This window comes from Athene noctua, chromosome Z (genome assembly GCF_965140245.1).
Source record: "Athene noctua chromosome Z, bAthNoc1.hap1.1, whole genome shotgun sequence".
In the NCBI taxonomy this organism is placed as follows: domain Eukaryota; kingdom Metazoa; phylum Chordata; class Aves; order Strigiformes; family Strigidae; genus Athene; species Athene noctua.
Window position 1 is genome coordinate 59,396,455 of NC_134077.1, and position 60,948 is coordinate 59,457,402.

The 60,948-nt window shown below is 40.4% G+C and overlaps 1 protein-coding gene across 1 annotated transcript; it reads left to right on the plus strand.

Annotated features, from left to right (window-relative positions):
- Positions 1-28,234: 28,234 nt before the first annotated feature.
- Positions 28,235-59,316, plus strand: GDA (guanine deaminase). Its single transcript, XM_074932251.1, has 14 exons — positions 28,235-28,459; positions 35,873-35,961; positions 37,595-37,766; positions 40,258-40,345; positions 41,625-41,730; positions 44,488-44,515; positions 45,897-46,004; positions 47,018-47,125; positions 49,202-49,299; positions 50,102-50,169; positions 50,636-50,782; positions 52,710-52,828; positions 53,928-53,955; positions 54,993-59,316. Exons 1-14 carry the CDS (start codon positions 28,337-28,339, stop codon positions 55,061-55,063), a joined length of 1,353 nt encoding a protein of 450 aa, XP_074788352.1. The 5' UTR covers positions 28,235-28,336; the 3' UTR covers positions 55,064-59,316.
- The last annotated feature ends 1,632 nt before the right edge of the window (positions 59,317-60,948 follow it).

Here is a 60,948-nt window from a genome sequence, read left to right on the forward strand (position 1 = left end):
AAGAAATACTGCCTAAAGCCTGACAAACAAAAATTTTTAGATTTTGCTGTACCACAAGACAAAAAGAAGCTCAAAGATTCATTGGGCTATTCAGCTTCTGGAGGCAACATATTCCCCATCGGGGATAAATTTTACCCTTGGTACAAAGTGACAAGGAAAAAAATACGAATTTGAATGGGGAAATGAACAGCAAGCTGCTTTTGGATTAGCTAAAGAAGCCATTCAAGAGGCTTTAGATTTATGGCCTCTGCAGAAAGGATAAGTGGAGTTAAATGTGTCAGTAAATGGATGCCCAAAGATCACAACATTCTGTCCAAAGGCTCCAACAATCATGCCAGCCCCACATAGCCTTGGCCACCCCAGAAATACATCTCCTTTTCTAGAACAACCTGTCTTAGTTGAACTCCCCACGGTGGGAGCAGCACCATTGGTATTGGATACCCCAATAAACAAGTACACCTGGAAAGTCAGAGATGCTCAGGGAAAAGAGCACAAAATTAATACAAGGTAGATTATCCCATCTTTCTAATTATAACCCACCTCTGTTTCTCAAAATGAACTGAGAAGCTTTTCTTTCCTTTTTCTTGCAGGTAACCCCCCTGGAGACAGATATCCTGAGTCACGATGGGGGATCCTTATGTGAATTTAAATTTTTGCATAGTGTTGATGTTGTCTATCATTGCAAAATTGCTTTGGGTGACCGTTCTCATCTCCCTTGGCTCCAGGGAAAGCTCTGGCTTCGAAGTATTAACCAAGAATGGGAGGAAAGGGAATTTGTCAGTTTAGGTCATACTGTTGCCAGTATTATGAGGAAACAATAGACACCAAATCAGGAGAAGGTCCTTTTGCTAATGGGGCCTGGACTTTAGAAGGTCATTATTGAGCTCATGAAGGTGAGATTGAAATACAAAGGCATAAACTATAGATGCCTTCTGGGCTGGGGAGTGGAAATACATTTTTCTGCTGCGTAGGCAGACCCCAGCTCCAGTGAGCCAGACCACCATATTCAGCTCCACAATTGATGATAACAACCAGAATTTATCCCCTTTTGATACTTAATTTTGTGGAGGTTGCTCTGTTAGTTTTTGCTATATTTTCTCCTGTGGTATATATGTGCTCATCTTGTCAGTGTCCATGTAAACTGTCTTGCAATTGTACTTATTCATGGAGACAATCACATCCTTCTACCAGTTCCCAAGGATTGGGAGCACATCCTTAGGTGCAGCCACAGACTCATTTTCGTTAAATATGTTTAGTTAAAATATTATTAACTGACATGGTTATTGTTACTGTTACATTTAATATATGTTTGGTTAAAATGTTGTTAACCATTGTAAGTGTTAATATTGTTTTATTTGTTATTTGTAGTGTTTTTACTCATTTACCTTCGTTTAAATCTGGGATAGAAGTTTCTAGGCCCAGAAGACGCATGTGCTTTAGGATAAGGGGGTGTGGAAAGTGATTTTCTTGCTGTGTATGCTGACCCCAACTTCAGCAAACCAGGGCAGCAGACCGTGTGGACTGCCAGAGCTTCAGACACTCAGTGGTACACTGCCAGTACCATGGAAAAATAATGGATCACATGTTAGTGGTGATTCCAATTTACTATATAGCCTATAAAATGTTTTGGTTTTGTAGAGTCAGTTAATTCTGAGCATGACACATTTGTTAGGGATGTTGTTAGATACATGCTTGTTAACTGAAGATATTAATATTTGTTAAAGATATTATTTGTTACATGTTTATTGACGGAAAATTTATATATCCGTTAAAAATGTTATTAGTTATATGTTAGCCAAGAGTGTTATTAGTTATCATGTTCCGTGCTATTTCTATCCTTTCTCTCTTTATATATCTATGCTGCGTGCCACCACGAGGACAGCAATGTTGACCCACGGGTAAAAGACTGTGCTAAGACTGTGCTTGTCCCAACATTGCTGCTGTGTCACTACCACTACCTGGCCTCAGCATCCTGTCACCATGAAGAATTACGCTCTGAAGGAGATGAACTGTTCCTGAAGAAACTACCATATCTGCCTGAAGCCAGAACAATGACATCCTTGGCAGTGCCTGTCAAGCTGCACTTGTATGTGAGCCAAGTGAAGACCACCGTGAACACCTGGGCATGTGCACATGGAAGAACACAGGGTGGCACATATGACAATGAACTCTGTGGATGGGTGGACTCTGTGGAGGAATTGTGAGAACTGGGACAATAGAAGGACTGCATGCTCTTTTCTTGGGGCTCGGAGCTGGGATTTGGACATCATATATTTCTCGGAGGAGCTTGGACCTGTAGCAACCTTATCACCTGCACCAAGACTGAGACAAAGGGATGTCGCTGGATTCGTGGTGGTAGTAACTGATCTTGCTGCATCTCTTCGATTTCCTTGCTTAGGTATTCAGACTTTTTCTTCTTCTCTCTGTCCTATCGCTATTATTGCTTGTTACAGGAAATAGAGCTTACAAGGCTGTAGGGCATTTAACCTCATTTGTGTCTTAAGTTCACTCCTAGAATCATTTAAGAACCCTCCCTGATATTGGATTGGGACATGCCTGTCGAGACATCATCAACTGATGAACAAAAACTAACCATATAAATGGTTTGAGAGCCATGATTCACCTATAGGTCAAAGGACTGAATGAAGTGCTAAGGCTTGGACAACAGGCCCAAACCAGAGTTAACCTATAGATGAATCCTGCATATTTTATAACTGAAACCATTGTGCTAGTAGGTATTGTACTAAGTTATAACAACACACTTATGCTGATGTAAAAAGTGCTAAAGCTTTGAAGTACTGCAACAGGCCCAAAGCCGAAGCTGCTAACTTAGTCTGCAATCATTAACAAAATATGTAAACTCGTGAAAGATGCAGCTTAGACAAAATATAATCAGTAGTGAGGAAAGAATGTACCCAGCTTCCCTTGTTTAGCCTTTTTGAAGGCTGAGAACCCAAGTATCTGGCCTTGTTAGAAACTCCCTTGGTTTCCCCCCCTGAGCCCTGGCCAGGCTTTGGGTGGAATCCAACAGGAGAATGAAACCAGAAATTTTTCTCGCAAAACAAAGGTGCCAGCTCTTCTGGCTTGCTGATTTTTGGGTATATAAGGCTGGACCCGCTCACAGCGACTTTGGCAGCCTCACCTACGGGTGGAGGCACCGCGTAGGATTTCCCCCTTGCCGGGACAGGCTCTGCAAACCCTCGCTGTGACCGGGGCTGCCCAGCCACTGCGGGTCTGGGTGATGGGAACGTGTGCAAGTGGTGATGTATTTTTCTTAATCTCCGTTCTCTCTCTCGTGTAGTAATGATTTAATGTATTACTCTGTTTTTTGGGGTTTTTTGTTTTTTTTTTGTTTTTTTTTTTTTTCCTGTTTGCTGCTTTAAGTGCACTATTCTTTTTCTTACGGCATGTTTTCTGTATTACACTGTTACATTGGTTATCACTAGTAAAATACACCTACTCTTTTCACTCTGGTGCCTGGGTTTAATTGGTATCCTTAATGAGCAGAACATGCAGCCACAGTTGGGGCAGATTTTGACATTGGTCTTACACTGCAGGTGTGCTGTGCACAGCTGTTCCTCATGAAGTATGAACTTCAGACCACTCTGGAGATCCTGGTAGTTGGAGCAGGATGGAAGTCTATCCAACAGAAGCACCATGGAAGGAAGCTGTCTCTACTGACTAACATGGACACAGCCATTACATTTATAAAGGGGATTTCAACTCCATTCTGTGCATTATCTCCTTTCTCAGTCCCTGTCCTGGTTCAGCTAGGATAGGGTTAAGTTTTCCCAGCAGAGAGGGGGAAGGGATCTCCAGCCGGTTTATTCATACCATGCTGAGGTCAGGTCTGGCGCAGGAGTGCGGGAACTTTTTCCTTTGTGGTTTTGGTGGAGGGGAGCACACGGCGGGCTGTCCGTAACCATTGCAGTATTTCTCTGTATATCTGTTGTCTTGTTCACTGTTATTACTGTTTATTGTTGTTATCATTGCTACTGTTGTTGTTCAGATTGTTTATTACACTGTTGTATTAAATTTCTTCTTATTTTAACCTGGGGTTTGTGCCCTACTTGTGTCTGAGGGTGGGGGAGGGACAATGGCAACGTGGTCTCCGGTCCCGGCAGGGCTTAAACCAACACAGCGTTTTTGGCACCCAATGTGGGGCACAAGAGGGTTGAAATAAGAATCAAAAAGGGACAGACCCTGACCAGAGTGTGTTAGAGCAATCTGTTGGGTGTCATTTTTCTGTTTGTATTTGTACTGTTTGATAAGAAAACGTTTGCAATGCTGGCCCATTTGCTTGCGTAGTGGGGCTGGATTAACCCTTATATCCAGTATATGATCCCAGTGCTGGTGTTTGTTATCGGTGGAAAAGGTATAAAGGCTCTTATTTTGATGTACTGGCTACTGACGGCTTATAATGTGTTTGTATCGCTGGGGGGGGGGGGGGGGGGGGGGCGGTACCTGTTTGCTGCCTGGGCTTTTGTTAGGGGTCTCACCCCCTCTATGGGTGAGCCAGGGGAAGAGATCCTCTCGTTTTGTGAGAGTTTCAATTATCCTTGGAGCCTGCAGGCCATTGTGATTGTGGCACAATGCCTTCTGAATGTCTGCCTGATTTTGGTTTTGGCCATGCGGCACTTCTCTAACAATAGCAGTGCCCGGAAACCTGCCCCGAGGTCAGATAATAGTGAGTGGCAAGGGGTGTGGGAAAAGATGGGCAAAGGCCTGAGTCAGTGGGCACCCCCAATGCTTTGGAATTTCACTCCTGAACAAATGCAGAGCCCTGAAAAGCTGATGGAGTGCTTAGAAAGGGTGTGTTACTAATCTGGCAAAACCCAGGAGACACAAATCACTGCAGTGTGTTGGGGACTTGCCCATGCCTACCGTGTCCTCTTTCATACCACCCACTGCCCTCAAGGGGGAGAAAGGGCTGCAGGATCTGAGAGTGAACTTACTGGTACAGCAGCTGGGCCGGGGGCACAGGCAGAGCCAGTCTCAGTCGCCTCCACCAGCACAGCAGCTGAGCCAGAGAGACAGCCAGTGCCGGTATCAGTCACCCTGATACAGAAAACAAAATATACCAGAAAGTCAGCTCGCAAAGTGGGGGATGGGGATGAGCCAGGCCCAGCACGGGAACAGGAGGAAGGGCCCAAGATGATCATCCGATCTCTATCTCCGACTGAGTTGTGCGATATGAGGAGAGATTTCGGCCACCTGGGAGGCGAGTGGATTTGGCTGCTCCGATGCTGGGACAATGGAGCCAGTGCTTTTGAAATGGAGGGGAGAGAGGCCAAGCAGCTGGGATCTTTGGCCAAGGAGGCTGGCATTGATAGGGGAATAGGGAAACAGACTCAAACCCTCAGCCTTTGGAGGTGACTCCTGCTCAGTGTAAGGGAGAGGCACCCCTACAAGGATGATATCCTATGTCAGCTAGGCAAATGGACCAACATTGAGAAAGGCATCCAGAATCTCAGGGAACTGGCTGTGTTTGAGATGATCTATGGTGATCTGAATGATAAGCAGTCACCCATGGACCCAGATCAGGCCCCTTGCACACACCTGATGTGGCGAAAGTTCCTGAAGAGCGCACCAGAAGCACACTCGAAAGCATTGGCAATAGTGTCCTGGTGGACAGACACCCACACTCTAACAGTGGATGGAGTGGTTGGCAAGCTCCGGCAATATGAGGGAAATCTCCCTTCATCTCAACATTCCTGGGTCTCAGCTGTGGAGGAACTGTCTCAGAGGGTCCAGAAGATGGAAGAAATGTCCTACATTCCACCTGCACGGGCTGATGTCTCAGCCATTAGAAGTAAATGTTTCCCCACCCAAGAGAAAGGCAGCAGAAGGCACACAGCACGAGGCACCCTGTGGTTTTTCCTCCACGACCATGGAGAAAACATGAGGAGGTGGGATGCACAGCCCACTGCTGCCCTAGCTGCATGAGTAGAGCAGCTGAAAGGGAAGACCATCACGAAAGGGGAGTCCTCCAAGAAAAGCGCAGCTCCAGTGTCCAGTCAGAAATCCCCCAGACAGAATAGAATGGTCAACGTTATGTCTGACCCTCTTGAGGGGACCAGTGAATCATTCTTGCAAGAAGTGAGTGATGGTGAGCAGGGTTAGAGGGGCCCTGCCTCCAGCCAGGTGGAGGAAAGGGATAATCGGATTTACTGGACAGTGTGGATCCGATGGCCTGGCACATCAGACCCACAAGAATATTAAGGCTTTGGTGGACACTGGCACACAGTGCACCCTGATGCCATCGAGCTACAGTGGGGTTGAATCCATTTGCATCTCCGGAGTGACAGGGGGATCCCAACAGCTGACCCTACTGGAAGCTGAAGTGAGCCTGACTGGGAAGGACTGGCATAAGCACCCCATTGTGACTGGCCCAGACGCCCTGTGCATCCTGGGCACAGACTATCTCAGGAGAGGGTACTTCAAAGACCCAAAAGGGTACCGGTGGGCTTTTGGTGTAGCTGCCCTGGAGGATGTTGAACAGTTGTCCACCTTACCCGGCCTCTCAGAGGATCCCTCAGTGGTGGGGCGGCTTAAGGTTGAGGAGCAGCGAGTGCCGATTGCTACCAGGACGGTGCACCGGCGGCAGTACCGCACCAACCGAGATTCCCTGGTCCCCATCCATCAGCTGATCCGTCAGCTAGAAATCCAGAAGGTGATCAGCAAAACTCACTCACCCTTCAACAGCCCTGTATGGCCAGTGAGAAAGCCTAATGGCGAATGGAGGCTAACTGTGGACTACCGTGGCCTGAATGAAGTTACGCCAGTGATGAGTGCTGCAGTGCCGGACATGCTAGAGCTCCAGTATGAACTGGAGTCGAAGGCAGCCAAGTGGTACGCCACGACTGACATTGCTAACGTGTTCTTGTCCATTCCGATAGCGCCAGAGTGCAGGCCACAGTTTGTGTTCACTTGGAGAGGCATCCAGTACACCTGGAATCGATTGCCCCAGGGGTGGAACCACAGCTCCACCATCTGCCATGGACTGGTCCATACTGCACTGGAGAAAGGTGGGGCTCCAGAACACCTGCAGTACATTGATGACATCATGGTATGGGGGGACACAGCCGAGGAGATCTTTGAGAAAGGAAAGAAGATAACTGAAATCCTCCTGAAGGCCGGCTTTGCCATTAAGCAAAAGAAAGTTAGGGGGCCTGCAAGGAAAATTCAATTCCTAGGAATAAAGTGGCAAGATGGGCGTCGCCACATCCCAGTGGAGGTGATAAACAAGATAACAGCCATGGCCCCACCAACCTCTAAAAAGGAGACTCAGTCTTGCTTGGGCGCTGTGGGGTTCTGGAGGATGCACATCCCGAACTACAGCCTGATTGTGAGCCCTCTCTACCACGTAACCCGTAAGAAGAACGATTTTGAATGGGGCCCTGAGCAACAACAATCCTTTGAACAAATTAAGGGGGAGATTGCCCAAGCAGTAGCCCTCGGGCCAGTCTGGGAAGGGCAGGAGGTTAAGAACATGCTCTACACCGCAGCCGGGGAGAATGGCCCTACCTGGAGCCTCTGGCAGAGAGCACCTGGGGAAACCCGAGGCTGACCTCTAGGCTTTTGGAGCCGGGGATACAAAGGCTCTGAAGCTAATTACACACCAACTGAGAAGGAGATACTGGCAGCGTACGAAGGAGTTCGGGCTGCCTCAGAAGTGGTTGGCACTGAAACACAGCTCCTCCTGGCACCCCGACTGCCGGTGCTGCGGTGGATGTTCAAAGGAAAGGCCTCCTCCACGCATCATGCAACAGATGCCACGTGGAGTAAATGGGTTATGCTGATAACACAACAGGCTCAATAGGGAACCCCAGCCACCCAGGGATACTAGAGGTGATCAGGAACTGGCCAGAGAGCAAAGATGTCACCAGAACAGGAGGTGACACGTGCTCAGGAGGCCCCACCATATAACGAGCTGCCGGATGAGGAGAAGCGATATGCCCTGTTCACTGATGGGTCTTGTCACATTGTTGGAAAACATCGACGATGGAAGGCTGCTGTGTGGAGTCCCACACGATGGGTCACTGGAGCTGCTGAGGGACAGGGTGAATCGAGCCAGTTCCCAGAGGTGAAAGCCATCCAGCTTGCTTTGGATATTGCTGAGTGGGAAAAGTGGCCAAGGCTCTACCTCTACACCGACTCGTGGGCAGTGGCGAATACCCTGTGGAAATGATTAGGGCAATGGAACAGAGCAACTGGCAACATAAGGGTAAAAACATCTGGGCTGCTGAAGTGTGGCAGGATATTGCAGCCCGTGTGGAAAACTTCGTTGTGAAGGTGCGTCATGTGGATGCCCATGTACCCAAGTTGGGCCACTGATGAACATCGACACAACCAGCAGGCAGACCAAGCTGCTAAGATTGGAGTGGCTCAGGTGGACTTGGACTGGCAGCGCAAAGGTGAACTGTTCATAGCCCGGTGGGCCCATGAGACTTCGGGTCACCAAGGTAGAGATGCAACATACAGGTGGGCTCGAGATCGAGGGGTGGACCTCACCATTGACACCATTGCAGAGATCACCCACGGATGTGAGACGTGTGCTGGAATCAAACATGCCAAGCGGGTGAAGCCCCAGAGAAATGGAGAGCGATGGCTGAAATAGAGATATGGAGAGGCCTGGCAGATCGACTACATCACACTGCCACAGGCCCACCACAGGAAGCGCCACGTGCTCACAATGGTGGAAGTAACCACTGGATGGCTGGAAGCTTACCCAGCGCCCCACACCACTGCCCGGAACACCATCCTGGGCCTTGAAACCCAAGTCCTGTGGCGACACGGCACCCCAGAGAGAATTGAGTCAGACAACGGGACCCACTTCCGAAACAACCTCATAAATGCCTGGGCAGAAGAGCACGGCATCGAGTGGGTCTACCATATCCCCTACCACGCACCAGCCTCTGGGAAGATCGAGCGCTACAATGGACTGTTAAAAACCACATTGAAAGCACTGGGAGGTGGGACCTTCAAAGACTGGGACATGCATCTAGCAAAGGCCACCTGGCTAGTCAACACAAGAGGATCTGCCAGTCGAGCTGGCCCAGCTCAGTCGAAACCTCCACGTGCTGTAGATGGGGATAAAGTCCCTGTGGTGCGCATAAGGAGTATATTGGGAAAAATGTTCTGGTTTAGTCCTGCACCAGGCAAAGGTAAAGGCAAACCCATCCAGGGGATTGCTTTTGCTCAAGGACCTGGGTGCACCTGGTGGGTGACGCAGGACAATGGAGAGGTCCAATGCGTACCACAGGGGGACTTGATTCTGGGTGAGAACATGCCATGAATTGTGCTGTGTCTTTGTTAATTGTTATTTTGTTATTGTTAACTGCTAAATGGCAGCTGGACATGATGCAAATGGTATAGAATAAAGGGGTGGATTATGTCCTGGTTCAGCTAGGATAGGGTTAAGTTTCCCCAGCAGAGAGAGAGGGGGAAGGGATCTCCAGCCGGGTTATTCATACATACTGATGTCAGGTCCAGCGCGGCAGCGCGGGTACTTTTTCCTTTGTGGCTTTGGTGGAGGGGAGCACATGGCGGGCTGTCCGTAACCATTGCAGTATTTCTCTGTATATCTTTTGTCTTGTTTACTGTTATTACTGTTTGTTGTTGTTATTATTGCTATTGTTGTTGTTCAGATTGTTTATTACACTGTTGTATTAAATTTCTTCTTATTTTAACCTGGCGTTTGTGCCCTACTTGTGTCTGAGGGTGGGGGAGGGACAATGGCAACGTGGTCTCTGGTCCCGGCAGGGCTTAAACCAACACAGTCCCTTCCCCACTTCTCTTCATTCAAGCATCTAGTTAATGTGAAAACATTTGTTACAGACTGATAACCACTGCAACCTATTGACAGAATGGCATTGTTTCCAGGAACCTGAAATTTATAAACTGCAAATCCAGAGCTCTGAGTAGCTCTTCAGACCACACATGTATTTGAACTGCCTAAATAAAAAATTGTGGATTTGTGCATATCCAGAAAATGAAAATATTTTGGGAGTATTGGTAATTTTTATTTAGGGAATTATTTAGATACATGCTTGTGAGAATTTACAAGCCTGTAGAGCTGCTGGGGTTGTTGTGGCCGAAGTGCAGAACCCAGCATTTGGCCTTACTGAAATTCATACAGTTGACCTTAGCCCATTGCTCCACCCTGTCCAGATATCTCTGTAGTGCCTCCCTACCTTCGAGCAGATCAACACCCTTTATTTAAATCTCATTAGTTTATCTCAGCTGTTATCCAGTCATCTTTGTCATGGGGACACACACTGATGGTCAAACAAAATGCCTTTATGTCCACTCTGCTTCTGTGTTTGTGTCTTTTGTTAGCAGTTTTAACTATTTGTCCTTCTGGCTGTAAAGAAAATAAAAGGATGACCTGGTTATGTGTCTGTGAACCCTGAACAAACCAGAAGGCTAAAACAGATGGAAAACCCATTGCACATCTGCAGCTACAGCACTGTGCCTCTGAGGGCAGCAGCATATAACAGATTCAGTGTAGTCTCTGTATGCATGATCTGAAAGTATGCCCTTTCCAGGCTTACAAACCTTACTTGCTTTCATCTAACCTCTTAGAAAAAAACAGTTAAATATTTTTTCTTCCAGCATGTAGAATTAACTTACTTAATAAAGTTTAATAAAATATGTATTGCCTTTGTACAAAAGCTAAGATGAATAAATACACCATGCACATAGGCATTGCTGAGCTGCAACTGTAATTTTACAATTCAAAAATCTGTTTCTTGACCACAGGACCAGTAGCAATGAAAGCCCTCCTCCTATTCCCTTTGCTGTAACCTCTCAAATGCTGACAGCCTATGGCATCCATAGTTATGGTGACTGAGACTAAAAATCCCCTTCCTACCCTATAGGATACTGGGTCTGGCTGAGCTGGAATTGGTTTTCCCCTACAGCAGCCCTCACGGTGCTGTGTTTTATGCTGGGAGCTGGCAGGGTGTTGGTAGCACCCTGGTGTTGTGGCTACTGCTGAGCAGCACTTACACAGCACGAAGGCTCCTTCTGACATTTTCCCCCCTGCAGTGGGACGGGGTGGGCAAGATCTTGGGAGGGGACACAACCAGGACAGCTGACCCGAACTGACCAAAGGGATATTCCAGACCATATGACGTCTGTTCAGGATAAAGCTGGGGGAAAGGAGGAAGGGGGTGGGGTCACCCTTTGTCCTCCGAGGCAGCCACTACACGTATTGGAGCCCTGCTCCTGAGAAGGCCCAACATCGCCTCTTCATGGGAAGGACAGAATAAATCTGTTTTCCCTTTTTTGCTTCCAAGCGTGGACCTTTGCTTCGCTTTGCTTATATTAAATCTGCTTTTGTTTTACCCACAAGGCTTGGTCTATCTTATTTTCTTTCCCCTCTTTGCTCTGTTGAGAAAACAAGGGGAAGGGGGGGAAATGGTAGAGTGACTTGTTGGGTACCTGGCATTTAGCCAAGGTCAAACCACCACACTACACTTCCTTCAGAGACTAATACATGCTATTAAGAAATTAGAAATACAGAGGCTGTGTAACCAACCTGTTACCATGTTTTGGAAGCACTCAGATCTCTGTTATTGTTCCTTTTGTAAAAACTAAGGCAAATAAAAAAAATATGTGAGTTTTCAGAGAAATGTTTACATTTGGAAACCTGTAGAAAGCAAGCAGTAATAACAGCTGGGACACCTAACTACAGTTCTAGTATTTTATGAATAGAAAGAAAAATTTGATCATTAACAGGAATCAGACTGATTTTAAATTTGCTAGTGTATGGAACAAATATATCTATTTCTGTATTTTACTTCATTCATAAACTAAGAGAGCTTGCTTGTCTGATCTATGAGATCTCCATGAATACAATTAGGCTAGAAATCAGAAGAAAAATCCTTTCCATTAGAAGCATGAGGAATGGCTGCCGCCTGGTAAGAGTCAAGACAGAAATCCTAGCTAGCTTTAAGATGGAAACTGATATTGCATGGATTTATGGGACTTCATGAGGTGGCATCAGATAGCTGATCTCAGCGATTGAGGGGGTCTTTCTTGCTGCTATGTTACCATAAATATAATAAATCTTTAAATGATTATAGAATTCATTCTCAGATGACATTAACTGTAGATATATTAGGAAGAAGAATACTGTCTCCAGTTTAAAATAAGTACAAAGTTACCCTAGGTTGTAACAGACAATGGGAAATGTCTGTCTTTAAGCACTTAATTGAGATTTTTTCTTTGACTGTGCAGTGTGACAAGGCTCCTAACTTTATGAGTTAATCCCTCCATCTGTTCCTTAATAATGACATGAATTGTGTTACTTCAAACACAGTGCTGTAGTTGAAATGTGCCTTGGTGGGAGCAGTGATTGAAAGGGTTAGAACTTTCACATAGCAAGCCCTACTGACTTAAAGTTACCAAGCCATCTCTGCAAATGCACAGCAGAGTCAGCTTGACTTTTCAAAGTAATTCAGTAGGCGAATAGCCCATAAACAGTGGTGTAGAACAGGTTGGCTCATACAGTCTCTGATGCAAGAAGGGAAGTCCTTCATATGGTGATATATCAGTGTTCACCCCTGTTTAGTGCCTTCTTTGTAGCAAGGGTCTTGGAGCTCTTCTGTCTACAAGCCTCAGTTCAGTACAGCTGACACTAATGAAAGAACCAGGTTCTGAAGTTGTCTTTCTTGAAGTCGTGTTCTCTGATGGAAGCAAGGGATGCTATTAAAAATGGGAAGCCATTGGTATTAACTAGTGATGGCTCCATTGAAATGCCCACTGCCTAAGTACCAGTAAACACTGCACTGAGGTGATTTCATGTCAGCACCAAATGCTTTTATTGCCTTTTAGTGTCTCTCCTGGATTATATTTGTTGCTGCAGGAAAAAGATTTTCAGTAAAACTCTTAATCCAAGGAATTTATCTTGTGTAGAAATAAATGAGACATTCTACTGAAGTAAACACAAATTGAGCTATATAATGTTTACTTCTGCTGTGAAATACTTACTCTTATTGGAGGTTGGATGGTTGGAAAGTATGAGCCAATGCTATAGTCTTGTAACTCCCAAGACTAGATGGAAGATCACCTGACTTTTTTTATTCAACAGAAATGTTCTTTTACTTTTGCTGCTTTTTACTGTTTCATATGCAGGCTGTGCTATGTGGACTGCTGAAATACTTGCATGATGTATGAATGCTTAGGGTTCATATTATTCAGAATGTCTCTTTTGCTGCTTTCCACATGGTTGTCCTGGGTAAAATGAATGATCATTCTATGGAATAGTGAATATGTACCATCCTAGTAGCAGCACTAGCCACTCTCATTTCCATATAGTCACTGATAGTAAAAGGCAAATTGCTTTCCCATTATTTCTTTATATTGAATAAGAGCTGCAAAGTCGTGATTCAATAAAACAAAATGGCTTGTTAAGGAAGACAAAGATCCAAAAGCAAAGAACTGTAATGATACTTTAGATTCTTATGCATCCTTTAGTATTCAGTGAATCTTCAAGATGATTGGAAACACAAGGCCTTGTTTTCAACTAGTGGAAGTCAGCTCAACTCCATTAAACACTGATCTATAAGGCAAGGTGGCCTGTGAGTGTCAGTCTAGTATATATGCAACACTTAGTGTCTTTGGAAGGGAAATTCAGTACAGCCATGAAAAGTATCTTTTTATGACCTGATATAGGACATAAGAGAAGGACCAACCTTCCCTATTATTAAGAATGGCAATTAAAATTTAATCAAACAGCTAGCTAAATAAAAAACACACCCAAAATGATGTTTCTGTGAAGCAGAAAATGGTATAGAAACACATATGGCTTACTCAGTAATAATTCTGGGGAGATTCACTAATGCAGAAAGCAGTCCCTAATCTTTCAAGCACTGTCTTTCAAATATAAAATCAGCCAATTGTTTAAATATCTACCTATGCATCTATAGAAGTGAGATGGGGAAGAACAAAGAAGCAGTTTTAGCCAGTGTCCCAAGAGAGAAAGAAGGGAATTATATAAAGGAAAACTTCCTTTTCCTTTCTTTAAGGACACTGGGGTGGTTTTTTTCAGAAAAACATGAGCAACTTATTTATTTGGTCCTTCTTCATTGTGCTATTCATTGTACTAGTCATAACCCTCATAAATTCAGTCTTAATCAAACAACTGCTACTGTGGCTTCAGAGATGTATAATTTGGGTGCATAGCAGGTGAGAGTTGCATTACAGCCTTCGCTGATGGAACTTCTAGTGGAAAATAAGGCACTTAGTATACATGTGAAAGTGGTGAATAGTTTTTCCTTTTCTCCCTTCCCTTCTTGTCCTCAGGTTACTGAAAACACAGATTCTTAATTTAAAGTTCATCCAACCACAAATTGTCATAATTATGTCCTTGAAAAAGCTTAAGGAACAGACATATGATCTGAAGCCAGATCTTGACAAGGCAGGAATTGCTGTAGCTTTTGAGTGCAAGGGAACAGTGATGATGATAGAACAACTCATTAGCTGAAAGGACTAGCTGAAAGAACAACTAATTGTGGAGGCTACTCCATTTTAAGGGGCAGGGTGACCTCAGTTTTTTCTCCCTACGCAGTGCTTTAACTCTCTTGATGAGGTAAAACGAAACTTTCAAATTATTAAGTAGAAACCTCATAAGCCCTTTAACAAAATACTTTAGTAGCAGGAATCACAGGGCCTAGTATAGTAAGCTGTTTCACATCCTCCACATTGAAACCACCTCTCTATAACTTTTTATACCTCAGTTGGCAGTCTGTTATGCAGAAAGCTATTAAAACTCGTTCTTTGGAGGTGAAAGCAAGCAGCCAGTGGGGATTGGACAGGGACAACAAAAAGAATTGCTGTGAAGTGAAACATATGATTTCAGAAGTTTAAACCAGAAAATAGGAAAAAAAACCCAGGCCCAAAAGCATTAATTAGACTTGCATGTGCAAGCTTAGCTACACCCCCCATGAAATTAGATATTTTGTTAGCAGACACATTTTCTCTTTGAAAATATATAATGTGTTATCACTCTTAAAAAACCTCAAGACTGTATTTAATCTGGTGCATCTGAGCAGGATTTAAAGGAATGAGTTATGAACAGAGTGGGTGTCTGCATGTGGGAAGTGAATGAAAGTATTTGGCAGCGAGGAGTTAACAAATACTGGTGGGTGTTGCTATTTTTGTTTAAGGCACATGAACTGAGGTTGCTGTTAGTGTTAATACAATCTTCAACTAATCAGTTGTTTAATATTTAACCCTTACAGGTTATTAGAAAAGGTATCTGCTCAATCTCAAAACTAGTTCAATTAAGTTGCCTAGAAAGTGCCAAGTTGGCTTTTCTGGTTAACTCCTTCACTGTACTAAGTGATTTCACATACTTTATGGATCCTGTCCCTGGAGAAATAAATGGTTCCCTATTGTTAATAAAACTTTAATGCACACAAAATCTTGTATTTCTACTCTACTTTACTGCCAAAACTATAGACAAATGTAACCCCTTTTCTAGTTTGCCTGTGGCAAGGTAGCCTGGCTTTTTCAGTTCAGACTTGACTGTTCAGCTGTGCAGTGAATGATGCAAATCAGGCTCCTTGTGCAGGTCAGCCTTCATTGTAAAAGTTTCTACTTTTTTAAAAATCAATTTTGTGGTTACATATCTAAGGCAAAATTGGGAGGTCTAACAGTAATAATTTCAAAATCACTACCCATTATTTCAGTTCAGCCAGTTCCGGCATGCTTCAAGATTCCCAAATGTTCACAGGACCTAACTTTTGCAACAGGAGAGCATACTTTGAGGTCAGTGGAGAGGATCATCGCTCATATCAAGTGATCAATAGGGGTAGCTGAGAGGTTCATGAAACTCTCCAGTCAGAAACTTGCTTGGATATTTTACATTTCTGCATGATTCTCTGGTGTGACACACCAGATATGACATTACTGAAGCATGGTAATGCTTATTTAAAGTGCTCTAGGCTTTGCTAGCACATGACTCTGGAATAGCCCAGATGCATCTAACATCTTTAGTCTCTCAGTGTCCCCTGGCACACTGTCTGTGCTGTGTAAACACCTCTGAAATATACTATGTGTTGCCTAGAAAACCAAAATTTACCACACATCTCTTGATCTCAGACCACCAACTAGCTATCAGTAGCTACTTGGGATTTCTCCCTGGATACTGGATATCCACTTCTACATGGTGAAGATGGTCCTCCTTTTCATGAACCATTACTGCAGTATTGGAGTCCAGTTACATTACAGTTTCAAAATCTCTCCGACTTTACCCTGGAATCCATCTACTCAGAGCTCCCACTGAAGAAGAGTACACGTACGTGACCCCTGATCTAGCAGCCTTGGGAGGCTCCTTGGGAAGCATATAGCTGCTACAAGAACAGCTATGAGCTCTTCATTTCACTTTTCTGCTATTTAACAGGTAATGTTTTACCTAAATCTCTTGATGAAACTGTTAAAAAGCAAAAAGTAGAGTGAAACATTTTCTCTAACATCCATTTTGAGAAAAAAACTAGGAATTAGTGCTGATACTGTGGGAGTTACAGAACTTCTCCTGGGAACGTATGGAAGTTTCTTTTCTTCTCCCTCAGCCCAGCAGGTCTTTCTGCCAGTATCTGCCTTGGGAGCTGTAGGGCAGGAACACATCAAAACCAGTGGCGTTGTAGAGTCAAAGAGAAGTCCTCTTTCTCAAATGACACAGCCAGAGCAGAAACAGTAGTTTTGGCTGGTACTTGCCTGTTAATCCAGACATCCATTTCTCTCACACTGACAAGACAGTAGGATAAATGTGCTCTTTGCTCAGGCGATGAAGCACTGAGAATCTGTTGTAGGTGTCTCAGCTGTTTTTCTGCAACTCTGACTGTATGGAGGACTGAGAAACAGGAATCCATTTAATTTGCATAAACTAACTGCCTTTTAGAAAGGCTTAGATTTTTTTCTCTCTGTTGTTTCTAATCAAAAAAACTACAAAAATACAGCAGTTTAACACTTAAAGTGTGTGAATGAGTGTCACTTACCAGGGATCAAGATTCTCAAAGGAGACAAGCCACTTTGCCTGCTGTCTTTCTGTCACAGCTTACTATTTAAAGTGTCATACTTGCATATCAAAAGGGCCTATGAGTCACGACAGTACTTCTGAATCACAAAAACAATCTTGCTTGTGCCATGGATGAAAAAATAGCTTAGCTGTGAATGCTAGCAGGTGGTGGATAATTAGATGCATGTGTGTATGTGAGTAGATGTCCGAAACTGAACTTTTACACTCCCAAGCAGAAGCCTGCTACTTGCTAGTTGCAACCGGCATGAGGGACAGTTGTAAATGTTGGTAACACCTGGTCTAAACATAGGTGGCACGTCCTGAATCCTCCAACTGATGAAGGGACATGAGACACCACTTAAGAGACAGATCTGCACCACTCAAGAGGCTGATATGCTGACCTGCTTCTGCACAGGGAAAGCTGAGGCCTGGAAAAGAGCAGCTGAAGATCCTGGCTGAAGGAAACATCCTGGAAGTGGGGGAAGATACTGGAGATCAGAGAGCTGAGTGGAGATGAATACCGGGGGATGCCCAGCATCCTTAGCCAGTAACACCCAAGAGAAGTAACTTCTAGCAGCATCAGAGCAGCAGCCTACATGACTTTCTGCCCATACTGGCTCAGCAGTGACCTCCTTGCTGGGGACAGAAGTTGAGAACTTGGGAGCCTAATACTGGGGTAAGTGAAGGAGTGAGTGCATGAAGAAACCTTAATCCAGCTGGCTCTTAAACAAATCCCAGTACCCAGATCCTTGATGGGTTGTCATTCAATCTGCCTCATCTGTGACAGCTTGACAGGTTGCTTCATACATTTTTAAAACTAATTTTGAAAGCATTTCAGAGCTGACATTTACTAACGTGTGCCAGCTGATGCATGTGGATGCTTTGGAGCGGAGATCCTACTGCTCTTTTTTGCAAGCATTGAAAGAAGTGATGAGAAAAAACAAAAACACAGAAAGCAATTACCCCAGTGCTTTTGGTTGCCTATTTTTTTTTTTTAAATAAGAATTTTCTGCTATAACAAAGTGGTAAAATTAAAAAAAAAAAAAAAAAAAAAAGTAATTCTGTTTTCAAAATACTGAAAATTCTGAAAAAACTTCACACTGAATGTTTAGCAAATGTATTTTATCAGATAAAACACAAGATGGGGTACCATAGACAGTCTGCTGTTGACCACCCCACCAACTCATATGAGAAAGCAGACAGATCTCTAGGCATACTATAAATGTGCAAGTACATTATTGTGTGTCTCTACTAGGATTGTGCTGATACCACTGCTTGGCTCTACACTATTTTTACCAGCCATTTGGAAGAAAATGCAAAGCTGTCATTGGTAAAATTTGCAAAAAGACATGGAGGTAGGGAGAGTAGTAAATAGCGAATACAGTTCTGTGATCTGGACAGCTCAACTGCATTGTGTCAAACAAACAGGACATATTTCAACAAAAATGAATATAAGGTGTATGCTTAGGAATAAAGAATGTAGGGTGTATTTATTCAGTAGCTAACTGTGCCATGGGATTGACTGTGATTGATAATCAATAGAATATGACTTCTCAGTGCAACAGCACAAGCAAAATGGCAAATATGTTGGTTTCAGATGTATAAATAGGGATGTTACATAACCTCTTCATTTGTCATGACTGCTTCTGGCATATCGTGTCCAGTTCTCAATGTCCATGAAAGACACTGAAATTAGACAAGATCCAGAAAAGATCCATAAGGAACATCTAAGGCTGTGAAAACAAGCTGTACAGTGAAAGAAAAAGAGCACAATCTATTTAGCTTGTGAAAGAGAGAGTGAAGGAATCTGCTTGATCTCAGTGAAAGCACAGCTTTCATAAGGGTTTCTTCTACTCAATATAAAAATATTTTGTGTCTCAAAATCCAAGGTGAACAAATTCACATTATAAATAAGGTGTCTTTTGTCTTTTTTTTTTTTTTTTCCAGGTAAGTTAGTTATCCATAAAAACAAATTGGCATATCTTATTAAAGGCCATAATGAATTCTCCATTACTGGCAAATTATGTATCAGGATCTTCCTAGAGATACACCCAAACATGCATAACCTCAGGCATAGCCAATGGTGCATATTACACAGATGATTAGACTACAGGATCTCAGTTGTCCTCCTTTATATAAATGTAGCTGGATGAAGGGAACAGCCATGGAATACATCACAGTTTAACAATCTCAGCTGTATTAATATAATATACATATATATATATGTAATATGATATATATAATAGATATTAATATCACTAATGTGAAAAATTGCAAAGCACTTTTTTTAAAAAAATTGGAATTTTACTTAAAGTTTCAAGGAAGTGTGAAGAAAACATCGTACAAACCATGGCAATCCTTGAATGCTGCAGGACAACAAACACATCTGAAAACAAACCTGAGTCTGATAGTATTCATAAGCAGCAGAAAGACTGCAGCATAAATAGGAGTCACATAAAAACAGAACTGAAAAAAGAGCTGTTAGCTATGATGCTAGTCAATAAATTGAGATGAAGAAATGAAGAATGACAATCATGATGAGACAATGTTCTTGGACGGTACTTGTCTGAAAATGAGAACTGATCCAATGCCTCTTACTACTAACACACAGCCTTGGCAACATGTGTCCATGTCACAGTGTTCTGCTTTATGGCAGTATGCTGTCTTTGTATGTGTTCATAATGCTCCAGTCAGTATAGCTTCTCTACGGCTTTTGCAGCACATTTCCAGCAGCACAATTTTGCCTTGCCATTCGTGTTGAGAGAATCCCTGTGATGCTTTTGTAAATTCTGTCAGAATTCCTTTCTGGAGGTGTCAACAACAGCATGGGATGTGTGACTGTGTTTCCCAGATGTCAACTTGAGATTCAAGAAAAATAGCACACTATAAAATTCTGAACAGTGTTATTACCTCTGGAAAAAAAGAGATTGTTTTTTTTCAGAAGCAGTCTGATACTTAGAATCACAGAAAGTCTGGAGTTTCTTTGACCTTTGAAGTTCATCTAATCCAACCCCCTGCCATAAGCAGGGACACATTCTATTAGATCCGGTTGCTCAAAGCCCCGTCCAACCTGACCTTGAACACTTCCAGGGAGGAGGCAGCCACAATTTTTATGGGCAACCTGTTCCAGTGTCTCACCAGGGAATTTCTTTCTTACATCCAATCTTAATCCACCCTCTTTCAGTTTAAAACTGTGACCCTTTGTTCTATCACTAAAGGCCTTGTAAAGGCCCTTTCTTTATCTTTCATATAATAAATAATTATATAAGATATATATAAGAAAGTATAAGTTATTGGAAGGCTGCAATAATGTCTCCCTTGGAGCTGTCTCTTCTCTAGGCTGAACAACCCCAGCTCTCTCATAGGAGAGTTGTTCCAACCCTCTGATAATTTTCATGGCCCTCCTCTGGACCTGCTCTAACAGTTCCATGTCTTCCTTGTGCTGGGGACCCCAGAACTGCATGCAGTACTCCAGCTAGAGTCTCACAAAAGCAGAATACAGGGTGAAAATCACCTCCCTTGACCTGCTGGTCACACTTCTTTTTATGGAGTCTAGCATATAATTGGCTTTCTGGGCTGCAAGAGCACATTGCTGATTCATATCTAATTTTTCATCTACCAGTATGCACAAGTCCTTCTCTGCAGGACTGCTCTCAGTCCATTCATCGCTCGGACTCTACTGATGCTGGTGATTGCCCTGACCCAGGTACAGGACTTAGCACTTGGCCTTGTTGATCTTCATGAGGTTCACATGGGCCCACTCCTCAAGCCTGTCAAGGTTCCTCTGGATAGCATCCCTTCCCTCAAGCATATCAGCTGCACCACTCAGACTGGTGTCATCTGCAAACTTGCTGAGGATGCACTCAGTCCCAGTTTATATGCCATTAATAAAGATACTGAAGAGTACCAGTTCCAGTCTATTTGGATACCGAGGCATTGATTGTAACTCTTTGGATAGAGTCATCCATCTAGTAGTCCATCCATCAAACACATCTCTCTCTAATTTAGCAACAAGGATGTTGTGTGGGATGGTGTCCTTAATGGCTTAAGGATCCCATCTTACTTACTGGTGTGATTCAAAGGGATAGAGGTTTGACTGTGTCTGTTGTGGTTCTAGGATTATATACCCATGCTGTGTTTACCAGCAATGGAGTTCATGCTGGTTGCTGGTCTTTATTTCTGACCAGATGTCCACACCTAATAAGCGATCCCCAGATGAGTATGTCTATAGCTGATAAGTGAAACTAGATTTCTGTAGAAACATCCCAGACTACCTAGTCTTTGCTAACAGAAACCTGGGCACATGTAAAGAGCAAACTACTGAAGGATCTTGCAGACACATTGCAGGTAGGGACCTCTATGTGGTTTCCTGCATGCAATGTCATCATGGGTTCCCCTGACCAAGAGAGAAACCATGCCAAGCACACAAGTGATGCACACTAGTGGACAGTGCATGACTCTAAATGTAGACACAAGACAAGTCTTCACCTAAAAAAAAAAAAAATCCCATCTGGGAAATTTGCATGTACAACACAGTAAATTGCTAACATAAACACATTTATTGGGTGCCAACATGGCACACACATGTAGTACTTTGAAGTTGTACCACTGAGTGTTTTAGAGTCAGCAAGCAAGATAAAACAGTAATTTTATGAGGGAAACTCACACTATTGAAAGCCTCCTGGAAAACACAAGCAAACATAAACAAAAACTGCGACTAAGGGATAAAGGAAAAATTAAGGCCCATCAACATCTATTCTTTTGCGGCCTTAGGAAATTATATTTTTTGACCTGTCCACATGGTCCCTACAGAGGATACTCACCAGTACTCTAGGTTATAGGGCTTCTTAGCCAGTAGGCAGCATCCCATAAAAACCTGTTAGGAAAAGGGTGAGGCTGGGAAGTGTTTATGAAACAATGAATATTTTGATCAACCTTTAAATGGTGAAAATTCCACTTTTTTCCATGCATTGTAAGTATTTGCCTTCTGGGGAGGTAAGGGGGCTTTCATCAGCTTCTCAGTTTGAACTTGGGTAAATAATAATGACACACACATCTACATAATGATTATCATTGATAAGTTCCTTCTTTTCTCTCCACCACTCTGGTCTTCCCAACCCTTCCCTCTCCCTCTTCTTCTCTAAGAGAAACTATTGAGAACTTGGAAATGTTGTATACCTCAAATAAGAGACTGCCATTTTTAGGCTTCTTAGATACCTGGTTTTGGATAGATAGAAGAAACTTTCTGTCAAGAGGTCATAGAAATAAATGCCTTTTTAATTCCAGGGGTGGTAATCTATAAAACTATGTACCTGTGAATAAATAAATTAGTTAATTTAGTTTACGCACATTACTATTACCACTGGAATTCAGTAAGGGAAATGTTTTTTAAATTCTCATAGTATATATGTTTTAATATCTTCTGGAATAAAGTGATGAAATAATAATACTGTGATATTACTTTTATATTTCTAGTAGACTTCCACCAACCCAATCACAAAACCTTTCACAATGGTTTTACTACTTGGCTGAACACTAGCACGCACAAAGAGGTCCTTCATACAGCTTAGAAATGCAACTACTGGTTAATACATTGCAATTATTAAGCTATTTTATAGGAGTAGGTTTCAATGCATGCATTATTAATTACTTTTGCAAGTTAGATTACTCATCATGGTTTGGAGTTCACAAATCACTTGAGTAGAAAATCAATCCCAGTATAAATGGAAGCACATTGGACAGCATAGCTCAACAGGATTATCAGTCACCACTGTCAGGTGAGGCTAAAGGAGGGAGAAGCAGTCATTTGCTCCTCTTTAAAGCAGAAAAAATGTTAATGTGTGGACAGCATTAAAAAGGAAATCAATAGTAACTGCTCACTTGAATTCCCTATGACTATTTTTGTCTACAAGTCTAAAGGGTTTTATCTTCTGCTAACAATGCAAAGGTGGATAAATGTCTAGTCACTGATATGTTGCAGTATATTATTTGGTTTTATGGATTTTGAGCTTGAAAATGAAACTAACAAGATAGTTTTTTGAAATAGTTAAGTACAGTGGTTTATGATGATCTTATGATTAGAAATCGATACCGTTTGTCACGATTTAACACCAGCAAGCAACTAGACACCATGCAGTCACTCATTCACTCCTTCCCTCTCCCAGTGGTAAGGGGAGGAGGATCAAAGAAAAGTAAAACTCATGGGTTGAGACAAGAACAGTTTAACTAAACTAAACTAAAATATATTAATAACAATAATAAAATAACAACAATAATAGCAATGAAAAGGACTATACAAAAAGAAAGAGAAATAAACCCCAAGAAAAGACAAGTGATGCCCAGTGAAATCATTTACCACCCACTGACTGATGCCCAAGCAGTGACCCACCCCAATAAGCCAACTCCCCCCAGTTTATACACTGAGAATGACATCCCATGTAATAGAATATCCCTTTGGCTACTCTGGGCCAGCTGTCCCAGCCAGCTTCTTGTATACCTGCTTGCTGGTGGAGGAAGAGAAACTGAAAAATCCTAATTTAGTATAAGTGCTATTTAGCAACAACTAAAACATCACTGTGTTACCAACAGTATTCTGACACTAAATCTAAAGCACAGCACTGTACCAGCTACTAGGAAGAAAATTAACTCTGTCCCAGCTGAAACCAGGACACTGTACTACTACGTGTGTTGCGTTCACCATGTAATGTAATTCCACAAAGTTTTCTCAGTGAAAGGGTTTAGGCAACTACACCAAGTCCTGGTTCAATTTGTTCCCTACGAGCCTCTGCTAACAACAGCAGACATCCTCGTTCTGCTCTATTCCTTCTTAGCACTAGCAGAGGTCAAGTCTAGCAAGTGTATTGATTCATCCTGTGTGTCTTGAAACTGAAAAGTCTGCTAACAACATCTTTTGGGATGTTTCACCCATTCATGCTTGTACTTCTAGTGAGAGGTGAGTTTTACTAATACTTCTGTAGTATTTCCTGGCTCTTCTTAAGAACTTCTCCAGCTTGGCAGTAAAAGAGAAAATCTTTGTCAGTGTTAAAACTAACATCAGACAACCTGAGCTCCAGGTAATTATGTTATGAGTGAAGAAGTAGGATGTACATTAAATTTTAATGATGGGATATTTTATGACAGTACTATGCCAGTACTGGCCCCTTTGGAGGCAGAACGCATCAGAAGGTAACTCCGGCTTCCCTTGGAGATATCTGAGCCTTGCCTCCCAAACCTTTGTAGACTTGGGAATCAAAGGTTGAAAGCTCTTTCTGGGACCTGCAGAATGCCCATGGTGGTAAGTGAGATGGAGCTTGTATGTATGGTCATTGATTCTTACTCTTGTTGAGTGGGATAATTTTCAGTTTTACATAGAGTTGGAAAACTGAATTATTGTAAACAGATGTTATGTTGATGATATAAATGTTTCAGGGAAAATTAGGTGCTTGAAGTAGCCTGTGCTGGATTAACTCTCGCTCCCAACTTAATTTCACACTCGAGATGATTAGGTATTTATCATGGTTCTCTTTCTTTTTATGAATAATTCCAAGTATTTGCTGAGTACTCAACTCTTTATTTTAGAGACAAAAGTAACTCAATAGCAGGTAAATCAATTATATTTTTTCTCTCTGCTGACTTAGTTGCTATGTTACAAATTGTATACAAGGTACATTTTGACCACAAAATGCAATAAGAACATTCACTTTTATATCAAAATAATAATTATTGTGCCCTGATGTTCAGGCTCTGCAGGCACTTAGCTCATCAGAGTTCTGATGATAGGAGCTTCTGTGTGGTGGCAGGTACTCCATCAATTATTTTTTAAAGCAGGGAGAGAAACAAGTTCATTTTCCTTATGTATCTCAGATGTTGCAGGATCAGCTTAGGTGATCTGAAACTTTGAAACAAGGCATTGAATTCTTGCTTTGTGTAGTACACCAAGTGAAGAAAAAGAACAGAAAGTGAAAGTGTTAATGAGAATGAAGACACTAATCGTGCTAAAATCTGTCCCCATGCTCCTGGGAGTACAATGACTGATTATTCTTCTAGTCCTGAAGCTGTTTGGCTTCAGGATTCAGACGAAAGACTCACTTCTATCAGTGACTAGAAGACAATGTTTTAGAAGAAAAAGTCTGCAAAGCTACTGGATGGTAAGACAGACCATTTTTTTTGAACAGCAGTAGATCAAAGTACAGTGATTATGTATTTTATTGTAAAGGTGTTTATCCAGGTACGATGATTTCAAGGAGTTTCTAAAGCTAAAATGAGTTTAAAAATGTTATTCAAACAAAACACTGTGTAATTTGTAAGAAGCTAAATTGCTTTCTCTAGACCCTCAATTGTTTTTTAAAAAAGAGCAAGTTATTCCATTTACTCTTTAATTAGTAGTTAACAGTTACAACAGAGCATTACATTTCTATCCAAGGAGGTAAAGTGCCTAGCCCAGTGTATCCCAGCAAACCTAAACATGCATCCGTGTAATTCTTTTATAGTATCTTGGAAGAATGACTCAGTTTTTCACAGCTGGCTAAGGTCTCATCTTGAGCCATGCCAATATCTAGAATATACATGTGTAACCATTGCAAACTGATAATCAAAGAAAGTTTGGGAGGAGGGAAGAGTGTTAACCATTCTTCCACTAGCTCTCTTCAGGGGCTTCCATGCTCTACCACATGAGAGCTGGAAAAAGCAGAAGAGAACTCTTGTTCTTTTAACAGTGAAATTACCCAACTTCAGAGTATTTGGAACCTATTTATGGCAATAAATTTATCACTAACTGTGTTTGTTATTGACATTTCTCCCTAAAAGTGCTAAAGGAAGAAACTGTCAGTGGTTTTGTTTTCTTCTCATCCATAAATACAGGCTGGATTAAATCTCACTGAAATCACCAAAGTAAGTATCACCCTTTATGTAAGAGTAGCTAGAGGAAATCCACGAGATTCTTAATGGAAAACCAGGGTTGAAGCAGGCTTAGGTTCTCAGGAGCAGCCCACATCCCCACCAAATGCAAGCAGAGGGTTTCTCAGGAACAGTGAGCTCTGCTGAATATTACTTTGGACTGTAGTGTGTCTGGGCAGCAGCCAGCACAAGAGCTCAGGATTTCAAGCCAAAAGCTGTGTATAGCCTGATGTATGTGAAGCACACAGATACACAGGGCACCATACCGGAGAGGACAGCATACAGTGGGAACCAGCTACCTTGGAAAATCAGGCTAGCTGCTGCCACGAGGGCAGAGGCGAGTTGTATGGAGCTATTGCTGGGGCTAATTATTTTCACTCCTTTGTTCATAGAGGAGCAAGTGAGTTTACCTCTGCAGGGCTTGGTCTCTGTTCACCCTATTTCTCAGCCCTGCTCCCTCTACCTTTTGTTGTTCAGTGGCAAAATCAGCCTCTCTGTCACTCCTTATCCTTCATAGAGCGAAAGATAATTTTCCTCACCTGGGATCACAGCTTGGAATATTGCTCATTTCAGCTGCAGCCTTAATAAACACAGCAGTACCAACCTGAGAAACACCTTTGAAAGAGGGTTTTTGCAAGTGCTAATTTAAAAGACTTTTGGTGATATTTTTAAAAATTTATTACTCTGCTGTCCAAGGAAGCAGGAACTATTACCTGCTCGTTCGTCAGTAGACAAACTGAATTGCATGAAGGATTCTCATGACTGTTTCTTCTCCAAACCAGATTAACCTGCAAGACCAATTTGTGTTTTGTTTGCTAGCTTCTCATGTCAAAGAGATTAGAAATACAATAGAAAACTGCCATGTGTCTTAAAAAATCCGTGTTATCTCATTGCAAATCTTAGACTACAAGACCTCTCACAAGAAATTAACAACTCGCATTAAGAGTCCCTTTCACATGTCCATTTAATTTTGGATGCTCTTTGTGGCCTGACCAAGCTGACAGCAAAGTCCAGGTAAGATCATTTAGTTGGCATCAGTAAGTCCACTATTTTTTAGACTTGTTTCACAGCAATCTAAAGCATTCTTATGCAAAGAAATCAAGATAAAGGCTTGTGATTTGTCCATAGCAGAAAAAAAAGAAATTTATTCTGTGCTTTCCCACTGTGTCTTTCTCTCCTCCCACCATTGATCTGGAGATCTTGTAGAAAAGATAATATGCTATGCATTTTTATAGCGTCAGCACAGTTGGAAGTGCAAAGGTCTTTTAATGATAAACTATGAACTTCGCAATCCAGCTTTGAGAATGACTATGTCAGTGCCCTGGGTACCAAGTTCATTTGTCACTTGATGAAGAAAGGTGTCTTCAGATGGAAATTCAGAGAATACTCATGGTGTTATCCTTGGTGTACATCATTCTGGCCCCATGAAGTCCTATCCCAATATTCTCACTAGTGATCCTCCTGGCATGTGTTCATGGTGTACTTTGACTTAGGAGCAGAAAACATGGTCCTGGGAGTGCAGGTTTTCTGGGTTAACAAAATTAATTTTTCTCTACCTTTAATTTTCCTGATGCTGTTTTTGCTTTTTCTGTACACCGCCTACGCTGAATGAGGCATTTGGCTGTTTTCTCCTGGTAGTTCCGATATCTCAGCTGGCATCTATTTTCTATTCCTATATCCTACTAATGTGCAAACACAGGCTGAGGACTAAGGAGACAGATTAATCTTGGAGCACTGAGTACAACAGAAGAGGTGAAACGAAGCAGTAACTGTTGCCTCAAAATTAATGGTTACAGTTTATAATATTTTAAAATTACAGCATGTTTTCTAGTGCTCCAGGCACAGAACAACAGGTTACCAGCTTTTGACAGCTTGTTGCGGTGCAAACTGACAAACTCAAGCTGTAAACTAAACTTTAGAAAGAGGCTACGACCTAGAGGTTGGTTGCAAAAGTTAGTTGCCGGACACTCGCCAACCAGACACGTCGGGGGATCTCTCACCACTTCTCAGAAAGTAACTGGGACCCCAAAACCCACTCGGCTTCGTTCTAGGCTTGAGCGCCTCTTACATGGCCAGCGGGGGGGCCGGGGGGGTGTGGGGCTGACGGTTTGGGGCGGAGGGCGCCCCGCGGAGCTCTCTGCCGCCACACGGCCGTCCGCGGTAACCTCCCGCCTCCCGCGGGAAGGGGAACGGGAAAGGGGCGGCCCGCCCTCCCGCCCTCCCTCCGCCGAAACCACTCCCCGAAGAGAAAAAGTCACCAAGGGGTGGGGAAATGGTGACAGCTCCAGGAAGCCGGCGGCGGCAGCGGGAGACACGGAGGGGCGGCAGCCCGCTAGCTAGCAGGTCCCAGCCGCCTCCGCCGCGGCGAACCGAGCCCCGCCGGCGGCCGCCAGCCCGCCGGCCGCCGCTGCCATGGGCTCCCCGCAGCGCCCTCCGCTCGCCCACGTCTTCAGGGGCACCTTCGTGCACTCCGGCCCCTCCGCGCCCATGGAGATCCTCCACAGACACCTGCTGGGGGTGGACGAGAGCGGGACGGTGAGCGCGGGCGGCGGGGGAAGGGAGGGTCGTTGTGGGGCCGGCCGGTCCGGGCGGCCGGGGGAGGCGCGGGGAGATCCCGCCGTCCCGTCCCGACCCGAGCAGACCCGGCCCGCGCCGCGCCGCCGGGCGGTGATCTGGGGCTGTCCCGCGGTCCCCAGTGCCCCCCCGGCTCGGGGTGAAAAGGAGCCTTTCGGTCCCGAGTCCCGGTCCGGGGGTGGAGAGGGGCAGCGCCGCCTCCACCCGTCTGTAGGGGGAAAAGGAAGATTATTGCACTCGACGTACTCGGTGTCTGTCGGGAAGAAAAAACAGCCGCCGAGAAGGGATTTCATGCTTGCAGGTGAGGGAGGTAACTGGGGTGGCATGTATATCTCCTTAGCACAAGCCTTCAGGGAGCCTATATCTGGTTTTGAAGCGTGCTAAACGGTTACAAAACAGCAGCGCACCTGGACCAGGCACTATTCTTCCAAATGCTCTCAGTTTTCTTTTAGTTTCACAAAGGGGGTTTTCATTCTCAAAGTAGCAAAATAACGATTGTGATTAATTGCAGTCTACCCACTCGTGCACAGCCTTCTGAGTAAGGGCTTTTCTTTTCTTGTCACAAGAGAAAACATGGCATATACCCATGAAGACTTAGGAAGGCGATGACGTTGGGCATGTTAGTGTTACAAGCCAAGTAACCAAGTTCAAAACAAGCATTGCGCTTACTGACAGTGCAGCATCGAATCTGGCTGGGAAACTATGTCTTTCCTTTAACAGTATTACAGGTGAAACTCAGTTTCACAGTGCACATTGTGTAGGTAAACTGGTAATTTCTTCTAGACTCAATAACATATATAGGTACCCTATATATAATAAAGCAAACTATTTTTCTTTCTTGCTGCTAAATAACAGACTTCAGTAGCTCTTGAAATCTGTGCAAAGCACACTTTGAGCCCTTACACTGTTTATTTTCTCTGTTCATACAAGTCTGTGAGGGCCTGTTTCAAGACAACCAACCCTCTTACAGCTCTTGGGGAGTCTGGTGTAAGGTGTAGCAAGGTCTATTGAGAAGCTGTATTTTGATGTACGGGAGGGGAATAAAGACTTACATAACTATGCATTGTCTGGTGTCAGCTAAAAATAATAGGTCTGAATGAAAAATGGTTTGGTTTGTGTAACTCAGGTGCAGGAGGCAAAAACTCATATCCCATCCTGCTCTCTCTAAATGGCAGTTTCCAGAAAAAGGTCCCCACTTGGTATCCTTAGGAAATCAAGACCTTTAAGTGATTTTGTTGGAAAATAGGTACCTTAATACACTATACCTCGGGATTTGTGCTCTCAGTCACTCTCTTCCCTTTTCCCGGTGAACAAGGATTCATTGGATATTGTTTTCCTTGCATAAATTGGCACATTCCCATGCAGTTGTTTCTTTTAAAAAAAATTTCTCTAGTAAACACTGTTGTCCGAAAAGAAAATTCCCACCAGAGTACAGTAACAAGGACTCTCATTTTCTTTTCTTTTTAATACAAATTCTTGGCATTTTACTATTTCAGTGTCTGATACAGTGAGTTTTGGTACTCTTCAGCCTGTTACTCATAATTTAACCTCATGCAGAACTAACACTGGAATCACAAAATAGCTGGCTTTTCAAGAAGGACATGGTGGTTAGAAAATGGCTTACATTTATTGTCCAAATTTACACCAAAACTGTTTCGGCATTACTCCCAAAGAAGTAAGTTTAACTGAATAGGTTCTTCTTTTGCCTCATGTTGCTGACTCCATCATGGAATAATCTTGCACAGTCTCTGACAGGGTGAACAGATGAGCTTTTGTGAACAGCAATGTCCTGTCCTCCAAGGGACAGGAGCATACAACCAGCGCCACAGAAACACTGCCCAGACCCCCACTGCAGGTGAGGATACTTGGCTGGTAAAGGCCACAGATGACATGTCAGCTCCCTGTGCTTTGCCTTTAGATGAAAATTGAGCTTTATCAAAAAAACTGCTGCTGTCAGGTATGAAGACGCAAGTTATCATTAAGTTAGCAAAACAAGGGCTGTGTTTAACTGAGTGGTTTGCAGAGCAGTGTGGTGCTTGAGGAATGGCAAATAGAAAGAGTAGTATTCCTCAGAGTAAAGAAAGTGGAGACAGTTGTGAAATGTGAGTTACGATTGAAGTGTTGGTGCAGTTAGCTTAGCTGTGTAGAATACTAATAGAAGCTAAAAGCTCCTGTTGAAGGCTTGAAAAGAGCAAGAGTTGTGGAATAAGAATTAATATTATTAAGTACTGCCAAACATAAGTGTTTGAATTAAGCCAGCTGGGATAGCAAGTGACGTGTGTTAGCTGTACAAGGAGGAACGTACCAAGGCACCAACATCCATCTGGAGTTCATTGCTTAACTTTTCTTAGCAGGTTGAGCTGTTTGTTCAGGAGCTGGGTCTAGTAAGTGCTCCGGTCTCTCATCTAGCTTCACATTCTGGTTTTGGGAACTAGGCAAGCAACAGACATCATGTCTCTAATTGTAAAAGGCAGCTAATCATTGTGGGAACAGTGAGGAAAGAGAAGTATGTGTCAGGGGAAGGAAGGATGGACCCCTTACTCATGTTCATCTATGCATGTCACAGCCAGAAACAACACAGGCATGGTTGGATCAGAAAAACGTGTGTTCCTTCAGCCAGTGTCATTCACTTCCCCTTCTTTTGGTAGCAAAGTTACTTGCACTGTGGTGCATGGAGGCAGTCAGGGTTGACCAAATCAGAGTTGATGAGTAGTTTAGTGGACCAGCTATGCATTGATGGAGGAGCTTTGGGTATCTCTTGGAATAGGCATGAGGGTAGGGAGGTCTCAGCTGCTCATCTTTGGGTCCTGTAGAGCCATCACATGGGTCCCACATCAGAATTGATCAAAGTGTTTGGGCATTGGTGTTAGCAGCTGTTGGTCTTGTTTTTTGTGATACACCTTTCCCAAAGTGCTGGTTATTGTCCTTGGCTTCCTTCTTTACAAGCCGAAGGTCTTAGCCTTGCTTGTGCACATCTCTTGACTCTGTAGTGACTCTGCCATAGAGTTTTTTCTTGCAGTATTGAAGTCCAGAACTAATTTAAAGGATCAGTGTACCATGTTGGTTACCTTAATATACAAGCAAATATTCAAGCAAATATCCAAACGTGGGAACTCAGAGACCTTAAAGCATTCAGTGTTAGAAAGCTGGCCAGAGCAAATGCATCCTAAAGCAATGGGGAACATCTCTTGGGTGACCAAGGAGTTCTGTTGGGAAGTCTGAAAAGACTATATAGATATTTTGCTGACTCATCCATAGCGACATTTGACAATAATGGACCAGGTGTCAGGTTTAGGGTTGATTTCATGTGTCCATCTCCCTTGAAACATATTTGTTTCATCCTTCCATGATTTAAGTGTTTTATTTATCTGCACCCTAAGAGAATATAATAGCCACTTCTTTTCCATGGCAACGCCTGTTTCCAGAATTTGCCATCTGGTGTTTCATGTTTCTTGCTTTCCTTCTTTTTTTTTTTTTTTTTTTTTTTTTTTTTTCAGCAGCTCTAACATTACTCATTCTGCATCCATTTTGACTTCAGCATCTGAGTCACATTTTCTTTATTGCTCATCAGAAATGTTACTAGGTCTGTGTTCTAAGCCCTCTGCAGATACACAGATATATAGCTAATTAAGCTGCCTATATTCCTTTTCAGAAGGATAGAGATGCTGCTTCATGTGAAGTATTAATGTACTACAGTATTTTTGCAATTTTTGCTAGTGTGGTATTTATTCATATGGTATGATTTTAAGAGGTTTTTTTTTCTGATTAAGAATTTAAAACATCTGCTCTTTAGACAGTGTAAATCATAGAAGCCATATGTGCATTTGAAATACTAGGTACCCAAAAACTTCTTGTCTACAGTTTAGCAGCCTCTGCTTACTTTTCTTTATAGAAAAAATAGAAAATGCAAAAGTTAATGTCATACACATAAAAAAATAGGCATGCAAATAAATGCTAAACCGTGCTTTTTTGGTCCTCTTGATCTTCCTTCTAAGTTCCTTCCTATTGCCTTTTTACACTATTTGATCTTGCCCTTGCATGTTTTTTTGATTGCTGCCTTAGAAACTGCTGTCATGAGGGTGATACAGGCCCTCAGTGTGAGACTCTTCACAGGAGCAGAAAGATGCTGATAGCAGTAAGAGTATTCCCTTGAACTTAGAGGAATGAGCTCCGATACTAAGGGAGTTAGAACACCATGAGTTGATTTCTGGCAGAAACTGGATTTACACAAGAATTCCTTGATCAAATGTTAGATGCACCAATCAGGAATGACTTGCCACTCACAAACCAAGAAAACCTGCCTTGTAATATCTCAGTTAACGATAGCCTTTGCTGCGGTGATCACAGTATTGTGGAGTTTGGGAATCCTGCTGAGCGTGCTGAAGGTTAGTTCTAAGACAAAACCTTTAGGTTTTAGAAGAACAAACTTCATCTCACTCAGAGCTCAGCTGGGAGGGACTCCGTGGGAAGCTTCCTTGGAGGATTTCAGGAATGATCTCCTGAAAGCACAAGGACAGTTCATCCCCTTTAAAGGTAAGGGAAGCAGGTGGAACAAGACACCCCCTTAGCTTGACTGCAAGCTTCTGAGTCTGCACAGAATCAAAGGAGAAGCGTACAAAGGATGGAAAAGCAGACAAACACCCGTTGAGAACTACAAGGGCATCGCCAGGGCATACAGAGATGCAGTTAGAAAAGCAAAAGCACAGTTTGAATTGAAATTGGCCACGGATGTCAAAAACTACAAGAACGGGTTCTTCAGGTGCATAAACAACAAGCAGAAACGTAAGGAAAATACTGGCTCATTGTTAAGCAGGAGAGGTGAATTAGTCACCAACAATGCTGAAAAGGCAGTGGTTCTCAACACTTCATTCACCTCTGTCTTTACCAGCACTGTTGGGCCCCAGGCCTTGAGAGCAAAAATCCAGGCTGATGCAGACACAGACCCACCGTCAGTGAAGAAAGAGTTGGTATATGAACTATTACAGGAGCTTGACCCTACAAATTGACAGACCCTAACAATATCCACCTGGAGGTGTTAGGGGAGCTGACTGGTGTCCATTGTGAGGCGGCTCTCCATAATCTTTGAGAAGTCATGGAGATCTGGGAACAGCCCAGAAGACTGGAAGAAGGCTGATGTCATCCCCATCTACAAGAACAGCTTTAAGGAGGATCCTGGAAATTATAGGCCAATCAGTTTTACTTTAGTCCCTAGGAAAGTTACAGAATGAATCCTCCCAGGGGCTGTCACAAGTCAAATGAAGCATGGGATTTGAAAAAGCCAGCACAGATTCACCAAGGGCAAATCATGCCTGACAAGCCTGATTGCATTCTACAATGAAGTAACCTGCTTGGTTGATAGGCGAGTGGTGGACATTGTCTACATGGATTTCTCCAAAGATTTCAATACGGTTTCCCACAGCCTCCTCCAGAGAAACTTATGTTATGGACTAGACAAGCGGTCTGTGTGGTGGGTTGGGAACTGGCTGACAGGCCGTACCCAGAGGGTGGTGGGCAATAGCTTCCTTTCAAACTGGTAACCTGTCACAAATGGGGTCCCCCAGAGATCAATATTGGGCCCAATGCTGTTTAATATCTTCATAATGCTCTGGATGGTGGGATCAAGCATACCCTGATTAAGTTTTCCAATGATACAAAATTGGACGGGGAATTGGACAGTTTGGAAGGGAAAACCACCCTGCAGGAACACCTGGATAGGCTAGAAGAGAGGAGTAGTAAGAACCTTATGAAGTTCAACAAAGTCAAATGTAAGGTTTTGCACCTGGGAAAACAGAATCCAGGAGTGCGGCACAGGCTGGGATCTACCTGGCTAGGGAGCAGCTCTGTGGAAAAGGACGGGGGTTGCTGGTAGACAACAAGCTCAATATGAGTGAACAGTGTGCTGCAGCGGCAAAGCAAGCCAACGGGATGCTGGGTTGCATCAACCAGAGCATCACCAGCAGAGATAAAGAAGTCATTATCCCCCTCTACTCAGTGCTTGTCAGGCCACACCTAGAATACTGTGTTCAGTTTGGTCCCCACTATACAAAAAAGATGTGGACAGGCTGGAGAGGGTCCAGAGAAGGGCTGCAGAGATGACTGAAGAACTGGGAAGCCTGCCATGTGAGGAAAGGGTGAGAGAACTGGGTTAGTTCAGGCTTGAGAAGAGAAGGCTTAGGGGACACCTTATCACCATGTTCCAGTTTTTAAAGGGCGGCTACAAAGAAGATGAAGACTCCCTTTTTATAAGGAGTCACATGGAAAAGAAGAGGGTTAATGGGTACAAGTTACTCCTAGGAAGATTCCGATTGGACAGAAGAGGAAAATTTTTCAGATTGAGAACAATCAGCCATTGGAATAATCTCCCCAGGGAAGTGGTGGATTCCCCAACACTGGACACTTTTAACATTCAGCTGGACAAGATGCTGGACCATCATGTTTAGACCATGTTTTTGCCAAGAAAGGTTGGACCAGATGTTCCTTGAAGTCCCTTCCAACCTGGTATTCTATGATTCCTGAAAGCCTAGGATAGACAGTCTTTGGCTTGGGGAGGCAGCAAGGTTCTCTACTCTGTCAAATGTTGTGGAAACCTAGAACCTCCTTGGAGCCTGTAGCAGGCACTGCAGTTCCTAGGCTCCCTGCTCTTTGTTTCTTGGAGAGTTGTCTTGCCTGTTATTGCCAGATCAGAGAATTAAAGAGTTGAGAGTTGCTAAAATTCCGATTTGGCAACAGAAACTCAGCATCAGTAGAGTTGATGTCCTCTAGGAGTCAAATGGAGCTGAGTTAGGTTCTAGATTTTTTGAAATAAACAGAGATCTTAGGCATGCTTTTAGTCTGTTCTGGAAAAATGAAAAGATCAACTGCATTTTTTTCCCTCAGTTTCTTTTCTCTTCCTAAGCATTTAAAAAAACCCCAACCCAAACCAACATTAGCGATGCGAGCAGAAAATTAGAAAACAGTTATTTCTGTGCCAGTCAGTTCTAGGCAAAGCAATTAATTTGACCCATCTGGTTTTGAATACTGTAATTGCATTCCTGTAAGACTGTTACACACTTCCACAATAAATAACCATACTGCTAGCATGGTGGCATGTTACAAGAATGCTAGCGGACACTGAAGTCTGTGTGGTTCTGCCTGTGTATTTCTTGAGGATGAATTAATTGTCTTCTTACAAATTACGAAGTGGGTGCAGCTATTCACTGGATTGTGAGCAGGTATTTCAAAATCATGCTTGGAATAACAAGTATTTCGGTGCAAACCCATAATCTTTGTAATAAGTGTGTAAAATCTGTTTTAAGATATGACTTGCTTTGCCTTTATGTGAAGATGATGTGGGATACAGGTTTAAAGTATCTAACTATGTTTTCTTTCTTTTAGATTGTGTTTTTGGAACAAACTGATCAGCAAGAGCAACTGTCTAAGAAGTGGGGGTTCAAAAAGTCTGACATAAGAGAACTGAGTAACCAGTATGTGTTTTGTTTAATTTCAGCAAATATAGTTTATTCTCTAAGTAATGCAAGTGTCTGTGAATGCATTTTTTTGGGGAGCACATCTCCCTTTCAGGTGCAAAACTCCCTTTCAGCTCTGTGAGAGCTCTTAACCCAAGAGCTGCCTGTGTCCTGGATGAGGCATGGAGGGTGGACGGTCTGTGTGCCTTTTCATTCCTTCGTTTGGGACTACAGCTGTGACTCAGTGGTGCTGGCTGATTTACACTGCACAGAACCAAATACTGTATTTAGCTTTCGTACATGACCTGTGCTTACAGAATTAAATGATGTTCTTTCTTGAGATTACATTTTATATCTGTTTTGTTATCAGCAGTCTGTGCCTAACTAGCTTGAAACTCTAGACTTAATAAATGTTTGTAACACTAACACTGCAGATATAAAACTCATTTGCTTGGGCTTTGACACTCCTAAACTGATAAAATTAGAATATTTAAACCTTCTAAATGCAGAGCCTTGGATTTCTAACTATATTGCGGCTGGAACATTCTTTTTTCTTCACCTTTCTGAAGTTAAATAGTTTTGGATTGCACCTGCTATGCTTTGCATGTAGTAGCACAACTGTGAATGACTTGTGGCTTGGAATCTAGAGCTGCAGCATTGTTTTAATGTTCAGTTGTTAAAAAATCTGTATGCTTTGTTGGAAGGCTAATCATACAGTATACGTAAGTCATCCGATGTTTTCTTCACTTGAAATAGCCTGTGGAAAATGGAAGGTGCTAGGAGTATGGATCAGGTTGAGAAAGATCTTTCAGCATTTCTAGCATGCAGGAAAACAGGAAGAAGGGGAACTACAAAGAGATGAAATCACTGTTCATTCAGTAGTCAGGGAGAAGTGGAGTGAGAGAAATTTTATAATGTATGGAGTTCCAGCACAAACCTGTAATAAAATTATTACAAAATAATTATAGCAACTTCCTGGTAATGTTGATATATTCATCCCTGTGATTGCATGAACACTACATGACAACAAACAATATTACAGTTCCATTGTAAATATGTTTTTCCTGTCAAGATATGGAGCAGAGTTAATTTTCGCCAGTGTCTGTGTCTGCATTTGTAGACAGAGTGGCTGTTCTTGCACTAAACCTTGAAATTAATTGGTTGAATATATATATATAGACACATCTAATGTAGAGGAAAACTGGGATATGGAAACATCCATTTCTGTAAATACAATGGTCTGGCAGTAGGAGGCATTCCAAATGTATCCATACTAGAAAGCAAGACTGTGCCCAAATCTTTTCTTTTTCAAGTGGATTCTATGGTGGAGTAATTTTAATTATTGTGAAATCAGTTTGGCTTAATTTGTTGGTATTTACTCTGAGTAATGATTAAAGATAATTGGATTCAACATGCTCTTACATTGTTTTTCTCTCAGTTATTTATAAGTCTGTGTAAAAGTTATTATTCAGCTGCTTCATACCATAAAGGGAGTATGGGTAGACATACAGTTGGAGTTGATAGATCTGAAGCTGAAAGAGGAAGGTTAATCTGTACTTGCTATTTACTCTGGTGGATTCTGCTCAAACATACTGTTTAAAGCAAAACTATTTCCTGTTTGGACTATTAGAATTATATTTTCTTTCCCTAGTGAATTCTTCATGCCGGGAATGGTTGACACACACATTCATGCCCCTCAGTATTCATTTACTGGTACAAGAGTAGATCTACCTCTTTTGCAGTGGTTGACTACCTACACATTTCCAACAGAAGACAAATATAAAGACAGCGATTTTGCAGAAGAAGTATACACCAGAGTTGTTGTAAGTACTGCAAATGTCATTTAACTTCTTGGTGACATTCATATTTGTAAAATATATAGATGTTTTCAGGTCAGCAGAAATAGCAGAGCATGTTTTAAAGTTATGAAAAACAGATAAAACCAAGAATAGCCACTGTTCTATTTGCCAGCCAAGATTGTCCCCTACTAGTTCCAGTCTTGTTTTGTTCTTGCTGATAAGACAGTTCATTTAATCACATGGTTAACAATGAACTTGTTTATCATCTTTTCTCATATGTAAGTACTATGACCAACATTTAAGAGTACTCTCAGAGCTGGTATAGCCAACAGGTGTAGACAACCTCAATGGCAGAGAGAACCAAGCATGGAAAAAAACCCCCATCAGAGGATATTACCTTTTCTGCACAACCCCCCCCAAATATGAAACTATCTTCTGCAAAGACTACATGAAAGAGAAGATACTTCTCACAGACAACAAAGCTGGGGTGTTTTCAAGTAATTAAGGAAGGTGGTTTTACAGCTGAGGTCCTTGTAGCAGGAATATATTTCACTTCAGGGGCTTTAGATGGAATCTGTCAATGGTATCGTGGCACAAAGAGAGAGACTGTGTTTGACCTAGACTGATTCTGAGCAATATAAATGTTTTGAGGTCAAATTCCACTTGATGAACCATAAGCACCTACGTCACATTGTAGAGTACTGATTCTGTACTATAACTAAAATGTATCCTTTAATATGTGGGCTGAAATATCTTTGAGAGATTAAATTATTTGTCCAACATAAGTTGCCTTGCATTTGTCTAATACTGTGACAACATGTGTTATCAAAATAATAGCATAGTGGATCTGGAATAAATAGTTATACTGCCCTTGCCACACAAATTTTAAAAAACCCCTATTTTCTGCCATCTGCCATCATAAAAACATGTAGGAGCAGTTTGGTCATAAACTCTACTAACAAGCACACTTGCCTTCAGCTACTTAAAATGTAGAGCTGATGTCACCTCCCAGCTGTGTGCCTCAGCATACTGTTACTGTCTCCATTGATTCAGATAAGGTGACATCAGCACAACTAAAATGCTCACTATGCAAGGTGTTTAATAACATTGCCCAGAAAAGAACTGCCAGGTGAGAGATGGATTTAGTTGTAGAAGCTTCAACACAATGGTTAAACTGTCCCTAGGTGTATCAAATAGGACAAAGTCAGGAAAATTTCTTCACCCCCAAAATACTGCAGAATACCAGTTGCTCTGCAGTGTTTGATGGGGCTGATAGTAACCTTCAACTGTTAGAAACAGGACTAAACCTGCAGAGGGCAGATACTGTTTCATATGCATCTTTGTACTTTTGGAGTTGTAATGAAAACAGTGGTCTTTTTCAATCAAAATTCTGTTTCAAATAAACACTTTCTATACTTGATGAAAGAAACAGATGAGGTGGAATTTGCCAGATTTCAGCTTGAACCTCCTCTGGTCTCTCAGATTTTAAGAAAGCCAGTTCTTCATGCTGATGTTTTGGAAACATAATGTTTTAAGATTTCATTTAACAATGATGTCAAGAATCCAGAAGTAGAGAATTCCGGGCTTTAAAGCTGAGAAGGACAGATGTAGTCTGTCTCTGTAATGATATTGTTATTTCTGAGACTCATTTTGGGAACCCTTAAAGACATTTTTGTAATTATTTTCTTTAATTAGAATATTTTAAGGAAAAGACAGAACTTGGCTTCATGTTTGTCAAATAATTAGTTCTAGCCATTTTCAAAAGTTGTGTTGGATGTCCCACCTTCTATCTCATTAAAAAAATAAAATAAAATTCTCAAATTACATTGTATCTGGAATCCAAAAATGTAATTTAAGCCTGTATATTGGATGGGTAGTCCCAAGGTCAAGTGAAGCTACACATTTCTTCATGAGTTAATCTAACTTTAAATGGCTTTAGTGCTATGTCCTCCAAACGTAATGGGAACAGATATCAACCACCTCTCCTTTCAAATGGTACAATTAAATAAATCATTAAATTATGCTCTGAACAGTTCTCAGTTTACTTTTACCTTGAAGTTTGTTACTCTGTACTCAGGGATAGCAAAGGATTTTTATACATGAACGCCTGGCTATTTTTCCCAGCCATCAGGTGCTGCTTTGCTAATGTTGGGTAAACAGTGCTTCACGGAAAATTGGAGATCCTTTAAAATCTAGGAAATAACATAAATGACTAGTTGTTTGTATTTCTAAATATAAGTCAGAATTTATTTCTAGTTTGAGTGAAGGAAGTACAGATAGGTTTCTAACCGTTTAGCCGTTAAATCTGTATGGATTTTGAAGAGCAATTTTATATTTATTAACACTGAGACTTAAAAATATACTATGAAATTAAAAATCTGTATTTTACCTCCCCACTTCACTGCACAATTTCACAATAACTAAATGTTCTTGCAGTTCAGACTGCCTGTTCTGCATTTTGGCAGCTTGATTTTTTTTTTTTTCCCAGACAGTTGAAAATTATTTCTTTTTATAGAGACGAACTCTAAAGAATGGCACGACTACAGCTTGCTACTTTGCAACAATTTACACAGACACTTCTCTTCTTCTTGCTGAAATCATAGGTAAGACTAACAGTGAGTTTTGAAGTATGTTGCTCATCCATAGTTGAAGGAAACAGAGTTTAGGCATTTTAGACTAGCTAGGGATCTGTCTGTCTTTCTACCAATTTATTTTTAATTCATTGTATCTGTCATACTGTGTCCCCAAAATCCACCCTAGTTACCCTTGTTCACTTGTCACCTTGTTCACTGCCACTCTCCTACTGTTGTTTCTGCCAGTCTCTTCCCTCCCAAATCAGCTGCTGGCTGAGCATGAATGCTGGAGTTGCTCTTCAGCTGCAGTTCTCTGCTCTTTCTAGCCTTTTGCTATTTGAGGATTGAAGGGCTGAATAACAAGAGGTTCAGTCAGTGCATTAATTTCCTGATACTCTGAAGTTTCAGTTGAGAATCAGCATCTAAAACCTCTACACACCCTCTGAAACCAGAACAGTGGGAGTTGGGTCAGGATCTTATCCCTCCCTTCTGTTCACCATAGCAAATACCTGCTGCTTGAAAGTGGTGTGATTTTTGCAGGATTTCTGAAGGCTCAGCCGGTTCCTAAACAGAGCAGTATAATGAGAATCTCAGTTTTCATCAGAAATTCCCTAGTCTTTCTGATTTTGTATGAAAACCTAAAGCTTTGAAGCTGTTGTATGCAACAACTCAGAAAGTAAAAGTGGACAAAAGAGATCTAATTCAGAAACATGTTTAAAAGCTTAGAAGTTAATATTATATGCGTTTCTTTTAAGTCTTACACATGAGTTCCGAGTTCTAGCATGGATAAATCTCAAGAGGCTGGAAGTAGCTCTGGTAATTTTCTCCATCCAAATGCATGTTGGAGGCATGTTAGGAGCTTCATTCCCTTCTCTTAAGCAGAGATGTTTAGCTGAGATCTTTGTGCCTTTTCTCAGCTCAGAGTAATCACCTACTACAGCTGCTGTACCTTGTTGCTGTGTTTCTCATTCTCTACTTCACAGCAGTTTTCTTCATATACTACTGTTATAAATTCTGCTTGTGGTTAAACTACAGTAATCTAGTACTCAATTACAGTATTTTTAAAGTTGGGTGCTAATGTGGAAGAGAACTCCTATTTAAGTGTTTCGGGTTTTTTTCCTCTTTCCTTTTTAGACTTAAAAGTCACATGGATGGTCCCAACTTAAAGAGAAGAAAAGATCCTAAATTCTGTGCATCTTAAATGAAGCTGGGAGGGGTGGAATTTGCTATTATGATTTCAGTACAGGTTTTGATAGCAGCTTTTGAGAACCAGTGATTCTGAATTTTATATTCTTATGCATCTCAACAGATAAATTTGGTCAACGAGCATTTGTTGGAAAAGTCTGCATGGATATGAATGACACTGTGCCACAATACAAAGAGATTACTGCTAACTCTGTCCAAGAGACAGAAAGGTAAGGTGGTGAAATTGATTGCACAACTTTTAGAAATAAGACTTTTTCATACATCTGAAAAGTGAATATGAAGCTGACTAAGAACTTAAAGTTTAAATTTATTAGGAACAGGTTTTTTTCTTCCGACAGTATTTTTTCCTAGATTTCTGGCAATTCCTGCATACTCAGTTGCTGGACAGCCCAAGCAGTTTCTCTTTTGCTCTTCCAAAGAAAGGGAGAAGCTACAGCTCTAGGGTTTGGAGGGACTATGTGGATGCTATTGTCTGTATTCTGCCTCCTCTTTTCCCTTCACAGGGGATCCCTGTGTGTGGAGGTGATGTGACCTGACATGGGATGGTGGGATGTCAGTGAGTTGCTTCGCCCCCATTAACTTCTGAGCCATTTCCTTCCCCCATTTAGGATAAAGCTTTATTCAAGCTGGAGGAGTCAGCTTTCATATACTCTATTTTAAATGTACTGTGGTTCCCCTCTCCTCCAGCATAGCACCAGTGTTATTACTCTGACTTACAGATGAGAGAACAAAGGAGAATCAAATCAAAGCAAATGTACATGGCGAAGGGGACCCAAGACTGGAGTATGACAGCCTGTTGTCTTGGGTTTCTCTTGTCTTTTACATCTATGTTCAGAAAATGTTTAAGCAGAAGAATAGCTTTTCTTACAGGACTATTTATTTACTTTGTATAATTGTTTCAAATATCATGGTGAAAGAGAAAATACTTAATAGTAACGTAAACATCATATGGCACTTGTGTGAAGTTGCTACCTCAGTTTTGCAAATCATGCTAGAAGAATTCCAGTAAAAGTTAGAAATGATCATGGATTTCTAATGGTTTCTGTAGTGTTTATATTTAAAGACATTTTAAAAACATGTAGTATTAGTCATTTGCACTCTACTAATATTTGTTTTCCTTCATGTAAATGCCCAGTTTTTGTAATACAACATGAGTTCTGCTGAATGGCCTGAAAGTGGCAGAATTTCCAGTTCTGATATGTTTTAAAGTTTCCTTCTTGTGTGATTGTGTTAATAACAGATGTTTCTCAGCTTTGGATGAGAGCCTGCCACAAGTACTCCAGAGCTGTCTAGAGAAGAGGGCTGTGTTCTTGTTGTCATGGATCAGAACTACTTACCACATCAGGCCTGAATTGCAGCAATACAATTGCAGAAGGATAAAAAAGCTTTTCCTTTAAGAGGACAATTTTATTTTTTTTTTTAAGAACCTAGGAAATGTGATCTGTCACACAGTCAAAAAATGGGTTACACCAATTTCAGTTCTTTACTGTTAACCTCTGGAAATACTTACATTGTATGCATGGAAATGATATACATTTCCAAGTGCTTCATATATTAAATCTAAATTCAAGTCAAGAATTCGAATCTACATTTCTGCAAAGAGGGCTAAATAAAAGTTAGGGAACTGAAATCTAAATAGGTTATATGCTACTACTAGTTGTCATCTGGAAAGAGGAGGACCCGTGTTCAAATCTGTTCTTCTGCTACAGAAGACAGTGGTTTGAACCTGAGCTTCTTTCCTCATAGAGAAATACAATAAGCCAACAAAGTATAAGGTATTTTGAGAAAGGTATTTCAGTTTTGAAACAGTGCTGAAACTGTTCAAAGAATGTGAGAAGGAATGGAAACAGCCGTCTGGAAGTTTTGGATTATCACCTGAGAGTTATACCTGGGTTACAGTTTCTGCTCCAGTGAATATTTTGTTATTATATCAGGTGAATCTGTAAGAGAAGATACAGACAGACAATACCAAATCATATTCTGGCTCTCAGAGTTAGACAAGGGTGGGCTCAAACTCCTTTGGTCATTGCAGAAGTTGAATTTAGGTCTCTCACTTCCAGCTGGTGATCTAGCATCAGCTGCAGTGTTGTGAATCTAGCCCCCAGCATTATTTTCTTTTCCACCTGAAGATATTTGACAAATTTGATTCGGTGTTTGTTGTGACCAAAATTACAAGTTTTTCTGAACATAAACTATGACACAAAAATTCACAGAGATCCTGTCCAGAACCTATCTCAAACTAGCTTTTGGAAATTATTTGCGTACACTGTGCATCTGAGTTTTCAAATAATTTCTTCCCTGCAAAGTCAGATGAAGTTTTACTTACTCATCTACATCATCTATATTGACTGTTTGGGATTTTTTGTAGAGGTTCCTGAGGTAGCTTCTTTTATGTAACAAAGTAAGTAAATCTATACAGTATTTTCCATAAGGTAAATAATCTATACACTAAAATTCATACAAGCATTTCCAGGAAATCAAGGGTCCTTTAAATGAAAAAGGACATATGCAACTACTGTAGATATGAAATATTGCAGCATCTTTTAAAAATAGGATTTTAATAATAGAATATATTTAATGATGTAATTTAAATTAATAGACAAATTTAAGAGGGTTTTTCTCTAATGTTGCAGCTGTATCTTATAAGTATGTTTTCAATTAATTTAATTAACATATTTGGTTTTCAGTGAGAACTCAGATTAATTACCATGTGTCTAATGTTAATTATTGCAAGTGAAAAAGATTCTGCATATCAAATTCACAACCAGTATAATTTGGTGTAAATACCCTGATTTCATTGTGATGCTTCTTTTTATTTCATCTGAGGATCTGGCCCAAATTTCTTAAAAGAATTAATCTATGTCTGAAATGCGTAACAGGATATCTAAGTAAATGTTTTCTATATTTTCATAATTTATAACACAGATGAAAGATTTATAACAGATTTTTTTCCTACTCTTTTTCAGGTTTGTTAAAGAACTACTGGGAAAGAAAGTAAGTAGAGTTCTCCTTTGTATTCATGTCTGTGTTCAGGAGATGCTGTGTGAATATACAAAATAGTTAATCCCACTGACAAACTGCTAGCTTAGTCACATATCAGTACATATTTCTGTGTAGTAGGCAGATATGTCTGAGAAATGTTCTGCTAGCTGTGTTGTTGAGAAATGGACTTGTAGCAGTGTAAATTCATGTATTTTCATGTAGTCAGAGCACAGCAGAAAAGTGTTCTGTGTGTGTTCTCTATTAACTTTAAAATCCTGGGCTTCATAGAAAGGACAGTCTTCTGGTAAAGAAAGGTGGAGGTCAGTCCATCACTCTGTGCTATGTAAATATACTAGTAAAAGTTCTCACCAGGAGAAATTGGTGTTTTTACAGCACAGTTACTAATTCATTACCAGAGTAGTATTTTGGGTCAGCATGTATCTTCCAGTATGTTTCTAAAGAAATTCATATTTACACTCCTGAGGTAAAGATAGAGGTTTACACTCCATTATTACAAGCAGGGATACTTTTCTTATCAGCCTTTTGTGACATTTATATCTCAAAATAATCAAGAACAGATGCCTAGAGGTTAATGCCTAAATCATATGTATTAGTAGAGTAAGTCAGCTGCAGAAGTTCTGAGCTTGTATTTCTTATACCTAGTTGGTATAAGAAACAGAAAACCAAGTTATCATATGCTGTCTTCCAGTGCTGCCACATGCACAACACTTGCCTGTGACTGAAGGCAGAGTCGTAATGCTGTTGTCTATTTTTTATGAAAATTTTAATCCAGAAGTGCAAGGTGTAAACATCTGTAGCTCTAGTCTTGGTGTCTTATCCACTGTTTCCTACTGTGTAGCTATCTATCTGGTGCTACCACTAATATTCCTATCTGGGGAGTATAGTGACGGTTTGTTGCTATCGTGAGTGGAGAAGATCGAACAAGAAGGCGGCTTTGGTTTTACAGAACTCTGCAGTTTTGCATTGTTATGTCTTTGATATTCACAGAAGTGGGATTCAAAAAGACATCTGGTCATTTAACTGACTTATTTCTTGCAATGCATCCTGGATTGTCAGCAAATATGAAAAAGCGTGCAGTGCTTCTCCTGAAGTCTGGTAAAATCTCAGTGACTTGATCGAAGAGTTCTAATGAAAATAACTTCTTTACTAAGGTTCATTATAACTGTTTTCAGGAAAAACTTTGATTCTCTATTTCTGTAGTGAAATTTCTAATGAAAATAAGGAAATGACTATAAGGCTTAATTTCTTGGCAAGGATGCAGTAAGCAATAAACAAGGGAGACAAAATGTAATTGCTGTGTAAATGCTTATCTTAATTATGGTTGCTGATATACAGATGTAGAATCCTAAGAATGTCTTTTTAATATTTTCAGTATCCAAGGGTACAGCCTGTAATAACCCCCCGCTTTGGCCCTTCCTGCTCAGAGGATTTGCTATGTGCCCTTGGCAATTTAGCACAGGCTTGTGATCTCCATGTGCAGGTAAGCTCTGAGAGCTCTGTACACAGTTTAAATAGTTTGGATAGATAGCATACAGACCAGGGAGTTTTCATAATTGCATCAAAACAGTTAAACCATATTCTTACCTTGGAGCCTTTTAAATTCCTCTGAAAGGATTAATAGTACTCTTCAAGAACGCTGTGACCTGCACAGGAAATGAGAAGGTAGCTAGAAGATAGCTAGAAGGATGCACAACTAAGTAACCCCTTGGGTTAGTAAAGGTTGCTTTCTCTAGTCCAAGGTTGTTACATCTGTTTCTCTACGTTCTGCTGTTTCTGTGCAGAGCAGATTTCAGTAGATGAAAAAATTACTCATCTTTGTATCTTATTTAACTTTGTTAACATAGCTGTAGGATTTCCAGTGTGATGAAGTTTCTGAGTTTAAAAAAGACATATTTTAGAGTTCACAGGTCTGTTGAAACTTTGAGATGTTTCTTTTTCAGTTACACAGTTCTAAGCATATACTTTTGTAACGCTACCCTGCGATAGGATTTTTTGTCATTATGGAAGTATATGTCATTTTGAAAGTATATGCTCCAGTGGGAGTACAGGAGGATTAGATTTTTATCGGAGACCAGGAATTAATCAGCCCATCTGAAGATACATGGAACAGCTACCTGTATGTTGCCCTGATCCCAGGGTCCACTGTGGTAGGCTGGTTCTCTCTTTTACCTCATAGTCATACGTATTATTATTTCATTTATTATTTTAATATTTGCCAAATAAAAAGGGGGCTGTTACGTCACCAAGCTGCTGGGAAGGACTATCCAGGCCTGTCATCTCATACCACTTTTAAAGGAACAAATGGAGATCTTTTTTGGGGTCCCAGAGATGTTTCAGATGAAAAGAGAAACCCAACGTCTAGATCTAACTATAGGCTTTACAAATACTAGTTTCTGTCATTATATGTTTAACACCAGTGGGTTGCTCAGAAGGTTGTAATGCCAGGTTTAATGCTATTTAAAGTGCTTATTGAGATATATTTTGTTACTGCAGAGTCACATAAGTGAGAATGAAGAAGAACTCAAACTTGTGGAAGACATGTTTCCTGCCTACCAGAATTACACTGAATTGTATGATAAAAACAAGCTGCTGACCAGCAAGGTAGCTGCATAAGAACTTCCACAGCAGACTTAGGCAGACCCATGTAGAGAATATGATGGTTAACTGTAGTTATCTGAAAAGTTTGTGTTGTCTTGTCAAGGTCAGTGACATCTGTTGGAAAGTAAATTGGTTTTATGTTCTCTGTTGCACAAGTATTGGTCAAGGTACTGGAACTTTAGACAAGCCCACACTTTTCCTAAGCGTTTTAGAAGTGATGAACAATAAAGGTATTTGATGCTTCCTGATCCATTTTCCAAGAGCTCCAAAGAGAATTGGGGCAGTGGGATCAGGAGGCTAGGTAAAGCTTGTATTGTAGGAGCTGGTAATTCTCAGGCAGTACCCAGTTATCCTTTTATTACAATGTTCTTGCACACTGGTTTTGCCTGAAGGTTTGTTCTTTGGTGTTTTGATAGGACTGACTTCATTTTTTGGCAGTTTCCTATAGAAAACCAGCTTGTTCTGTGTGTGAACCTCCCATACAGACAGGTACACTTTACCGTCCTGACTATCCAAAAGCACTCATCTCATTAGCTGGTTTTACCAAGTATTGAGAGGCACGGTGGCCTGAAGGGTTGAAATTCATTAATGCTTTATGCCTTTGAGATAAATGCAAGCAGATCTGATATCAGCCCACATTAAGTACAGTTTGGAGTGCCCGGACACACCTAACTAGATAGTGGAGAGCCCATGCAAGAGTGAATATGAAGAGCCTAGCTACAGTCAGAGTGCTTAAACATCAGTCAAAATGATTAAAAATTTTAGGAGAGAATTTTCAGAGGTACAGAATTTTCAGAGGAACTCCCTGAGAATTCTCTATTGAACTCCCATTTCTGTCCTTTTTACCTGAGAAATCAATATGGACTACTACAGTATGTCCACAGTATTAACTTTTGTTCTCTCTCAGTCCTATGCATGCTGATTTGTTGCGTCAGTGTACTAAAGAGAATATTAGTTTTATATGCACAGCATATTACTTTTATATGCACAGCAGTGAAAATGGTCACTGAAAATCAGGGTTACTGGTGCTTTCTGGTGCCAGGATCCTAGTTGGCTGGTGAAGCATTCTATTAAACACAGGCATAACAGAACCACAGACATTCCCCCTCCCCAACCACCAAAACTAAGACACCAAATTTTTTTTTTTTTTAAATATTTTAAAAATATGCTTTTCAGAGCTGTGACTGAAATGCTTCCTTCTTTCCAAAAAGAACAGATCAGCAGAGATATGGTTCAGCAGCTACCATATGTATGTCCTTAAATTAAGATGGGACTATTCTCATTGCATTTTCAGTTATGTTTGAGCTTGATGAGTAAAGATGGCAAGGGTACAGTGCTATTAGGAGATGCTCAGTGGAAACAGTCCCTGTGCTGTTCTCATTTTTATCAGCAGATTACAAGGCCTAACAGACCTCTTGAGTGGGCCTTTGACATATGAGGTAATTCCAATTAGATTTTTCTGGGAATAATTGGTTTATGTTCTATTAAATGATACTATCCTATACTTCTGTTTTCTGTATACTGCTTGTGAACTTATTTTTAAAGTCAGTTATATAGGCCAAGAAAGAAAAGTCATTAACCAGTTGCATAACAGTTTATTTTAATTGAAGAATATTCCAGATACATTTATATCTACCTGGTGGAAACCTTTAGAGAGATAGTGGGAAACATGCCAAGAGTACATATATCTTCCATGGTATCTGATATACTCCTAGCCCCAGTACTTAATCTTTGTGTTAACTATGAAATATAAATCATAAGGTTACAACAGTGCTATGGCTACTGGGGAATTCTTGCTTTATTCCTGGAAGCTCTTAGGTCACAGCAGTCACTGCAAGAGTCAGCACCCTATCTTCTTACATTAAAACATGAAAAAAAGCTGAGGGAGTGATATGTCATGCATACTGAAATTAATGAGGGTTTCTCCTCTGTTGATTTCAAGAGCTTTCTTCAAGAAGTGCATTAATTTCCCTTGATGGTAATAAGTGTCGTCTTGGCTATTAAAAGCAGTGCAGCAAAAATCACAGGCACTGGAGTGAATGCAATATTCAGTAAATGGGTGATTTTGCCTTTCTTTAGACAGTGATGGCTCATGCCTGTTACCTTTCTGAAGAAGAGCTGAAACTTTTTAGTCTTCGTGGAGCTGCAATTTCACATTGCCCCAATTCCAATTTTTCGTAAGTGAAAAAAAAAAAAAGAATGGTGTACAATTAAATAAAACTGTTGCTCACACAGTACCCTGAGTCCAGCCTACTGTTACAAGGCTATGTATATGATACCCCATTCCACCAGAAGTTGCATACTGGATTGAGCATGACGGTTCATGCTCTACTTCTACATGGTATGCTCTGGAGTGACTTGTGATCTTTCAGAATAGTCATACATATATATATGTATGTATATGTATATACATATATACATATGTATATATGTAAACTTTATTTCTTTTGACTGTTTTATTAATGGCAGACTCAGGCCATCTCCCTTCCCCCTAAGGTATGTATATGCTTTGGGGAAATGGGAGTGGGCTATATAGTGTTCTTTCTATTAAGCAGAATAGTGTTCTTTCTGTAAAGCAGAAATGAGATACTGTGTGGTATCTAGCCAGGTTCCTATACTAAACGTTAACAGTCATTTTGCCTTTAACATAATCTTATTTGTGATGACTTACTGGAGCTCATGAAATGACTTATCTGCTGTAATATACATCATATTTGGATTTTTTCACATACTGAGAGCTTGTTTTCAGTAGATAACTATAAAACTGTGGGAGTTTTTAACTGAGAAAAACTGCCTTTATTTTTAGTGATTAAGCCCCATCTTTCAGATGTATGAATGCAAATGTTCCATCCAAGTTTAATAAACCCTATCTATTGCACACATTCTGAGACCCTTTGTCATGAAACGTCTCTGTAGCCCTACTCTTCCTGAACTTTCTCTTCATGTATCACACTGAACATATTTCTTTTTCCAATCCAGGCTGCGCAGTGGTGTCTTAAATGTGAGAAAGGTCCTGAAACACAATGTGAAGCTTGGTCTTGGGACAGGTTAGTAGTTTGCTAGAAAAATGAATTCTTTTGGAAACCACTGGAAAATGCAAAAACATCCCCACTTACTTGTATTTAAAAGTCAGCATGTCTCCAACTTATGGACTGTCTTTTTGTTCCCCACTACTTCTAGAGTAACTAAGTCTAGAGCATGGAAATCTAGAGCTCGTCCGACAGTGTTTAAAAAGAAAACCAGAAATGAATGAAGAAAGTTTTGTTCCTGTTGTGAGAGTAAACAGGGCTTGAACAACAGCTTTTCAGGTTTTTCTTATTCTGTGTTGAGTTCTATTTAGCTTACTTTGTATGTGAGAGCACCTTTACTAGGAATTAATACATTTAGTGCTTAGCAGTAAAACATTTAGCACGTACCATATCTGCCACTTCATAACATTTATTTAAAGATCATAGAAATTTAATGCAGAAACGTATTCCTAAAGTTTGTTTCTAAGAGTCTGATCCCTTCTAGATGTTGCTGGTGGATATTCAGCTTCTATGCTTGATGCCATCAGGAAAGCAATTATGACATCTAATAGCCTTCAGATCAATAAAGTGAATGAAACGGGGCTAACTCTTGAAGAAGCTTTTCAACTAGCCACTCTAGGAGGAAGCCAAGGTAAGAGAAAACTTCTTTAGGATCTACACAGGGAACTATAGTTCTTATGTCTCCCTGTCTTTAAAAGGTGGCTGAATTCACAGATTTTCTGGTGCCAGAGTGAAGTCTAAGATGATATCTGCTGGGGACAGATATCCTTCAGTCTCTCACACCCATAACTAGGCTCATTACAGAAGGGTGTTCACGCTGATGGTGAGAGTGTAATAATAGAATCTTAATGATTTTTCAGGGTTGTACATTTTCTTTGCAAAGATCCTCAGACTTCTTAATCATTAGTGTTTGTACGTTTATCACAGCAATTGGGAAGACTTTGTTTTCTCAGAAATCAACACTTAGAGGAAAAGCTGTGCAATTACTGTAAAATCAAGCATCCTGTTTGTCATCAGTTTCTAATTTTGTTTCTGCTTTTTGAGCTCTCAGTGAGGCAGTTTGTCACTGTCTTTCCAGCAAATTAAAACATGCAAATCACTCCTCAGTCAAAGAAAAGCACAACATTTGAACAGGGTATGCACCATGGTTGTTTAAGACACAGTCGCATCTGCAGAATATAGTCATATAGTAGTATATCAGTCATTCTGTTTCACTGGCATGTTTTGTCATGATCTGTATGCACATACTGATTTATACATTTAGCAGAGTTTTAGCGGAACTTACATGATTTAGCAGAGAGCAAATCCACATGTATGTAAAAATTTATTACTATTTCAGTTAGCAGAAATGAGCTCACTATCTGCTAAAGAACTGGTTCCGAGAAAAAATCTTTTTCCAACAATATATACTGTTCTCATAAAAGCTGAGAATAAATTAGGTGAGATACAGCTAAAAATCACAAACTCATACATGGTTTCCCTTCCCAACTACTTGTTTTATCTGGGTTCTTAGGTTTACTTAGTAATGCATTTATTTTATATATTGATTTTAAGCTTGTTTATCCTTACTGAATCACTTTCAAGGACAGAATATAAATTACTCGTACCACTTTCTAGTAGCCTGGACAAGTACAGTTAGCAGAAATGTAAATAACTGAGTCTTTGTTGCAATAATTTGTTTTGCTGAGACTGCTAAACAATTGTTGCCCTCTTGTGTTTAATCTAAAAATTGCATTCCGCTTAGAAGCCTGAAGGAATATGAGATCATTTTAGTTGAAACTGGTATATAGTCAAAACATTTCACCATTTGTAGGAATTCAGACATCTTTAAGGTATTGTGAAGTTCCTGCCATGCACAAACTCAGCTGAAGGCTGAAGTTCCTTTGTTGGACAGGAGCAATCTGAAAACAAGTGAACAAATTATTTGTAGATATTATCCCCTTTGATAACTTAGTTTAACTCCATAGTATTGGACGATTTGATTTAATACACAGAGACTGTGTACAATTTAAAACTATCCTAAATATTTGCAAGGAGACACAAAGGCCTCCCTTTAGGTATTACAAGTACCTGCAAGCACTCAGTTGCTGAACATGAAACTAGATTTCACAGATCTAAAGAAACTAGATCTCTGTGGACCTGAGAGGTTGTAATGAAGCTTCGAAATAACAAAGCTGAATAACAGACCACAAGACAAGCCTTACAGGTGGATATAAGCAGTTAGTGGTCTATATGTAAATCTGCAATGACACAAAATCAGTGGAGGACATTCAAACAACAAAAATCAAAAGAGGGGTTCAAAGTCTTTTTCAGATTTCTTTTACTTCTCTTAACAAATGCCTTTAGAAAATCACCAAAATATACATGATTTTACTGAGAAGTTGCTTAAGAACTCAGATGCTAACACACTCACGAGCTTGCTTTCATGTTTTTCCTTGTAATCTTCTAAATTGTTGTAGTTTTTCTTATGAACATCTCAAGTAAGTTGCCAGGTGCTTCTGCATGGTGGAAAGAAGCTTACGTTTAAGATCTGTTTGTGAGTGTATTTTCTTCCTCAGCTCTAGGACTAGATGATGTGATCGGAAACTTTGAGGTCGGCAAAGAATTTGATGCACTGCTAATCAACACGAAGGCTTCAGACAGCCCTTTTGACTTGTTCTCCTCTGATAGTTTTGAGGTAATCAGAACAGGATTAATGATCAAAAAAATCACTGGAAATTGTGTGGGGAAGGTTCATGATACAGCCAGAGTAAGTCTCTTGAGACTTACTCCCGTAACAAGAATCTTGTGTACTATACCACTGTTGTCTCTGTTTCAGCCCAAGAGATTCACTGGTTGATTTTGTTTAGAATCTTGCTGTCCTCAGTGACGGCCCCATATGCCCATGAGCAAAAATGCATGTAACATTTTTTAATGCACATTTTATTAGCACAAACTGACAATTAGAGTTAGCTGTTTACAGTGACAAATGGCAGCCAAGAAAAGTAATTTTGTTTTGGTTAACACTTTGTTCAAACTCAAAAATGGCAACCTATGACCAGATAAAGTCTAGGTTGACTTGACTACACATTTATTGTAAATTTAAGCAAGAACTTGCGATGGCTAATTTGAGTTGAAAGTACAGTTTTTATGCAAACGTATAAGCAGTATTGGCATTATGCAATGGCACACCTTCTCACAAAAAAACTTTATGATTAAAAAAGGTAATGTCCAACAGTTACTTGAATTTACTGATGTGGCCAGGCTGTCTATTGCTGTCTCTGTTCTGAATGTCACCATTTACTTAGAAATACAGCCATAAATCTTGAGGTAATTGTTCCTCAAATGTTTCAGACACAATAATCTGGATTAGATTAAATTCTTTAATTTTTGTATCTTCTTCCTAATTCAAATAATTCTGGAAAAAAAATGTTTTTCAGTTTAAGTCTAAACCTTTTTAGCTAAGTTAGCAGTTCTTAGGACTTTCAAAAGGCTTACAATTTTGTCTTGTTTTTCAGTAAGTAAATGAATTTGAGAACTATAAAAAGAGGAAGGGGAAGTATTGTGTTTTAGGCATATATTTGTTTATACTGTCAAATTTATGCAGTATTTTCTTCCTGAGACATATAGCCTCCTTAGTGAAAGTTATTTATGAAAAAATGTGCAAGTTAAGTTTTGATTTTGCTTTAGTAGGAATATTTGGGAAAACTTTTTATCAATTCTTTCAAACTTCAAATAATTATGATCTGGGATAGCAAATACTGCTTTCTGAATTTGATTTCCTCCCATTTTTTTAGGATGCTGTCCAGAAGTTCCTGTATTTAGGTATGTTCTGATTCTCAGCCCACATAAAATTCTCTTGTTTTGTACATCAAAAATGGCCTAAATTAATGTGAAGGGTAATAATAAATTTATTTATACAAAATTAAATAGGTATTTGTTTAAAATAAATATATATTTACATTGTATATAAACATTCATATGCTACTTTAGTAATACTAATATTTATTTACATTAATTAAATATACATTTACTTATATTTATTAATATTTTTTTCTACATACTGTGTAAGAGTAAAGTGGTTTAACTTTTGTTCTTTTGGACATAGTTAAATAGTCAGTTTAACGTGATCAGGTACACTGAATTTGTCAGATTTATTACTGTCTTTACACTATGAGATAATCATATTTCACAGTAAAATAGCACTGACATGCTAATCACCAGTTCAGAACCAGTTCAGTACCAAAGAACTTCTGCAGACCAGTTGTCACTGTGGCTTTTTTACTCCCAAAGAAAAAAGATGGTCTTTAAAACAAGCAAAACCTGACCCAAACAATCCCACTTCCCTAAGACGATAGATATTCTTCATAGGGCATTGTCTGCACTGGGAGCTGTGCTGCCCATTATGTTGTTAGGTAGAGGTAACTGGTGTTAGCTCTGGCCACGTCTGTGTCATTCTCTAATTAAGCTTTTGCCTTTTTGAGAAGCTGGCTGAGGCAAACCAGTTTTACTACTGCCTGGTGCCTGATATAGTTCAGATACTGTGCGCTTTCTGTACAGATATATAGTATTTTCATGGTTTGAATCTGCTAAATATATAGAAACTCCATGAAACCATAGCTGAATGCTGTGTTTGTTTCTTTAAAAAAAGCATGGATTGTTTAAACATCCATTGATCTTTGTGGCAGCCCTGATGATGGGCTCTGACTAGCCCTCTGGCCAAGTAAACTTTGTCAGTCCTAGGGAGATGGTCACTGCAAATGATGTATTTCAAAGCTGATTTTATGGATTGCATAATTTTCATTAATTACTTCGGTATATAGATTTATATGCAAATGACTGTTTTGACCATGTTATTTCAGGTGATGATCGGAATATTTCTGAAGTTTATGTGGCTGGAAAGCAAGTGGTTCCTTTTTCAAGTTCAGTATAAAACCGTTTCCCTTTTGCAAAATACTCGGTTGATCATTCTGCGTCTGATTTGGAAAAGATTGGTTAAACACAGTGCCTGATTATCAGAAATGACACCTCATTTTTGTTTAATGTTTTAAAACTTGCAAACATTTAGACCTTTTAGGAGTTGCAGTACCAATATTGTCACAGTTCTAGAGGAAAAGGATATTTAAATTTCTGTGTAAAAATAACATGTGCATTGTTAAGGGATTTAGTAAATACCTTAATTAAAGGGGATACCTGCTGTTCATTTTAATAATAGTGTGGGAAGCATTATTAAGAGCATTGAGACTCTCATTATCTATAATGCATCTGAATTAAAAAAAACCCACTGCTAGTAAATTGATTTTTCAGATAATGAATATCACAGAAGAATGCAATTTTCATATTATTATCACCAAGTATGGAAAAATCAGTCACATTTTGGGGCACTTAGAACATTTTTTAGTTTTCTTTAGGAGTTTATTTTTTTTTAAGTAATAATTTCATTTAAGTATTTTTGAAGATAAATTAGATAAGAAGTGTGTATTTATAAATAAATAAGGGTCCTTATTATCAAAGAGTTCAGATTTGTCAGACATAGTCAGACAGAAGAGAACTGGTGAAATAACCAAATAAGAAATGTGACATTAGTCACAGGGAGATGGGCTGGAAGAGTGGAAGGGCTCCATTGTTGTGATGCTGTGAGCTGAAACTACATTTCCGCAGATTTCTTTCCCAAGTCTAGAAGTGGTCAGCCTGATCTTCCACCCACTCCATTGAATTAACCTTCAGCTCAGCGACAGCTAATGGAACTTGTGTTAAATTAGAAGCAGTCCCTAAGATATCTGAGCAGCCTACTCGATGGCAAACAAATGAAGAGGTTTTTCTGGACTAGAGGGAGTGCTTCATTTAGTTCAGCCTCCTTCCCAAGCTCATTTGCTCCTGACTTTTCAGGCAGGATGATACGTTGTCCCTTCTCCTTTCTGTAAGGGAAGTGAGGAGATTTAAAAAAAAAAAAAATCCAAGAGAAATGGGCTATTTCTGGCCATTACCACCTTTGACTTGAGGTAGAAATTGTCACTGGAAAAAGAAGGTCAGCTTTAATGTGCTCTTTTGTGTCTTTGTGGCAACCATAATTCCAGCCCTATATAATTCCAGGTAAAAAATATGCCCTTTTTGTTTTGGAAATCTGTGTAACTTCCTTTCTTGAAAAGTGTATTTTCCTACTTCTTAGAGATAATGAGGTACTATAAATGTGTGTGGATTATGATTTTGAGGCCTGCTTCAAACTCCTTTGATTTCACTAAGCTTTGTTTCACACTTTGATCTCACTGCCTGGCAATATAAAGGCACAGGACTTCCCTCTGTTCACAAAACAAGGGATGTCACTGCACCGAAGTCTCTCTTCATGTCTACTTCTGAGAGAGTGCTTGTCCCAACATTGCTCATAACTTTCTGATTTTAAAAGCATTTTCAGAGTTTATGTAATGTTATGGTTACCCCTACATGAGACAGTGTATCGTCAAGTAGAAGTGTAAAAGCTATCTTGGGCACTTAGAGCAGTACAGCCTTTTCAGTGTTTTGTTGTGGTTTTTTTGTTTTTTTTTTTTTTTTTTCCCAAGCTGAATAGCCCCACTGAACAACAGGGGATAATTGGCTTGCAGACACCACCCAATGCTCTAGTATCTTCACAGGGCACTGCACTGTACTGTGCTGTGTGCTTGAGGAGGTACAGCCTTCATATCCATTATGTTCAATGATTCCTAAGGCTTTCAGAGTCAAGACTAAAGGTTAAAATTTCCACATTCCATCATGGTGTTTTCCTAACCATTTTGTTTTGCATGTGTCCCAGTCACCTACACAGTAGCACACTTGTTTGGCAAATACAGTCTGAAGCTCTTTAACTTGATTTCTTGATTCAGGGAACACTTTTCTTCATGAGTTTTGACATGAATTTAATTGACCAAATTTAATGTTCCAAAACCAAAGATATGTGAGACACATGTTTTAATTCTCCCAGTTACTGTTTGGAACTATTTTTAGGGAGTTACATGGTTTTCAGCTTTGGCTTTCCTGCAAGAATGTTTTCTGGGGCAGAGAAAGGTTACACAGCCTTGTGTACAATGTATGTTTGTGCCCTACTTCTTTGTTTCCAGAGCTACTAATTAAATCAGTACTTTTATTTTAGTGGTAGTCTTAACTGTCACTGACTTATTTGTTTTCTCACTATTTTGTAGTGTTGTTAAGAATGAGATTCAACATTTCTTCCTAAAAGATGTGCAGGGGACAAGGGGTTGCATATTTGCAAACTGGGAATACAGAAGATCTTTAACAAGTTTGACACTATACTGCTGGCCCAGTCACAAAGGGACTCCCTAGGATAACTGCTGCCAATAAGCGTTGTATCTGAATGTTGGCTGTGTCATGAGCAGTTTGATTTTTGTTAAATTGAGGCACAAGGTCGGAACACAGCTTTTTAATTATAGCTTTACTAGTGTCTAGTACCCAGACGCTCCCCAGACAGAAACAGAAGATCAACTTTTTAAGGATCTCAGCTGTAGAACAAGCTCTGCCTGCAGGTAGTGCCATGGGCTGCCTGCACCACCATGCAATGCTCAAGACTGGGAGGAGTAAGGACCAAGATGGATAGCATTACACTAAATGCTGAGACACTTAGAGGTAAAGGAAAGAAGCCTGAATTTTATGTGAGAGGAAGCCAGTGGAGGAATTAATATAACAAATGAACTGGGAGGTACTTTTAACAGCAGCATTTTAAATAGAATTGAATGGAGGAAGACTTTAATGCCAGAAAAAAGAAGTGGGGTCCTCTGAGGCAGTCCCAAAATCTCATTCAGTGACAGGTGGCTTACAAACATAAATTTTTAGGTTTTAGGAGATACAGAGGATGTAGAAGCCGAACTTCTCTGAAGCAATTTTGGGAAAGTCAATGATGATCCCACTCTGAAGTTTCAGTCCTTGGAACTCTCTGGCTATGTGTAGATTGCCAAGATACTTGGTGCAGTAGGGGAGGATCAGTAGATGAAAGCAGTTACTGCTGAGACTCATACTTCTACACTATGTGCAGTTTAAGACTACATATAGTCTCTTTCCTTGGGTAAATGTCCCCACTACCTATGCAGTTTGAAGCAGGCCAAATAATTGTTTCAGACTTTAAATGTCTCTTTTAGAGGCTGGAGTACATTCAGCATGTAGCTGAACCTCCAGTGTAGTTTCCTCTAAAATAAATGTAATCCTTGTGTAAGAGAACCACCCTGAAAACTGAACCAAGGCACAGTAAGGGAGGATGATTGGGAATTCAGTTCAGAACAGCACTACTGTCCCAAACCAAAATGCTAATGGAGGCTAGGACTTGGATTATTCCCACTCCATTCTCAGAACTTAGTAGCTGAAGACAAATTAAAGCAACCTCCTTCCCCCTTCCCACCCTCAAAAAAAAAAAAGAAGAAAAAAAAAAAAAAGTAACAACGAAGCAACCACATACTAAGGGGAGATGGGTAAGTGAAAGAAACGGATAATTTTCAGTCAGTATAAATTGACTGCACAGCGCTACTGACTTAAGATAAAACCTCTGGAAAAATGTACATGCAACTTTTTCCAGATGTCACTCTCCATTACTTCTCTTGCCAGATTGTGGATGGGATCTTTGTTTCTTCATGTGTCTTTGTGTTCAATGTTAGCACACCATTCAGGCAAAGAAGAGAAAAGACAGTTTGTGGAAAGCTTGCTTGTTGAGACAATATGTTTTATGTGTTTTATGTTCAGAGGAGCACTTATTTGTTATAAATGGAGTGTATTTGAGTTACTGTTATATGTTGATCTCATTGTGTCACTTTAGGCTTTGATTATTAATAAGTGCTAGCAAGTATCGCATATGCATTATGCAGCATTATTTGAAGTATTCATGTGTGGCAAGTGGAGTTCTACACTTTAAAATGTTGCCTTGGTTTAATGTTTATATTTATTCTGTGTTTCTTGTGCAATCAGAAAGCTTTGTATGGGGAAAAAAGGTGTATTTGTTCACTGTACTGAACATTTTCAGTACAGCAAGTGAACTTCCCATTAGAAAAAGAAATGTGAAAATTACCCTGTTGAAAAAATATGTGCCTGATTATACACTCATGAATGAAAAGATTATAATGGTTTTATGAAAGCTGACATGAATAGTAATGTTTTAATGTAAAAATATTTACAGAGAAATAGATTTTTTCAATTTTAATAGTGATTATGCAATACAGACTAGCAAAAGGTAATAATTCTTTGTAAACATCTACTGTTCTACTGAGCAAAGGAGAATATGGCTATTCTTGATCATTCATTTAAAAAGAATATGCAAGTCATGAAAAATAAAAAGCCCAAGTTCTTTCAGAGAATATCCCAGCATTAAAAGGAAAATATATTAACAACATTTCTCAGACAAACAGTTTAAAAATACTGTTTTAAGCATTTCCAGGAACAATACTTAACAAATAATAAGGTGGACAGCTTTTAAAATACTCGGTTTGTATGGATAAACAGTCCAGTCCTGTGTATAGCAGTGATGAACTCATCTCTAAAATGACAGTGTACTATAGAAGGTATTTAAAAAAAAAGCCAAGGGATTTTTGTAATTTGAGAAAGGACTGGAGAAGAGATTTGGAAAGGGTGGTAGCAGAATACAAAATAATGCAATGTAGAAAGAAGTTAGATCAGAGGGACTCATAAAAGCAAGATGACGTTCAGTAAGTTTCAGGTGGGAAACGCTCAGAAAAGAATACACGTTTTCAGGCAATGTTCTGTTGAATCATAGACCTCATTCCTTCTGGAAGTCATTGAGGCTCAACAACTGAGCAGATTTCCAAAGCAATTACTTATATGCTTAATAATACAAGCCCAAATAATTGTAGCTAATCATAACATAATTATATTACACTTTTCAACCTCTACTTCAACATTTAAATCAAGATTACCTGTAACAACCCCAGAAAAACCTAATGCTAGGGCACATTAGGCTTTATCTCCATGTGTCCTATGAAATATTTGGCATTGGCGAGGTCAGAGACTGAACTAGACTGGTCCTGGGGAAGAATCTTTGTTCCTTCATGCCCCAAACATCATCCCCTGTGGCACAGGTGGCACAGTGTTGACCGAGTCTGACACAGGAAGACAAGCATCTGGTGTGACTAAAGTAACTGAAAATAAGCTGTTTTAAAAAATCAGATCATTTTGAAGTTAAGCACACTGCAGAGAGCACAGCATGTTTTAAATTACTTGAGCATATACCTAATACTGAACTTCTAGGTACTAAGAACTTTGGCTTAAGTTTGGGGTTTTTTTTAAGCCCTTGTACTCTATGTACAATGATTTCTCCCAACAGAGAAGCCAGCAAATTACATCTGCAAGGTTCTCTGTATAAAAACCGGTAACAACAGCAACAAAAACAATTTTGGGGAAGGCAAAAGGACATCAGCAACATCAACAGCAATCTGTTGTGTAAAGGTAATAGAACTGTCAGTCTTTATTGAAAGGCTAAGCAATGTTTTTGGAGGCCAGTTTCCTGGAAAATTCCTGGAAATTTTTTTATGGAAAATGCCCTGAATCAGAGGGTGCTCCAACCAATGAAGTCCTCTGTGGCTTCTGCAGAGGCAGTCACTTCTGTAGAAGTGAATGCAATAGTCGTGCCTAGACTCACATTTCCTCCCCCCATCAGGACTCAGAAGTGTGTATTCATTTCAATTCTGGCTTTAGTTTGTGGTTTCTCATAAACTTGGTTTTAGTTAGAAAATAACTATGGTGAATGAGTGGAGCTGGGAGAAGGATAGGGCTAAAAGGCAAGTCTTACACCCGCCCACATAATGCTTCAACTCAAAATATTTGTCTCATCAG

Bases quoted from the DNA above. Each gene is read 5' to 3' on its own strand.
- GDA (XM_074932251.1), top strand. From the start codon at position 28,337: ATGGGCTCCCCGCAGCGCCCTCCGCTCGCCCACGTCTTCAGGGGCACC. The intron at 49,300-50,101 runs GTAAGTGAAAAA...TTTCCAATCCAG, and splicing joins TGCCCCAATTCCAATTTTTC to GCTGCGCAGTGGTGTCTTAA. The intron at 53,956-54,992 runs GTATGTTCTGAT...ATGTTATTTCAG, and splicing joins CCAGAAGTTCCTGTATTTAG to GTGATGATCGGAATATTTCT.